Below are 67,481 nucleotides of genomic sequence, written 5' to 3' on the forward strand. Positions count from 1 at the left end.
AGCTTACATCACTCTGCTGAACAAATTGCCCTATATCAGCTCTAGAAATCATACAGTGTCGTGCTCTCTTATTTGTCAGTGTTTGATTTTGCAAAGGGACACATTTCTGTTTAGCCAAAGTGAGCAGAGATGCCTCGTACTTGTGTGAACAGTGCAGATAACCATAGTGGTTATACTGCGCTTTTGTGACGCAGAAGTTAAGAAAATCCTATTACCTTTATTTTGGCTGCAAAATTGGAGATCAGGACAAGAGGTGGGCCCCACACATATGCTGCAACACTTGTGCAACAAATCTTAGCCAGTGGTTGAACAGGAAAAGGAAATCTATGCCTTTTGCAGTGCCAATGATTTGGAGAGAGCCAACAGATCATACCAGCAATTGTTACTTCTGCATGGTGTCTCCAGTTGGAAAAGGTGTGCCAAAGAAGAAGAAAAAGTGGACTGTGCATTATCCAAACATTCCATCAGCTATACGCCCAGTACCCCACGGAGAAGGACTGCCGGTTCCTGATGCACCAGAATCATTCTCACTTGAGTCAGACGAGGAAGAGGAAGAGGATGAAACTTCTGGTCCTGAACCATCAATGTCACAGGACCCACATTTTCTCCCATCCTCCTCTGAACCACACTTCATAACACAAGGTGAACTGAATGACCTTGTCAGGGATTTGGAACTACCCAAGAGTAAGGCAGAGCTGTTGGGCTCCAGACTACAGCAGTGGAATCTCCTGGCAGGTGATGTTAGGGTTTCCATGTTCTGTGACCGTCAAAAGGATCTTGTCCCATTCTTCTTCATGGAAGGTGATCTTGTAGCCTGCAACAACATGGATGGTATGATGGCAGCCCTCAACATCGTTCACGATCCAGATGAGTGGAGACTGTTCATTGATTCATCGAAGACAAGTCTTAAAGCTGGTTTACTGCATAATGGCAATATTTTGCCATCAATTCCAGTTGGTCATGCAGTCCATATGAAGGAAACCTATGACAACATGAAACAACTTTTGAGGTGCATAAACTATGACCAACATCAGTGGCAGCTTTGTGGCAATTTGAAGGTTGTTGCTCTCTTGCTTGGTCTGCAGACTGGATACACAAAGTACTGCTGTTTTCTCTGCGAATGGGATAGTCGTGCAAGAGATTCCCACTACATCAAGGAAGATTGGCCACTCCAACAGTCATTGGAGCCTGGGAGGAAAAGTGTTCAGCATCCACCACTTGTTGAATCAAGGAAGATTTTGTTACCACCCTTACACATCAAGCTGGGTCTGATGAAGAACTTTGTCAAGGCCATTGACAAAACACAAGCAGCTTTCAAGTACCTCCGTGGAAAATTTTCAAGGTTAAGTGAAGCTAAGATAAAGGAAGGGGTCTTTGTTGGTCTTCAGATTCGTGAACTTCTTCGAGATGATTCATTTGACCATGCACTGCGTGGCAAGGAAAAGACGGCATGGAAAGCCTTCCAGTTAGTGGCAATACATTTTCTCGGAAACAATAAGGCAGACAACTACAGGTTGTTGGTGGAAAACCTCCTCAAGGCATACAAAAGCCTTGGTTGCAACATGTCACTAAAGATACATTTTTTGCACTCTTATCTAGATTTTTTTCCACCGAACTGCCGAGCAGTGAGCGACGAGCACGGCGAGCGATTTCACCAGGACATTGCAACAATGGAGAAACGCTATCAGGGCAAATGGAGCCCATCAATGCTTGCAGATTATTGCTGGACAGTGACAAGAGATGCTCCATGTAATGAATACAAGAGACGAGCCAAGAAGCGCCGAGTAGACACTGAATAGGACTAAACTATGTACATAATAGTTTTTTGCCTTTTGTTTCATAATAGATTTTATTTTTATAACCCTTTTGCTGATTTTTAAAGTGTTACATAAACAGGACAGGTGAAATATTATCATGTAAAGCAACCATAAACACATGAAAAGACCTAGGTTTCCAATTTATGATTAAAACTCTACTATCTACACAATATACATAGACATAAAATGTAAAAACTTAAATATCTTAGAAACAGTAGCCAATCAGTTGTTTTAATTGTCATATTTGAATTCAGCACATCAAAATACATAATAAATAGCACATTTTATCTCTGAAGCAGACGACTTCTCAAAAATTGTAGATCAGTGTAATCTATAACTCACTATCTGCTCCCTTTTTGTCCTAGGACTATAGGGTAGTTAATGGGCCACTTCACCTTGAATGATCCCTTAGAATACAATAGAACCTCAATGTAATGAACACCAGAGTTACAAACTGACCAGTCAACCACACACCTCATTTGGAACTGGAAGTATGCAATCAGGCAGCAGCAGAGACAACCCCCTGCTGCCCGCCCCCAAAGCAAATACAGTGTAGTACCATGTTAAATGTAAATTATTAAAAAATAAAGGGAAAGTTTAAAAAAAGATTTGACAAAGTAAGGAAACTGTTTTTGTGCTTGTTTCATTTAAATTAAGATGATTAAAAGCAGCATTTTTCTTCTTCATAGTAAAGTTTCAAAACTGTGTTAAATCAATCTTCAGTTGTAAACTTTTGAAAGACAACCATAACTTTTTGTTCAGTTACAAACAGTTCAGAATTACAACCAACCTCCATTCCATTCTGTGTTCGTAACTCTGAGGTTCTACTGTATGTGCTGACTACTTACACCAAACCATCTGTTCAACCTTGTATTGAGCTGTGTGATACTCTGAGTATATTTCCCAGACCTAAGGAAGAATTCTGTGTAGCTCAAAAGCTTATCTCTCTCACCAACAGAAGTTGGTCCAATGAAAGATATCACCTCCCCCATCTTGTTTCTCTAATATCCTGGGACCAACATGGTTACTATAACACTGCATACAAATTTGAAAGAAGACATTTTACCTTAGCAAAATAACACTTTTTTATCAAAATGAAATGATTCTGTAAAATTTTAGTTTTGGATTAAGTTTTTCAGAATTTTTGTTTCACAGGACATTTTGGCTTTCATTACAATTCAGAGCGAATTTTTTTTCCAAAATGTCAGAATTTTCCATCGAACAGTAAATTCCAGGGACCAAGTCCAGTCCTGGTGTAAGGAGATACACCATCCATTGAAGTCAATGGGAGCTCTGATTGTTAAGCTTGGGCTGAATTTAGTTCCTAACTACACAAAGTATGGACCCAGTCCTGCAGCCTTCACTAAGCAAATCTCCCACTGACTGCACAGGGTGTTTTGCCTGAATAAAGGCGGCAGGACCTAGCCATACATTTGGCATTAGGAACTCTGAACTTCCTCATGATCTGTTTGTAATATATTATTTGCATTTGTAATGCACTTTGGGACCAGGTCTATACTTAAAATCAATGGGAGTTTTATCATTAACTTCAATGGGTGCAGGATCAAGACCTTTGGGATCTTTTGGAATTAAAGGAAAAATATAAATGCTATTTATTGTTAATTATTACTACTAATAAAGTATATGATTTCTAATATACTTAGTTTTGTGGTATATGGCTGCTAATTGTACCGCAAACAGCCTGTGATTTTATTCCCACTGTTAGTTTTTAAGGATGACAAGCAGTTCATTTCACAAACACATTTTATTTCCCTCCCACAAGTCCTGACAGGAAGTTTGGCAAAGACCCCATAATGCAGGATCAGCAGAAATCGTGTTCTGTTTGTTTCTTGTGCTGATTGGCAAAAGTTCAGAGAAAAATGCAGCTTTAAACTAGTTCAAAACCACAGCTGTGAGCTTGGGGCTTTTTTGCAGACACAAGCAGTTTACCAGTTGACTGAGAGACATTAAATAACATTATATGCCTGATACTTATAGAAACATTCACTTCCTATCTCTAACTAGCATCCCTGCTCTTTATCTGGTTGTGTGTGCTGGGAAGGAAAACTAGAATGGGATGAGCTGAGTAGGGCTCATTACGCCACTGCTGTTTTCTTCAGGTCACCAAGCTGCATAGGCATCTTCTACAGCTCCATAAATGCTCCTGTGTCTGACTGGGTCAGGAAAGATTGGTGGGCAGCTATGGAAGTAGCCGTTGACTCTGCGAGGGTGCTTCAGGCTGCTGCTGCCTCTGTTCCTCTTCAGGGCAGGACATCAGCCACTGTGCAAGCTCTGCAAGTTGAGCTGATGCCATGGGAATGGGTTGGTGAGCAGATCTAACCAAGGCATTCACCCTTCTGATCTTCAGGCAGAGGAGAGGATATGAGAGGGCCTCACACTCAGAATCCTTAGGAAAGTTAAAATGCTCACTTAAGTGTTTCAAGATGTTAAAGAAAGGCTATGTACCTGGGGTGATGGACATTGTTGATTACTAAACACCACAGTGGTGTGTGTATCGGGGTGTAGGAGTGATTAGTGATGGCATGTGTACACCTCAATCAAAGATTGCCAGGAAGGGGTTAAATCTCTCCCTCCCCGTCTGACTAGAGGGAGTACTACAGCTGCCTCCTCTGAGTGTAGGCATGTGCACACCATGGCCTTGATTCTGGAATTTCTTGAAGCCCCACAGAGAGCCATTGACCCCAAGTGTAAAACTGTTGTAACTCACATGGGACTATTCTGACTGGTCCATGGGCAGCCCCGGGACCCAGGAGATCAGAGACATGTGAAAGATAGAAGAGAGGGGCACCATCAAAATATGGCTAATATTTCTATATTCTCTACAGTTTCTATATCCTAAACACTTATAACAAAACAAATACACATTAGTTAACAGTTCCAGTACGGCAAGGGACAAGCTCTTCAAGAGAGACCCAGTGTTTGGAGTTGTTGATTTAGGCTCTAAACCAAAGCTCACTGAAGCCAATAGGAGCCTTGTTACTGGGCTTCAGACCAGTCACTTATGCGGTAAGTACAAACTTACCAAATATGTATTATGTACCCAAAAGGCAGAGCTATTGCATTCTATCAGATAGATAAATATTTAACATTTCTACAAGGTGTGCCATTTATCTAACTGATTCGAGCGGTGCCTATTCTGTATTACAAGTGCTGATAGCTTTGAAAAATGCAGATACCATGCAGCCACTTGTCAAAGATTCATATTTTAATTGTTGGGTGGTTTTTTTTGTCAAAGTATTGCCATCAGAGGCAAAGTGTGTAAGGCAAGATTATTTTATTAATACAGGCCAAAACTAGAGAGATGTTAAGCCCCTCTGATTGAGGTTTTGTAAGTCAGCTGGTGAAAATCAGCATAGCTCCCAAGATGGCAGTAGAGGTATGCTCATTTACATCAGCTGAGGGTCTGTCACAACCAGATTTTCTCAGAAGGCGTTCAGCAGCTCTCAAAGTCTGGCCTATTGAAAGAGGCCTCTGCTGCCAGTTTGCTCAGATTCTACCCTCTGGTGAAGTGAACCTGTGGTGAACTCGTGTGCACTAAAAACAGGGAGCTCAGGGTTAAAAGTGTTACCTTTACCAAACAGTTCAACGTTCCCACTGTAAGTCTGAATTGTAGAGTAAATCTTTGAGTTGTCCTTGATTCTGCACAGCAGAACTCTACCATTCACATCAGATTTAGGTTCAGAGGCCATCATGATATTAGGAGGTCTGTCTTAATTATGGCTGGAATAGGTGGCTGTGGGTCCATGCTTGTGGGATGAGCATTGCACTAGTAAGGAGTGCTGCTTTTGATAGTCATTTTGGCTTATTTATTTTTGTGCTCCATCCACAAAGTGGTTCAGCAGCTCACGATGCAGCACAAATAGTGTTTTTTTTATGCCAAAGTGACAGGTACTCTTGAACTGCCTATGACTAATAGATGCCTCCAAAAGGCCTGGTGTTTCTGGCTGTGGCCTCATTGCTTATGCCACTTGCGATGCCCATACACCTCTACCCCGATATAATGCTGTCCTCAGGAGCCAAAAAATCTTACCGCATTATAGGTGAAACCGCGTTATATTGAACTTGCTTTGATCCGCCGGAGTGCGCAGCCCCCTCCCCCAGAGTATTGCTTTACCACGTTATATTAGAATTCATGTTATATCGGGTCACGTTATATCGGGGTAGAGGTGTACTTTAACCCTATGAAAAGGCACACAGAACTTTTTTCTGGCATGAATGCAGCCTTCTAGATGATGACATATTCAGTTCATTGGGAAACACCATCAAAACCAATATCCAATAGAGAGTGCATATAGGGCAGATTCTCAGCTGGTGTCAATCACTGGTGCTTCATTAACTTCACATGTAAGCTCCAATTTGCACCCTTTGAAGATCTGGTCCTAAAGTCTGCAGTCTCCATTGCAGAGGGTGAACTTTGCGTTTGAGGCTGTGCATCTAGGAAAGTTAAGCAGCATGAGGGCTGAGGTAACAGACAAATTCATGAAGAAAAATAACTTTTTTGTGGTTGTTTAGAGACAGAAACCAGGTAGGCTGATTTTTCATCACAGCCCAGCTCTTCTTCAAAGAGAACCTGGTGAAAGATGAGAACTATCTGGTACATTAACTCCAGTGGGAGTTGTGTGCATATAACTGTGGACAGATATGGTCCATTCAGGGCCTGATCTTGCGAGGTGTATAGCACTTCCTGCAGCGGTGTACAGCTCTCTGAACCTTGCAAGATCAGGCCCTTAGGCCAAGATCTTCCCGGGTGTTTAGGCCCCATTAGATAGGCCTAAATACTTTTGAGGATTATAGTTCTTTTAACTCTTCTTTGTTGCCAGTTTTTACAGGCCTTGGATTATCTTTGTTACACTTCTCTGGATCCCTTCCAGTATGTTAGCATCTTTCTTGTATTGCACATAGCATTCCAAGTGCAGTTGCATCAACACCACAGATTAATTATCACCTTGCCAGGTGCAAGGGTGTGGCTGAGAGCTCCTAGATTGCAGCATCACTGCTACATCACATTGACACTAGTTTCATGATACAGCAATGCAATATTGTAATGCTAACGATAGGATGATGTTCTTCCAGCTCAGAAACTATTTCAGGAAGCAGTTGGTTCTCTGCATGGGACTCAGGCTTGTCTATGTGACAGCAAGAGGTTTCACAGGTCTGACCAAGTCTTTTTTGGAATCACTGCTTTCCAGACATCTCCCTAACACCATATTCATCTTAGGTCAAGGAGCTGTTAAGCTGCTCTGGTACCCGAGGATATTGCTCTTGGGCCAGGGAGATGCCCCATCTTGAGCTCCAATGAGCTACAGCTGCAGCACGAGACACCTGAACAGAATCAGACTGAACAGAATGAACTCAGAAGCCCTCTCTCCTGACCACGTGACTTCCGAGTATCACTAACCAGATCAAGCTGCAGAAATTTAACAAACCCAATAAGAAAACTGAACAAAATTTTGTCCAGAACTTTTGTGTTCTGGTTAGTTTTTTTTTTTATAACAAGTGCAAAGATTATGTCTCAGGAGACACACCTAATGAAAAGACTAATGTTGACAAGTACACTGTGATACAGATAAACCAAAGTAGAATAAGAACGCCCATGATAATCAGAATTTTCAAACAGAAAAACAAGTCAGATGATTGGAGAAGGAAGTTCATTTTATACTCGGGCTCATGTAATTTTGATAGCCAGGTACTTACATAACTGTGTCACTACATATCAGCGTGTGTCTAATGCTGAGTTTCCAGGAGCTGCCTCTAGGTCCATATCTAAGGATACCAGCTTTCTCTGCTTCCCCTGGATTCTGAGAAGTATGCGACTGGTTATCATATGCTATCTTAAACCTCCCATAATACAGCACATAAGGACAAATCCTGCTTTCCTTCATTCAGGAGTTACTTCAGCTATTGAGCTCATTGTCCTGATTCTGATCTCACTGACTCCAGTTTTACATAGGTGTAAATCCATTGATTTTACAGGAGTTACTCTCAATTTACACCACTGAGAAAAGAGAATCAGACCCTGTGAGTCAATGGGAGTTCACCTGGTTAAGGATTAAATAAAATCTGAGGGTCTAATTCTGTTCTAATTTATATTAGAGTAAATTAGGAGTAACTCCTTTGTGGTCAAAAGGTTACACTGATGTAAAACCATCTTAAATAAAGAGGAGAATCGGGCTCTGAGGAAGGACTTAAGAACTTGGCCAATGGACTTTAGATCCCAGTTCTCCGAAACCATTGTTAGATTTCAGCATCTTTTTGATACCTCTCAGTCATTGATCTCACGATCCAGTGTATTACAAGTTATCACTGTAGTCCAGCTCCTTTTACCAAAGCAGAAGTGCTGACAGCCTCTCATTCCTTGTTCATATCAGATTTTCAGAAACGTTCATGTGGCATTCCAGGCTACAGAAATACCAGCAAACAAACAGCTGATATCAAAAGTCCATTCCCCAGCCAGGGCTCAGATCCTTAAACACCACCCTCTGAAGTATTCACCCAAGAGGTAAGTTTCATAAGTTTGTTCCCATCTGATGTTATCAAAGCGTTGATCTTCAGATGGAATGGCTTAAAAACACCCGGGTCTGAATTCTTCCGCCTGTCTGGATTTGGGGCTGGTGAGATAAGCAAAACTGAATGAGAGACTAAAAAAAGGCACTGATTTCCAAGAGGTATAGAAGAGGTAAGAAAACTGGCTTTGCAGTGTGATTCTTGCTAATGATCATTCCCATCCCAAATTAATTTACTTCCACAGACATTCTGCTATTTACTTGGTAAGGAATTAGATGATGTCTTTATGGCAGTTTGAATGCAAAGTGCTATATAAATGGTAAATATTATTGGCTTTGTAGGGTCACAGGAATTGTCAGACTGGATCAGACCCAAGGTTCATCTAGTCCAGTATTCCATCTCAATTAACGGCCTGCCCCAAATGAGAGGAAGATGCAAGAAACCACAATAGGAGGTAGTTGTGTAGTAATCTGTCCTCTACATTAGCTCTCACCCTAATCTCTCATAAGATTGGTTTAAGCACTGAAGCATAAGATTTAATATATCTTCTGCAATATTTGTTTTAAATAGTTATGGTAACTCTGGATACTATTGATATCCACAGAAATATCCACTCCCTTTTTGAATGTTAAGTTCCTGGCCTCCAGGATTTACAGTGGCTATAAATTCAACAGTTTAATCCCATATTGTATGACATAGTATTTCTTTTTATCAGTTTTAAATGTCATACCTTTTAATTTTATTGAAATTTTGTCCTTTTGGTTTTGTGTTATCAGACAGGGAGAAGATAAATTCCCAATCTACTTTCACTATTCCATTAATTATTTTATATGCTTTTATCATGTTCCCTCTTATCTGTCTCCTTTCTAAAGTAAACAATCCCAGTCTTTTCAATCTCTCTTCAGAGGAGAGTTTTTCCAGTCCATCGCAACTCTCTGAACGCTCTTTAGTTCAGCAATATCCTTTTAGAGATGGGGGGGGGGGACCCGTATTGCAGAAAAGATTACAGATTAGGCATTTATATAAAGGCATGATAACAGTCTCCAGCTCACACGCTGTTCTTTATGCAGTCTAACATCTTGTTTGGTTTTTTTGACTGAAGCCACACATTGAGCAGAGATCTTCATTGACCTGTGCACAATGATGCCTAGGTCGCTCTCTTGAGTTGATGCAGTTCATTTAGAATCCTGAAAGGTGTACAAGTAGTTTACATTTCCCCCTCCAATGTGTCATTAGAAGATTCATAAATTTAGAAAACAATGAAAAGGGAAAAGTCAGATGCCTACACTCTTGCCTCCATTGCTGATGTCAGCATTAAGCTGATTAATGCTCAACAGCTCTCTTCCTAACTACTAAGTCATTACCCTCCTAGGGAAAGGGCAATTTTAGAGCTGTGACATGGCTGAAAGTTTGACTGAAGCATTTCATAAAACTGATTACCTTGAAGTCCAAATAAATGGGGTGCCACGACCTCCACCAAAGTCTTCACCCTCCGCCTCCAAAAATAGAGAGTGGAAATATGGCAATAATTAGAAAAATTATTGCCTGAAAATGAAAGCTTTTCCAGATTAGGGTTGACAGCTGCTTCCTGCTGTGAAACAGGAACATGGCCTGGAGTTAATAAGTATTTACTCTAGAGGCCAAAATTAGGAGTTAAGGCTAGTACTTCTTAGGAAGCTAAGGTAGAGGAACTCAGAGATGGGGACAATTTTGCATGCTTGAGGGGGATGAATGAGAGGAACATAGTGGTCTGGACTTTCTTCTGTAATTAGTTCAGTTATGGTGCTGTTCATACAATAGGAGTGTTAAGAGAGCAAACATTGAGACTTTATGGGTATTCTAGATGAATCTTTATTTTATGAAAGGTCGTGTAAATTTGTTTAACAGTAGAGGCTATTTATCCAAACCTTTTCTTACCCAAAAAGGGTTTAGATTCAGATTGAACCTTGGGCAAAGCTTGGAGTTGATACTTATCTTATACAACTAGGTTTGTCTAGCCTTTCCCACAGCTGTTTTTCTAGTACTTCCCTGTCAGTTGCTTTGAGAGTGTTTTTTTCTTGACTAAGGATATGTCTACACTACAAGTGCTACATCAACACAGCTGCAGCACTGCAGCTACACTGCTGTAGGGCAGATACTTGCTACAGCAACGGAAGGGGTTTTTCCTTAGCTGTAGTAAATCTGCCCCCTTGGGAGTGTAAAGTAATGATCCCAGTAGTTTAGATGGACAGAGTGAACACTTTAAAGCAAGATGTCTGTGATTGTAACTGTAAACATTGCCAAAGTCCACATTTTAACATTTCGTCACAAATACATAAAAGTTTGCCATCAGATACTATGCAGTGGCCACAATTGTTTCCTCTCCTAGGACAGGAAGACTCGTTAGTATCTCAAATACCACTGCATTATAACTGTTGGCAAATGATGACTTTTTAATGACAGCCACTATACCTTTTGGTTCTAAGCCTGTCTTCATGTTCACAGCTGAATGGTAAGTTTGCAGTTCTAAGATTGACTCATCTAGACTCTGTGTTCATCCCTGTACCAGAATTGCTGGTCCCTAGATTCCCAGTGGCAATATATACTGGCCTCATACGCTGAACACCTCCAAACCAATATCCCCACCCTTCTTTCTTGGTAAATGAGATAGTGACGGCTATGGAAAATTGGCCTTTATACTTCTGGTGTCTCAATCTGTGTTGCAATAACTGGCAACCAACCAGTCAAGTTTCCTGGAAATAGATTAGCTACATAATTCTAAATAAATACAAATTCCACAGAGCGTATTTTCTCATTTGCTGTTGTTATTATTCTTCATGTTTATTACGGTAGTGCCTAGAGGCCAATTGAGAATGAGGTCCCATTGCGCTAGGCACTGTGCAAACACAAGAAGAGACAGTCCCTGCCCCGAAGAGCTTGCAGTCTACATAGACAAGGTGGAAGAATGGTAGGGCAAAGGCACAGAACATACAAGTAGAGCAGTGGTTCCCAAACTTTAACAACCTGTGAACCCCTTTCACTAAAATGTCAAGTCTCACAAACCCCCTCCTAAAAATGAATATTTCCAGGGATTTTCTCCTTTACCTGAGTATAAATTATAAAAGCAGTGATCTTGGAAATATAAATTTGGTTTTTATTACATACTTATTACACACTATTTATTATCAATTATTATCATTACAATATTTGTATTACATTATGAAAATGGCAACACTCTTCCGAGATCTCATTTTCGTAGCTTGTATCACTTTGAATAAGCCTGTTATAAGACAAGGCTCCTGTGTTTCATCAAGGAGTATCAGATGTGAAACTGCATGAAGATATTTAAGAAGCCAACTCAAAGAGTTCCTCCTACACAAGCATTCAGGCCTTGAGTAGTCCAGGCAAACAATGCATGTTACAACAAAGCTTAAACTTGTTCTTTCATAATAATTTTAAAAACAATACTAGCTGCCTATTTAATTTTAAAAGCAGCAAAAAATATCCACCTCCCTTTCCATTTCTTATAAGGAGTCTTGAAGTTTAAATCTCCTCAGTGTGATAGATATGCTTGCTTTGATCTGCTTAGTTCTTGGAAGTCGAGGGGCTCTGGGCTGTTGGTCCCGTGCTGCCCAGGGTCCCTAGGGACAGCTCTGTCTGCCATTAGGGAATTTTTTCCCCGAGAACTCCCTGTAACATTTCGCGAACCGCAGTCTGGGAACCACTGAAGTAGAGTGATGATGGCAAATGGCATGTCAGGCTGTGACTTGCTTCTCCCTGCAGTTCTTTCCCAAAGGCCACATGGTTGCAGGGAGGAGGTGCACAGCTCATGCGGGGGGTTAATTTGAACCCCTCCCATTCCAGTGGAGCAGTACTAGCTTGAACTGCTTTCTGCAGCTGCTGTGCTCATTTACCCAACACACTGACCAGCTGTGCACATAATATTAACACTACTATTCAACTTCTATAGTGCCTTTCATCCAAGAACCTCAAAGGGCTTTACAAACACTAATTAAACCACACAACACCCCTGCCAGATAGGAAGGTTTGATGAAGTATTCAGCTTAGTGAATACACTGTCTCTAGGAATAACCAAGTGATATGATCACAGGTCTGTGGGGCCAGCTCCCTGCAGAATGCTGCAGAACATCTCCTCAGCAACACAAGCTACTGGGAGCACATCGGACCTGTCCTCCCCTTGCTACCCTGGCTTCCCAGAGAATATCAAGTCAGGTTCACAATCTCAGCCCTTACCTTCAAAGTGCTCAGTGGATTGGGCCCAAGCTATCTAAAAGAGTCTAAAGCTTGGGGACAAGGACCATGGTCAATAAAGCTGCTCCTCTGGCACAATGGAACTTTCTACCATAAGAGTAAAGCTAATTTATGCAGGAGACAGAGCTTTCTTGGGGGCTGGTCCGAGGTTGTGGAATGAACTCCCCCAGGAACTAAGGACCAACACAAACCTCACCACCTTCCATGCTAAGGTCAAGGCACATTTTTTTGCCCTTGCTGTCCCTAACCTAGACACAAAACAATACAAATATTTAAAAACCAAACCCAATACTCTACCCAAACAAAATGGCAAACACAACTCTTGCCCTGGGGAGAAGATGAGAGAGAGAAAGAACCACATGTGACAGTTGTTAGTCACACCACTTAATGTACTACCAGAAGGTGTTCAGATACTACAGTGATAAGGGCAGTACAAGAACCTATATAGAATAGAATAGAAAACTGTTGTAAATCAGTATAGGTCCACTGGCTTCAATGGAGTGCCACCGATTTCTATAAGCTGTGGATCTGGCCTGTCCCCTTCAATAGGAGTAAATATAAAAGCAACACAGAGTATTGTTTATATGCACAAACACAATTTTAAAAGCAAACTGATGTAATTGACAACAGTTGTTCACAAGGAAGGTTACCTTTGTACACATACTAGGGCAGGGTACACCACAGTCTAAGACAAATAAGAGCTAAAGGATATGAGAGCAAAACTTGCTGGCTCAACAAATATGTATATATATATTTTTCCTCTGTAGTCTGTTAGGTAAAGAATGTGACTTTCAAGCCTATCCCCTTCCTTTGACTGTACCACTGTCTCCAAGTCACTGGGGTGGCTGGCAAACTTCATAACCTGATATTCATGTTTGTATAAAAATACCTCCCTGTTGAATGATAAATGATTGCTACTTTCAGTGAGTTAATCAATAAAAGTTTTGGCTGCTTTAGCTAAAACGCTTTGCTTTGCTTCGCTTGCAAGGTCGTGCCCAATGAGTTCCCTGAACTTTGAACCACATCTGAGAAGTGAGATAAACACGGCAAGTATAAATACCAGAGAGCAGCAGCTGCTGAGGCTGTTTACTTCTGCAAAGCAGAGTTAAGCAGAGCAGCCAATGAAAGGGGAAAAGGGGTGAGTGTGTTGTTTTGCTATAAAATACCGTTGTGATTTCTGGTATTGTAAAGTGTTCCTTGGTTTCTTTGATTGTAGAGGTTGATTGGGGAGCTAGAAAGTTCCTTTTGAAACCAACTTAAATGGCTTTTAAAAAAAAATTGAAATATAGAAGAAAGTGTAATTCAGAACAAAACTTATTTCCAGTCTGTGGGGCTTGGCAAGCTATTGCTGGGTATTGTGCGCCAACACTGCAGAATGCTAAATTCATGGAACAATACAGGCATGTCTTGAAGTTTTGTACATGTCTGCAAGAGAGTCACATGAAAGGGATGCAGTGCTCCAAGTGTGTGCAGAGACCTAGAGTGAAATTCTGGCTCCAGTGAAGTCAATGGTTCCATAATTTCATCCCTAAAGTATTTTACCAGATTGCTTCTACAGAATTGGAGGAAAGAAAAGTCAGGAAATATGGGGTCTGACAATAAGGCTGGTTTGCAGCAGTTTCGTCTGTCTGCATGAGATCGGTAATACAAAACTTTCCTTGTATTGGAATGCTCTGGGGTTAATCAAAACGTATATTATTTATATGTGTTTCATGTATTATGTATGTTACATCACAGAGCATAACTGTGTCTGATCAGATTCTGTTGTGAATGGGGCTGTGGGATATCCAATACAATCCTGCAGCCTGTGAGGGAGAAAAGAGTAGTTTTTCAGTTTCTTTCCTAGATAATGCGTGGTTTCTAAACACAATAAGCCAAAGGGTGTTATGTTAATGTATCATGGGGAGAAAAAGAGGTTTTACAATATTTTTATGTTTTATGATAATCACAAATATAAGATGCCCTGGGTGCATGCAGGAGGTTTAGAGAGATTTATGGAATCCTGAAACTTTGGGTTTTTTATTTCCTTTTCTTTGTTGTTCAATTGTCTCTAGTGTCTGCCTTCTTTAGAGCTTTTTCTGGCTACGGTCCAAATGTGAAAAAGAGTCTTCTAAAAAGTCTGGACTCTTTTATTCTGCTCCCAGTTTGTATAGTATTTGCTATGGGCCAACATATACCCCTGGGGTAACTACTTTGAAGTCAATGGAATTGCACCCCAGATTGATTTGGACCAATGATCCAGATCTCCACATGGTGTAAATTGGCATAGCACCATTGACGTCAATGCACAAATAAGTCAAAAGCAGCAGAATTGGAATCAGTTCTGCAGTCATTAAAATTGCCGTTTGATAAGAAGAAGAAATAGGAGTAGGGAACAACTCAATTTGTCTAGTTAATGTAAAGGGTCACCCAGCTGGTTGGAATACTTAATTGTCCTGTTTTCAATTAAGAAAATATCAAGGTGCTTTCCATGGAATCCTCGGAATATTGCCAATAGCAAGAAACATATTGGGCCAAATTCTGAGCTTACTTCCTGTGCGAGCCCCAGAGAGTTAATGGCCTGCTGGTTTTGTTCTGAGAATTTCAGCAACTGGAACTGCTCTGTGCACGTATCTCATTTATTTTGTTTTCTCTCATTTGCAGCTGAAGCCCAGCCATGTGGGGAGGGCTGGGTCTGGCCCTGGTTCTCTGTCTCCTCCCAGGAGGAGGGACAGAGAGCCAGGGTTCAAGTGCCCGGTGTAAAGAACCCCCAGAATGGCAAATTGAGGAGATCAGTCCAATGCAGAATACTAGGAGCTCAGTGACAGTGGTAGCGCTCCTCCAAGCTAGCTGATACTTGTGCCTGCTGCAGGCTTCCAGGTAAGGACATTTCTCTTTTCCAAGTATATCTGAAAATGGGACGGAGCAGTTTTTAAAACTCAGCTATTTAATTACAACATGGATGCAAACCTTTTATATTATAGATAGATATGGTCACATATTTATGGCTTCTTCACCTGCTTGTGTACCAAATAGGGCCTGTGACAGGTGCAGCTCCATTGACTGAATTCCTAGAGGGACAAATCCGTGCCTGTGACTCAGATTCTTAAATCACTGCCTCAGTATTCATTGGTAGATGAAGCAACCATTTAAAAGCCTTGCCATCTTCCAATTACCACCATATAAATATAAATATAAATAACAACCAAATCTTCATTAATAAAACCAAAACCAAAATAGACCTTTAAGATCTTAGGCCACACAAATGCAAATGAACCCTAGCAAACCCAGCAGAAACAGTTCCTCCAGAGCTATACTCCCACTAAGACAGGGGTTCTGAAATTGGGGGTCGTAACCCCTCAGGGGGGGTCGCAAGGTTGATAGCTTCTGAATGTATTGCCATTTTCTTTTGTATTCGTTTACAGGGGGAGGCAGGGTCACGAGCTGTTAGCTTCTACCACAAACCCGCTTTGCCTCCAGCATTTATAATGGTGTTAAATATAAAAAAAAGTGTTTTTAATATATTAGGGGGGGTTACACTCATAGGCTTGCTGTGTGAAAGGGGTCACCAATACAAAAGTTTGAGAACCACTGCACTAAGATGTGATTTAGGGCCTGATCCTACAGAGCATTACTCATTACCAAGAGTAGTCCCTAGATCAGTAATGGTAAACAAACGAATGCAAAAGAAAATGGCAATACATTCAGAAGCTATCAGCCAGACTGGCTATTCTTTAAGGGCTTGATTGTATTCTCATTGCAAAACCAGTCCCTAAGAGAAAGAGCTAGCTGAAATCAGAATGAAGCTTAAGTTGAGTCTTGTGGGGTTGAGTCTTGTGGGGTGCAGTTTTCAAAGGTGCTTATGCCTTCGGGTGCCTTTGCAAATCCTGGTCCTAACATTCAAGTGTCTCCATTTCATTTGCAATGCATGGTCAGATTCATCCTTTTATGAGCATACCCTTCCATCAGCGTTAAGGCTATCATCAGTGGGCATTCTCCAGTGCCTTGCTCCTGGCATAGTCATGATTTACACCTGTGGTCAGGTCCCTCATTGCTAGAAATCAGGGTCAAACACAGGCAGTGCTGAATTTCATTGTAAACAGCTGGTTGAAACACAGAATGTTTTCTTGAGTTGATAAAAGAGAAAATACTGGGATGACCTGAGATTCACTAGTTCTTTCAAACTGCCACTATCTCTGACTCCTTAGTTAGGACTTTGGCAGAGATATTGAAGCTGAGTAAAATCATATTTCTCACATATGTAAAAGACTACCTGAAATAGAGAGATCTTTATGTTTCACTCTCTTTTTGCCATCAGCAGAGGTAAGCTGTACAGTAACTCCTCGCTTAACGTTGTAGTTGTGTTCCTGAAAAATGCGACTTTAAGTGAAACCATGTTAAGCAAATCCAATTTCCCCATAAGTATTAATATAAACAGGGGGGTTAGGTTCCAGGGAATTTTTTTTCACCAGACAAAAGAAATATATACACACACCCACATATACACACAGTATAAGTTTTAAACAAACAATTTAATACTGTACACAGCAATGATGACTGTGAAGCTTGGTGGAGGTGGTGAAGTCAGAGGGTGGGATATTTCCCAGGGAATGCCTCACTGCTAAATGAACTAGCACTCGGCTGAGACCTCAAGGGTTAACCCATTGTTGTTAATGTAGCCTCACTCTCTACAAGGCAGAATGAATGGAGGGAGGAGAGACAGCATGGCGGACAGAGACATACACAGAGACGGGGACACACGGAGAGAGATTGCCCCTTCAAGTAGGCGGACCCCATTCTAAGTACACTGCCTTTTTAAGTAGATCAGCAAGTTAAGATAGCAGCTGCTCACAGGAAGCTCCCTCCGTCCTGAACCCTGTCATGTTGTCCACACCCTCATGGAGATGGGGTAAGCAGGGTGCAGGAGCAGGGGGGGAGGGGGACACCCTGACATTAGTCCCCCTCTTTCCCCCCCGCACAGCAAGCAGGATGCTCCCAGGAACAGCTCCAAGGCAGAGGGCGGAGCGGCACATGGCAGTGGAGGGAGGGACAGCTGAACTGCCGGCAATTGATAGCCTGCTGGGCGGCTGCCGCCCTGGGAACTTAGGGGAGCAGGGAGCTGATAGGGGGGCTGCCAGTCCACCCTGGTTCCAAACCCCCACCAGCTAGCTCCAACAGGCTGCTCTTCCTGCAGTGGACAAAGCAGGCAGCTGCCAAACGACGTTAGAAGGGATCATTGCACAACTTTAAACGAGCATGTTCCCTAACTGATCAGCAATGTAACAACGAAACAACGTTAACCAGGACGACTTTAAGTGAGGATGAATAATCTTTATTCAAATTCTAATGGAAAAAGACACACGAAAGCTGGTATTTTTCATATATTTTTCCCCATGTGAGAAAGGGTCCACTTTTAGGAAATAGGCCAAGGATTCCAGAGACTGTCTTTTTACATGTTCATACAGTACCTAGCACAATGGGGCTTGGGCCTGTGGACCCTACCAGAATACAAAAAATCAACAACAGCAACAGTCAGACAATTCTTTTGGATGGTATCAAGCAGCAGTCGCTCCCCCTGCTCATAGCTTGGATTCCTATTGCAGCTATGAAATCACTTTGAGTTGAAAACTGACAGAGCTGGTTTCACATCCTGACTCCTTTAAACCCCTTCTATAGGCTGCATAGTGCTAATATTACAATGGTCTTTATGAGTTTTTCAGTAATTGGATTTGAAAAACTAGGGATGGGATTCTGGCCCAATTTAGGACAATGGGAGTTTTGCCACTAACTTCAATGGAGTAGACTTTGACCCTAGAAAACCAAATTTTATAATGGACCAGAAGATTTCAAGCTGTTAGGGTAATAAAGAATTTTCATTGTATTGTAGTTAATAATACATTCAGTTTACAGAGCAAATGCATTTAAAGAACACTGTACGTCCATTTCAGTAGGGTATGAAAGTATGACCACACTGTCGCTTTATATCAAAGTCGGAATTCTTGCATTGCCAATTTTAGGGAAACGAATTCTCTTATCCTGTAATTCTTGAAGAAGATCATTAGTAACACAACCTCATCCTGCATAAGTTCTATTTCCCCCTTTTGTTCCAATGGCTACCATATCCTTTTTCTGACTTATTGAGTAGCTGTTATATCATCCAAAAGAGTGGGAGAGTTAGCAGCCCTTCATTGTAGGTACCCCTTCTTGATCATCTATAGTGAGGCACTGTTTCTGCTGTGTTTGGACTGTACATGCACTCAGATGTCACACCAGTATTTGGTCCATAATCAATTATCACTCAAATACACCCATTAGATTAAATATTTAAATCTATATCAGTAAAAGAAACAAAGGAATTGAAATGGAAAGATCAATTAAATGAATGCATCTGCTTTACCTATGTATGTAAAATATATTAAAGGATAGGATACTGTATTATTTAGCTACACTGTGTACTCTTATAGAATCCAATCCTAGGCATAATACAAAGCACATTGCTGACAATGTCAACACTCCCATTGATTTTAATGACCCTGTTTGAAATCAATGATTGCAATGGAAGAATTGGAATAATTAGCTCTCAGATAAATCAAGGCAAATCACTGATCCCTAAAAGAAAATGTCCATTTAAAAAAACATACTTTTTATTTCTCAAGAAAAAAGATGATTCTTGCCTGATTAATGGTTTTTTTCTTTTAAAATCGCCATCAGATTGGAAGACCTGAGAGTAAAGTTGGAGAATGAAGGATTGGTCAATATCTCATACATGGTGGTTAATCATCAAGGAATACACTCCCAACTGAAAATTCACACACTGAAGGAGAAGGTATCGGAAAATATTATTGTATACCAGCAGGATGAGAATCAAACTGATGTCTGGACTACCTTAAATGGAAACAAAGATGATTTTCTTATCTATGACAGGTCTGTATATAACAGAGAAATTAGGAAATGATTTATATTAATTTACAGTGTTGTATTTTGTAACCCAACAGAATGAGTATTTTCTCATTTGCTTGCCAAAAGCCCTTTATCTCATAACAAGTGCATCATATTCTGATTTTCTAAATTCCATTAAGCAAAAGAAAGTCTTTTTCACCTTTTACAGTCAGAGAATAACTAACATGGACCAAATGTTGCTGTTATTTAAATCAGTGTAAATCTGGAATAGCTTCATTCTTTTCAGTGCAGTTACTCTGGATTTACATCAGAGTAACTGAGAGCAGAATTTGGTTCTAGGATTCCAATCACACTTGCTCATTTTTTATATTCATACAACACTAGGACATCTGATTCTGTCTGATTTACACAGAAAATTTATTTAGCATATTTAATCTGAGCCTAAAAGGCTGTTTGTGTGAGAAAAGGAGGGGTGAATCCATTTAGACATTTGTGGGTTTATTGAGTAGAAAGAAAATATTTGTGTTGCTTAAATAGAGTTTTTTAAAAAAGAAATAACTATGTAAATTAGTTAACAGTATCGTAGGTCAATGTCCTTATCTACAGCCAAATCCTGGAGCATAGAGCAAAGTCCAAATAAACATATTTTCCTCATGTGAAAACATTCTAGGTTTGATGAACTAAACCTCAGCCCCATCTGAGTACGCTGTCTGTGCCTTTTCATGCAGCATGGAAACAAGAAGCAGGTGTAACTCATGGCTCCTATCTACATACGGAGTTTTCACCCAGCGCAGTATATGGATGCACCAACTACACCCCTAGCTTGTCCACACCCCGCCCTCTAGGAAGTTGTGAGGACTAGCTGCAATGATCTTTTTCTGGAGAGGAATGTGTGCATGTTGTTTCGGCTGGTGGTGTCCTCGCCACCGCCATGTATCAGATTGACAACTGTGTTTGTCTTGTTGTTAAGAGCATTCCTAGGCCTTGGCCCATAGTCTTTATTCAAGCAGAGCTGGGTGTAAGGAAGAGTTCTTTCTTTACAGAATTAAGTTTACATTTGCAATATGTTGAAACTGCACATTATAGATATTTAGATTGTAAACATTTGGGGACAGGGAGCATCTTTCTATTCTGTGTTTGTACAGCACAGTGGGGTCCTGGCCCATGACTAGGGGTTCTGGCCAGTACAGTAACACAAATAAATAGTAATAGATATTTTCTGGGTTTTTTGTATAACTGTAAATCTCATTCTCTTGTTAGGTGTGGCCGTCTGGTGTATCATCTTGGTCTGCCTTATAGCTTCCTGACTTTCCCATATGTGGAAGAATCTATTAAGATTGCATATTGTGAATACAAGTGTGGAAATTGCTCTTATATGGTACTTTCCTAATTTTATTCTTTTATATATAAATATATATGGGGAGGGGAAAGTGAGTTTGACTGATGTTTAAAGGAACTACTTTTACCTGATTAATCCCAAAAGCCATTATTCACCAACCTGGCCATTTTATGGCTCCTCATTTATTAAGTAATTTGTTATCCATTTCTCAAAATGGATCAACTTGAGCTCAGAAAAGATTGAAATATAAGGGCTAAATTGCTGCCCTTGTGTAAAAATGTGAAACATTTTGAGAAATCTAAGTCCTGGCTTGGCTGCCAATTCCATTTACTTAGTTGTGTGTATAATCAGCAAACAGAAAACCAACAGAGTTCTGAGATTCTCTTGTCTTTCTAATTAGTGTGACTCATTCTCTAGACACTTCCTAACCTTTGAAATGATCATTAATACCTCTGTAAACTATAAAATGTCACATTTGACTTATTTTGAGCACTTTTGAATTTGCCTTTGGGCCTGATCTTGGTCCTGCCGAAACCAATGATAGTTTTTCTTTTGATTTGTATGGGTGAAAACCTAGCTTTATTGAAGTCAATGGCGATTAGGCTGGATGTGTGATTTGTACATATTGGGTGAAATCCTGGTCTCAGTGAAGTAATTGACTTTAATGAGGCCAGGATATTACCCATTAACCTTAGTGATTTGCTGATATGCATAATGCAACCACTGCTCGTGCTGCTAGTTGATAGGCAGTGGAAGGGCCAGTGCCTGTTCTTCTCATCTGGGAAATATGAAGCCAACCAATGGGCCGTGCAATTGGGATGTATCAGGGTGAAATAAATGCCACCAGTTAATTACAGTGGACTTGAAAAATTCACAAAAATCGTGAAAATTAATTAACAGGAAGCATTTAACAATATGTTAGACTGCTTACTGCATTTACTAGTGCTGACCACAAAAATCCCTTGCTGCTTTTGTTTTCTTATCTTACTGCTTTTCACTGGTCCACTTTATGAGCCCTGAGGGTATGTCTACACTGCAGCTGGGAGAATGCTTCCCAGCTCGGGCAGACAGAAATAAACTAGTTTTGCTCAGGCGAGCATGCTAAAAATAGCAGTGTAGCCAGGGGTAGCATGGGCAGCGGCTTGGGGTAGCCGCCTCAGTACATACTTAGGGAGTCCGGGCGGGTTTGTACTCAGGCAATCCCTGACCACACTGCTATTTTTAGTGCACTATCTCAAGCACAGCTAGCATGTGTCTGTCCACCTGAGCTGGCAAACATGCTCCCAGCTGCAGTGTAGACATACCTTTCGATAACAGAGGCTTGAATAGAACAGAAGGAACTTACAGAGAAGCAATTGTACAACAGCTACAGTTCCAAGTGCAGCATGTAACAAACATACTGTGGCTATCTAACTGTCAGAGCAACAATCAGAACCACATTTTCACCTGTTTGCGCAGAGCACACCTGTATCTAGTAGCCACTCAGACACTTCCGTGGCAGGGGAGCCAAAGCTGGATACACTTACTTAAACAAATTGAGTGTGTGTGTGTGTGTGTGTGTGTGTGTGTGTGTGAGAGAGAGAGAATGCATGCATGCATTCTTGCATGTAGGGGTGGGAAGTCAAGTTTTGGCATATGTTGAGCTATTATTCTTTCTTGGTTTATGTCATACAGTACTAATGCTGAACGAAGTGCCACAAGAGTAAATGAAAGAAATACATAAAAGTGGGCAGCATTATTTTAAATATATAAATAGATCAGGACTATTTTAAAATTTAGCAAGAAATTTACTTAACCTACTCATGAAAGCTGACCAGAAACATCATGTTTCAGCTAAGTTGTTTCGTGGTTCAGTTTTCCAGCTAAGTTGGCTGAACCTCATAAAGGTCAAGTGGCTTGTTTAGAGTCACACATTGAATCAATGGCTCCTCAGAATGAGAATATTTCTTATTAGAGACAAAGTGGGTGAGGTAATTTACTGGACCAACTTTGGTCCAATAAAAAGTATGACCTGGGACCAACACGGCTATGACAACACTGCATACAAATACTCTTATTAGCCAGTATTTTAACTTTAACTCCCTACAGTTCTAAATTAAAGCCCCAGTTCAGTGCTAATTGAATTTAGTAGAAAGAGTCCCACTGACATATTTAAATGTCCCTTTGCTACAGCATCACGTGCAGTTCATTTAAAAATGAAGAATTTCCTTGCAGCACTTGGCTTCTTTTATGTTTAAAATATTGACATTCCCTATTGCGACCCACTTAATTAACCACCCCCTTTTACTTGCTTGTTAATATTCTTAATTTCCTCTTTGCCCAGTTCAGCCCTATTTACAAATAATGCACTGGGATTTTGTGGACATCATAGACAGAATAATATCATAAAAAAGGACAACATTGTTACATCCTTTCTAATACCAAGAGAAGCTATTCCCTCTAAATTCTCAGTGATCTGTGCTTTTGTCATATCAGCAGAACCCTGCTTCAAAATACAGGTGCTATAGTGCACCTGCTTTTTGGCCTGTTTGTGACAGATCCTTGGAATATACTGATCAATAGGGGCTAGGAGGAGCATGACTGGTTTAATCCTGACAGAGTTCTTAAGCAGCCTCATGACCTGCCTGTGCTACACAATGTGCACTCTCAAGTCTATCTTGAGCGTGAAGCACTCCTCTCTGGGGCAGCCACATAGGGCCAGATTTTTAGAGGTGGTTAGGTGGCTAAAAATAAAGATAGGTGCAGAGTGGGATTTTCAGAAGTGCCCACCTGCCTAATTTCCATTGGTTTCAATGGGAGTTAGGTGCCTAGGCATTTTGAAGATTCCACCACCTGAATCTTTAGACAATAAATACTTTCAAAATTATGGGCCATAATGCTGACACAGCTGCCCAGTTTGTGGCTCTGCTATAAATGGTAGTTGGGCACTAAGGAATGACATCAAGATTGTAAACCAGCCAGATTTTCTGCACTGTATATTTTGTATGTGTTACATAAAATTAACACATGCCATGCAATAAAAGACCATTCTATAAATAAATTACTGTTATAGATTTATACCTAGATAATATACAGATAATACCGTACATATTTGTCTTCTCTTAGACCTTCAATAATCTCAAGATTAAATGCTGATAAACTCTTTATTAAAGATTGCGTTATCTTAAATAACTTTTTACAGTTGGCAGTTCTATCTCTGTACTGATAGTGAAAATGAATTTAGATGCCCTTGAAGTATATTGCAATAATCTTATAATTCTAAGTGTTCATATGACTGCACTCTGACTCAGTTAGAAATTTAGATTAGATATTAGGAAATACTTTCCAACTATAAGGGAAGTTAAGTTCTGGGATAGTCTTCCAAGGGAAGTTATGGATGTCACACTATCTGGCGTGGCGTATAACCATGAGTGCCAACCTCAGGACAGACTCTCAAAAGGCAGGGCAAAAATCCTAAAGTAGTTGTATATTCTATAATTAGATTTCACAACCCACTAACAAGTGTTAACTTCTAAAGCACTATAATAGTCTTAGCTCTGGGCTACACTTAGGGTGACCAGACGGCCCGATAAAATCGGGACAGTCCTGATATTTAGCTGATTGTCCACCCGACCGATCTTTGGTCCGGACACAATTTGTCCCGATATTTCGCTCCGCTGGCAGCACTCGTGGTTTTTTGTTTGTTTTTGTTTTTTGCTCCGCCAGTGGACCCTCCTGCCCCCCCCATGTGGCCCTATATTTTCTTCCTCTCATCTGGTCACCCTAGCTACACTACAAACTTAGGTATCAGAGGGGTAGCCGTGTTAGTCTGAATCTGTAAAAAGCAACAGAGGGTCCTGTGGCACCTTTAAAACTAACAGAAGTATTGGGAGCATAAGCTTTCGTGGGTAAGAACCTCACTTCTTGCATCTGAAGAAGTGAGGTTCTTACCCACGAAAGCTTATGCTCCCAATACTTCTGTTAGTCTTAAACGTGCCACAGGACCCTCTACTACAAACTTACTTCGGCATCACTGCATTGCTCATGGGTGTGGAAAATCCACACCCCTGAGAAACGCCATTATACTGATCTAACTCCTACTGTAGACATAGTTACAGTGCTACTGTCGACATAGTTACTGCCTCTTGGGAAGGTGGGGTACCTAGGCTCTCCTATCAGCGTTGTTCACATCTTAACATCTTCACTAAGCGCTGGTGCAGCTGTGCCGCTCCAGTGTTGTAAGTGTAGACAAGCCCTTATCATGGAGTCACAGACAGTCCCCTTGGGAATTCCATCTATCTTGCCACCCAGGCAAGCTGGATTACGTGATAAATGGTCACTTTACACCAAAAATCACATCAATATTCAGGTTACTCCCAGTCCCAAAGGACCAGTCACATACCCCAGGTCCATTGTACTCAGATCTCAAACCAAGGACAACACCTGTAGCCAATCCTGTAATAAACTAACTAAAGATGTATTAGCTAAGAAAATAAATAACTCTCTTATGTAGAAGTTTAAAGCAGGTGAACATACACACAAAAATGAGGTACAATATTAAGTTCAAAAGGTAATAGAAGCTTCTATAATAAGTAAACTTTTATGTCCTTTGGTGCTAACCCAAGCCAAACAACTTGGGGATCTCTCCCTTATGTTTAGGAATGTTTGCCACAGAGTCCAGACAGCCTAAAAGATCCAGTTTCTCCTTGTCACACCCTTCCTTCTCCCCCTCACCCCAGAATGCAAGCTGATGGGATGAACACTCCTGCATGTAACCTCTTCATGGGGGGGAGCAATTGACAAAGTCTTTGTTCCACAATGACCCTTTGGATTCAATAATTCTTCCTGATGGGCAGGAGATAACATCACACTTGATAATTCTTTTCCCCGACTGTGGGGAATTTACAGTCTTAAACATTTGTATCATTACAGAGAAAGCATTTAAACATTACCTTATAACATGGGAAACAATTATTATAAGTAAGCTTAATACATGCAGCATCCTACAAGCATTCCATAAAGTTTCACATAATCCAATGATGTTTGCAGTGTAGTTGTAGCCATGTTGGTGCTAGGATATTAGAGAGACAAGAAAAATAATAAAAGACAAAAAATACCATATCACCAATGGGTAAGCACTTTTCACAAAGTGATCACTCCATATCAGATCTCTCTGTCCTTGTCCTCAAAGGAAACCTGCACAACATCTTCAAAACATGAACCTAGATGCTTAAATTTATAACTTTGCTAGACACCAAAAATCATGGTCTTAATAAAGACACTGGATTTATGGCTTATTACAGGGGTGGGCAACCTCTGGCACGCGGCTCGCGGGCCGGGCCAGTTTGTTTACCTGCCATGTCTGCAGGTTCGACTGATTGCGGCTCCCACTGGCTGTGGTTCGCCGCTCCAGGCCAATGGGGGCTGCGGGAACTGGCACGGGCTGAGGGATGTGCTGGCCGCGGATTCCCGCCACCCCCATTGGCTTGGAGCGGTGAACCGCGGCCAGTGGGAGCCGCGATTGGCAGAACCTGCGGAGGCGGCAGGTAAACAAACTGGCCCGGCCCGCCAGGGTGCTTACCTTGACGAGCTGTGTGCCAGAGGTTGCCAACCCCTGGCTTATTACCAGGGACGGCTCTAGCTTTTTTGCCACCCCAAGCATGGTAGGCAGGCTGCCTTTGGCGGCATGCCTGCGGGAGGTCCCCAGTCCCACAAATTCGGTGGCATGCCTGCGGGAGGTCCACCGGTCCCGCGGATTCGGTGTACCCACCGCCGAATTGCCGCTAAATCCGCGAGACCGGTGGACCTCCCGTAGGCAAGCCGCCAAAGGCTGCCTGACTGCCATCCTCGCAGGGACTAGCAAGGCGCCCCCTGCGGCTTGCCACCCCAGGCACGCGCTTGGAGCGCTGGTGCCTGGAGCCGCCACTGCTTATTACAACAATCTGTAACCCACTAACCCTCATTTTTTTTGTCCTATTACTGAAAATGTGTTAACAGGCCACTTCACATTGAATGGTCTGATACAATATGTGTTAACTACTTATGCCAAACAATCTATTCCACTTTGTGTTTAGCTGTGACACTCTGGGTATGTCTACACTGCACAGTAAGCCCAGGATTCAAACTCAGGCTCAAACTTAACCCCCGTTCCGTCTACAAACTTAACCCCCATTCCGTCTACACAACTCTTGCTAATCCAGGGCTCAGAGCCAGGGGTTGAATAGTCCAAGCTTGAATCAAGCCAGGACCCAAGGTTCAAGCCCTACTGTTTTTCAGCCCCACTGGACTAGTGCTCTGGGAGTCTGCCAAAAGTATTCCACAACCCCCAGGCCAAGTTTCTTTGTCAACAGACAAAGACAAGTTTGGTAGACCGTCAAGTTTTGCGAGACTGCACCATGAACAAAGGGTCAGAGCAGCCACATTTTGGGAGGGCACTAGGAAGTCTGGGATATGGGGTTGGACTTGGGCCCACATCATGCAGTATAAATGCTGGAGCCCCATGTTGGGACCCAGGGCTCAACAATTCCTAACCTGGGGATAAAAATGAGTGTAGATGCTCAAACCCTATGTTATCAAACCCAGGATCTGCTAACTCAAGTTCTGCTACCCGTGGGCTTACTCTGCTGTGTAGATGTACCCTCAGTGAACCTTTCCCAGACCTGAAGAAGAGCTCTGTGTAGCTCAAAAGCTTGTCTCTTTCACCAACAGACTTTAGTCCAGTACCAGATACTACCTTACCCAACTTGTCTTGCTAATAATCCACTGAAACAGTATTATTAGATGTTAATGACATTAAGTCATTACTAAAATGGGCTGGTTTCAAATCAATGACCTTGTGAAAAAGAGAGAGGTTTCGTATTCTGTTACTAGTCAGCTGTGCCATTCAGTTTCCTCAGCTTCATTTTTTTAAACAGCTGAATTACTCTGTTTCATGTGAATATGAACCTGGTAGCACAAAGCAGCTTGATAACAGAAGTGAATTTCTTTCTTAAATCTCATGTCCTTCACAAATTTCTGAAATAATATTTTGCAGGTTACAAATAAAGGAGTTTCTCTTTAGCTTAGCTGGAAATCTAAATACAACTTTAGCCATGTGGCTTAGTGTACATAGTTTCTCTGCTGGCATAGTTATTTAGGGCTAAATTGTGTCATTAAGACACAGCCTGAAGTAAGTGGCAGAGTATAAGCATAATGCACCTGGGGGACATAGGGAGACACTGTGCCTCAGAGAAAGCCCTCAGAGGCTCAATTCCTCCCCAGCTCCCCTTTTGCATTGTGGGACAGCAATTGATGATACCCTTTGAGATGCTGAAAAATTCCCCCAGCCAGCTGACCTGCTTCTCCTTCTCCATGTCAACTTACTCCTGGTGAGAGCATCTTTTGCACAGGGAGTGCTGGGAGCTGCAATGCAGGCAATGCAGGTTGCCCTACTGCAACAAAATCTAGCCTTTAATTTGTTCGTGTTACAGTCATGGCTTTTAAAAACATATTTAGAAAGGATAACTTGAACAAAAATACCTAAGCAATGACAATATTTTATGTCTGATATGATTAAGCCTTTGTTTTCAGTTACTGTAATAATGACATAAGTTAATTGAGATTTTAAAACTAACTGTTTACTTCAGATGGGTGCATTTTTATTGTATGAACTTATATTTTCCAGACACCGGTTGTTGAAGATATATGCAAAAACATATCTCAGACAGCCGACGAAAAGCCGGCTGAAGAAGCACCGAAGCCACACAACCACCATTCACACCACCACAATCAACGTAGACATCATGGACACAGGCACCACCACCAGGAAGGGGACAAGCTTTCCGAAGAGCAGAATCAACAGGATTCTGCTCACGCTCCGAGAAATCATTCCCACCAGAGCAGTCAACGTCATAACAGGGTTGTGGATCGTAATAGACAGGGTCAGAAAGGTAGTCAACCAAATGTAGAAACTGCCCCACAAAGAGAAGTGGGGAAAGTTCCTACACAAGTTAAGAGGCCTTGAAAAAAAGGAACTTCCAGCTGAAATAAACAGTTAACCTGAAACTGGCAGAAAGTGTCACAGTCAACTTCTAGTAGCTGATGTTGACACTGCCGACACCTGTTGTTTGAAGAATCAGGAAATGCAGCCACCTGACACTGTCAGGGAGAACTCCCATCTTCCTGCAGGTGACATGGCCAGCTGTTAGCAGAGAACATCACTGAATCTTGACAGTGACGTCTGCCCACAGCTGCTTGACATTCACCAGCAGCAAGTGAGCATGAAACATCTGACACCTGACAGTGAGAAGGAAAGACAGGAAACTGAGCATGAAAAACAAAGTAAATATTTTAACATCAGGAAAGATCCCTTCAATTTGAATGCATTTAATTCTAATACAACTTGTAATAACAAACTTCAAACTTATTAGATTAATACCCTAGACAGGAAATAGAAAAGTGTAGAGAAGTTAAAATATAACACTGAAAACAATTTGATGTGTGTTAGAATACCATCAGTAGAGGGTTATTTTTGTTTTTTAAAAAGTAAAATTACCTAAGCCATAGTTTGTTTTTTCAGTGCTAGTTGAAGGGTGTCTACAGCATTTGGTTAATTTGTCTTTCTTGTTTCTCTCCTAATATTCTGCTTGCATTAGTGAGGACAGAAGCATAAACTATAACCTAGGGGCTTCTGTTTGATATTTAGCAACCAAGAATAGAAGAAAGCCAGAAAAGACATTCTAATCATGTTTTATTACTTATTTCTGAAGAACAGGAAATATTAAAAAGTTAATTTTTTTCTCAACTAAAAAAGGAGCTACGAAAGTGATCCAATCATATTGTTTTTGATACATATGAAAAGCTTATTCAAGAGTAACTTGCCATAACAATGTTTTATTTCAGCTGTAAACCATATGCCAAAAATTGCATTGTTCAAAAGTAATGGTTTTTGTACTCTTTGATATCTTATAGTTTAAGGACCAGATCCTATATCAGACTCCATTAGCAAGGACCCGTGTACCTTTGTGAAGCTCTACTGAAGACAACAAGATTCTGCATGGGCACAGGGGGCAGTGTTAGTAGATCTTGATGTGGAATCAGGGCGTGAAACAAGGTTATGAATCAAATTCATTCCTGGTATAAGCAAACACAACTCTCACTGAATTGTGCCTATTTATGCCAGGGTTAAATTTAGCCATATATATAGATTATCAATGTAACTTACTAATGAAACTTGTATAATGTCTCTCTCTTGGTGTAGTTATTTTTACAATTTGACTATCTTAACTGAACTGAAAACAACGTAGTCTTTAATTTGAAGGATCATGGAAGAAAGAAAAGAGAATAGAGGTGAATGCTTTGAAAGCACACGCCATAGTTAATGATGGTTTAATAGGGAAACTGTCTCCTACAAAACCTGAATCCTTTTATGGTGAATGCTAATAAGCAAGAAAGCAGTACTGAATATAAGGAGAATATAGATGTATGGCATATTTGATAAGAGAGTTTTCAATAAAAATAAATGGCATTCCAGAGTTGCCTTATATTTTGTTTTCACTTTCCAAGTACATAGCTTGTGCTATTGCATTTATAATATATTTTTCAGTTGTATTAAGTCAAGAAACCATTTCAGTAGTGCATGTTCAAAGTTATTTTCAAAAACGTCTCCGTTTGAGGAGGGAATCTGGGCCACTGCTGAGTCGTTGCTCTAAATCTCTAATAGTGTTACGGAGAATTTCAATTTCCTTGTTTTTTTCCTCCTGGAGATGCTGAAGTTTCTATAGAAATATAAATAAATGTTTTGGTAATTAAAATTTAGAACTGAAATACAGAGTAGGTGTATCAACACAACTTGATGCTACTAATGAAATTATCCTAAGTACAATAATGAGAACATAATAATATGTATTTTACAAGGATAATTCTCACAAAATCCTCTTTATTTGACAGCCTAATGGCCCTCATCTAGAAAAGCACATGCACGATGCACATGTTTAACTTTAAGCACACGAGTATTGCCATTAAAGTCAATAGGACTATTCAAGGTAAAGTTAAGCATGTGCTTAAGTGCTTTGTTGGTACATGGCCAATATGAAATCCCACAATCCTCACCTTACACTGGAATGAAAGCAATAGTTGAGGTTTGATTGTGTATGGGCATTATTTTAACAAAATATATTTAAATATCTACAAAAAAATTCAAGCTTATTTGAAGGTTATGTGCAAATGGCAGTAACATTAAATCCCCGAAGCAAGGGATTGTTCATATACTTAAAAATAAACCACCGGATGCTATGTTTAACATTTTCAAAGTTTATTATATATATTAAAGTTTATGTAATAATAATAAATAGTAAATCCTCAACCCTATCCCCTGACCTCCATAAACTGGCACCAGAAGGATTCTGTGGTAAACTGTGACATCATCATACTGGAAAGAGGATAATCAATGAAAGCTGAAAGGCTATGGTGGGGCTGCATGTCGTGCATAGCTGCCAACATGCGACAGCCATAGACAGGAATATTTAGGGCTCGAGCCGAACCCTGTTGAAGTCAGCAGGCTTCAATAGGCTTTGGATCAGGCCCTTAGTTGGGGGATGCACACTGCAATCAAATCCACTGGTTGTTGCTTCCTCCTTCTGGACAGGTTTTCAGGATACTGGTGGTTTGGTTGAGGCAACTTATCCCTCTGTGGAGCCTCCACTGAGCACACTGGGTTTGTATAGGTGTAACTGATGACAGAATCTGTCCCCCAGAATCGTTAGTGCTGGGAATGACACATGAGCTGGAAGGTTCACAGCTTCACTTTCAGATACATCAAAAAATCATTGTTTTACTTGGTAAGTGAGCAATATGGTTTGGAGCCATGGTGGCACAATAAACAAGGAGCGGCACATTTTGTAAAAATGGCAGTCACTTTTCAAAGCAAGCTTTAAAACTTTAAAACGTTTCATATCATACAGAAATACCAGCAAGATACTCTATATAAACACATGGTAGCAACAGTATTTGCAACCCACAGACATTTTTAGGAAAAAGCTATTAAAACACATACCCTTCTGTAGATGTTTTGAGGCAAGACAGTGGTATCTGGATATGATTTTGTTGTTTTATTCTGAACTCTTGCTAATTTAGCATTGAACTGAAACAAAAGGAAAGGAGAAAAATCCCTAATATTTACACTGACCCAACAGAAGAAAACATTATTCACCAAGGGCAAGTCATGCCTGACAAACCTGATTGCCTTCTATGAGGAGATAACTGGCTCTGTGGATATGGGGAAAGCAGTGGATGTGATATATCTTGACTTTAGCAAAGCTTTTGATATGGTCTCCTACAGTATTCTTGCCAGCAAGTTAAAAAACTATGGATTGGATGAATGGACTATAAGGTGGAGAGAAAGCTGGCTAGATTGTCGGGCTCAATGGGTAGTGATCAACGTCTCGATGTCCAGATGGCAGCCAGTATCAAGCGGAGTGCCCCAGGGGTCGGTCCTGGGGCCAGTTTTGTTCAACATCTTTATTAATGATCTGGATGATGGGATTAATTGCACCCTCAGCAAGTTCACAGATGACACTAAACTGGAGGGAGAGGTAGATACGCTGGAGGGTAGGAATAGGGTCCAGAGTGACCTAGACAAATTGGAGGATTGGGCTCAAAGTAATCTGATGAGGTTCAACAAGAACAAGTGCAGAGTTCTGCACTTAGGAAGGAAGACTCCCATACACCACTACAGGCTGGGGACTGACTGGCTAAGCAGCAGTTCTACAGAAAAAGACCTGGGGATTACAGTGGATAAGAAGCTGGATATGAGTCAGCAGTTTGCCCTTGTTGCCAAGAAGGCACTGCCAGCAGATCGAGGGAAGTGATTATTCCCCTCTATTCGGCACTGGTGAGGCCACACCTGGAGTATTGCGTCCAGTTTTGGGCCCCCACTACAGAAAGGATGTGGACAAATTGGAGAGAGTCCAGCGGAGGGCAATGGAAATGATTAGGGGTCTGGGGCACATGACTTACGAGGAGAGGCTGAGGGAACGGGTTATTTAGTCTGGAGAAGAGAGGAGTGAGGGGGGATTTGATAGCAGCCTTCAACTACCTGAAGGGGGGTTCCAAAGAGGATGGAGCTAAGCTGTTCTCAGTGTTGGCAGATGACAGAACAAGAAGCAATGGTCTCAAGTTGCAGTGGGGGAGGTCTAGGTTGGATATTAGGAAACACTATTTTGTTAGGAGGGTGGTGAAGCACTGGAATGGGTTACCTAGGGAGGTGGTGGAATCTCCATCTTTAGAGATTTTTAAGGCCCAGCTTGACAAAGCCCTGGCTGGGATGATTTAGTTGGTGTTGGCCCTGCTTTGAGCAGGGGGTTGGACTAGATGGCCTCCTGAGGTCTCTTCCAACCCTAATATTCTATGATTCTATGATTATTTTAATAAAATAGGCATAATTTCCACATGTTTTTGCATGTACCTTAAAATGAAAACTGGCAGGGTGATCCAACTACTTAATTAGAAATGCAACTACTTAATCAGTTTTTTTAATTAAAAATTAATAAGATTACAAGTTGACAGTGTCCCTTTAAAAATATTGGCCCAAGTCCTTGATTCTGGTGGTTCAAAGGGGCCATAATATTTGTTTGCCAACCAGCTGAGGATTTTCCCCAACTGTAGGGAGTGTGTCTGGGCAAAAGAAGGCATTGCATACTTTTAATTAAACCAGCCCCAAGTTTGGGTCCTGAGGAGAGCTCATCCCAACCAGAGGTTCATGCCCTATTTATTTTTTTTTAACATGTAGAGAATTTGAAATCTTTGCTTAGTTTTTCAGTAGCAGAGCAGTGGCTTTAAAACCTCAGATGTTAAATAAAGCTCCAGTCCTGAAGCTTACAGTACCTATGCAGCGTTCCTCTGAAATCAGTGGGCGCTGCCAGCGCATTGCTGGATCAGGGCCTCAAGCTCTCAACATTTTAAAGTAAAGACATCTTCCAAATATTACAGGAACTATAAACATTTAAAAAAATAAGCAAAAAACAAAAGCATTTTTTTCATCCCTCTAGGCGCTAAAAAACATATAGGGCAAAATTTTCTAAGAGGGCATAACAGATGTACTTAAAACAATTCTTTCTTTCCCAAAAACAACACAATAAGTTATATTATTCTTAAAATACAGACATATCCCCCATTTGTTAATGGTAGTTAATTACACGTGTACATGGAGGAGAGAACAGATCTCAACATTTTTCGTACTGGCCAACTTCGGAGGGCTTACCCTCAGCTCAGATGAAGCTCATTGAGCTATGACAATTTACACCACCTGTGGACCTGCCTCTTTAAATTTTAAGACTGTGAGGATCCAAATTACATTAGTAAGTGCTAATCTCAACCCTTTTCTTTACATAGAATCTTTTAAATCTATCCAAGGTGCATGTCTATTTGGACTTTAAACTTTAAACCTCTCTTCCCTGTAGTGCATACCTCTATCTGCAGTTTGATTATCTCATTCTGTTTCTCTTTATCTAGAGTTCTCAGTTGTCTGGTTAAGTCTAATATTGTCAGCTCTTTTTTCTCTAGCTTTTCTTTATGCTCTTCTTCTTTTAGTTCAACTAATAACAATAAAATAATATAAAATTGTAATTATCAAGAACATTAATTTTATTAACTGAGTAAAATTCAAAACGAGCAGAAGCTGTAAAGTGACAAATTCATGAACCAACTAAAAACACAAATTGAAAAAAAAGGGAACACTAACATATTAAAAATGTATTGTTCTTAGTTTGGAATGAAAAAAATGGTTATTTTAAATGTCTAATGGATTCCCAAATAACTGACTATTTCCAAGCCACTATCATGATTTTGGCCTGTACTTCGCTGTTCCAGACTCATAATCAGAGATGCAATCTGGTTACCACATTGAAGGCTACGGCGTGTCCTGAAAACATCAAAGCAATCCCTGGTTGCATTGGCTATGAATGCTGAAGCCACTGAGATTTTCTTTTAATTCCAAACCTAACCTCAATGATTTCTTAGCCATTTTAATTGGCAGTCCGGCTGCCAAATTGTGAGTCCAGGCCCGTTCTGCTCTTGCAAAACACATTGCTGCAGAAGCCCTCAGGGAGGAAGATACAGCCTCAAATGCAATGATATATCCATTCTGTGGTCGCTAGATTCTTTTGGGCAAAAAATTCCTTTCAGTTAGGGTAGCAGTGTCTTTGACTAGTGCTGAAACTGCCCTGTCCATTTTGGGAAAAGAGACAAAATCTGGTTTGCTACAGTAGTCCACGAAAGCTTATGCTCTAATAAATTTGTTAGTCTCTAAGGTACCACAAGTACTCCTGTTCTTTTTTTGGTTTGCTACAGTTTGTGTTGTAGAATATTTTGGCATACCTGGACAATCTCATACACTTTGCTGGTGTTTCCCATTCAGCCTTAATTACTTTTTGCAAAAAGATATAAAGGGGAATGTGTGGTTCAGATTTTGAACTGGTTAGAAAATATTTTCGTAATTTCTATAGCAGTCCTCTTCTTCCTCCTTAGAATCGTTTCTAATGAGCTCATCAGAAAATGAGGATGAAAATGAATTAAATGATGATGAAGAAGAGCCAGATGCTTAAACAATGTATTCCCTTTATTATGGTTTTTCTTTCCATGTATGAAAACTTTGAGCAGAGCCTCTAGTTCTGGGTCCTTCTGGTGATGCGTCGGTGGAACTGTTATCCCAAGAAGAACAGGGCAGTTTTCTTCAAAGTTTCTGAAGTAATTTCTTGAATCTTTCCCCCTTTTATAATTTGACTTCTTAAGGAAGGTGGGGATTGGGGACCTGAGTCAGATGAGGAGTCCTGGGAACCTCTTCTGCTAGCAGGCATTTTATCTTTGTCCTTTTGAAAGTGGATAGAAAGCCTGTAAGGGGACACTGCAGCCACTATCTGGGGCTCACAAGATGGCCTCTGAGATAAAGGTGCTTTTTGTGCCAAATCCAAGAACTCCCTAGCCCAAGAAGAAATTTCTTCCTGAAAGGAAGACTGATTCCCTTCTTCTCTGCTTCATGGAGGGATGACCTGAGCCATGGACCACATGCACCCAAAATGGTCTCACTAGCCACTCCTGGCTCTGTCTGTGGTGGATTCAGCTGACTGGCTTATGGTTTCCTATGCCGGGCTGCTGCCCTTTGATGTAACTGCCTCTGGTGGCTCAAGTGCTCTCTTCATTTTTCTGCCACACACTGAGACATTTGTGGTCTCTGACTGTCAGACTCCTCCCTCACAGGGGGGGAACTCCTGGGGAACTGGCTCTGGGGTTGGCATGTGGCAGCCAAAGTGAAACCTTTCTGAGAAGATGAGGCGGCTGGGTTGCACAAGGCACAACCCTCTCCTCTGGCAGGGACACAGCACAGGAGAAACACAGCCTTGGTCTCCCTCCACCATCCTCCTACCCTATAAACTGAACAGTCAGGGCAGAGGGGAGGCACTGTGCTAATTCCAGGCAGGGTTTTTTTTTTAAATTCTCTCTCTTGCAGCAAGTGCTGGATTCTCTGCCCTGCCCGTAGGGAGACAAAGCAAAGCAAAACTGAGGAGGTCCTCCCTGGAAGGTGGGGTTGGGGCTAGTCCCTTGTCCCCAGTTCAATGCTTTGATTCTTCCCCCTATAGCTACAGACAGGCAATGACCCACACTAAGGAGCTATGAACCGAGCCTTGAGAAAGGATTATAGTTACTGTTGCTATATATACACAGAGTTCAATATTTTACAAGTAATACATTTCAAATTAAACAAATATAATCTGATGTGAAGTGGAACTCACCCTTACCCCTTATTGTAGACAGGAATATCTTGTTAGAGGGCCTTAGACTTCTATAGAATCTTTGCTTTTAAATTATCTACAAAAAGGTCTCAAATAGGTATAAAATGTGCTACCTATAAGTTTCCTGAACAATATGAAAGTGAAAAAGAGACACAGAACATATATAACCAGCTGGTAATTTTGATTTGGATATGTCATATCTCAGGATCATTAAAACTTAGTGCAGCATTCAGAAAACTTACATTTTCTGCTCATGTCACAATGAACCTTTGTTAATTCCAGCTTGTATTCTTCTTCTTTATTTTTAATTTCTGTCACAAGTTTGTCGATTTGATTCTTATATTCCTGTGAATTTAAACATGTGAGTATTTGAATTTAAAGTTAAGTGCCTTTAACAAGACCTACCCCTGGGTCTCCAAAACATCATCTCTTATCGGTACTGCTCTGATCTTTAAATAGCTGGTCATCTGTTTTTATGTGCAAGATCAGCTTCAGAAGAAGAGCAACGATAAGATAAATGAAAAGAATAATCCAGTTCAGCCACAGCTCTTTCAGGAATGATTCATAGATTCCAAAGCCAAAAGGGACCATTGTGATCACCTAGTCTGACCTGCTGTATAACAGAGGCCATAGAATTTCCCCAAAGTTTAATACCATGTCCCTCAGTACATGACGAACTGTAAACCATTGCTTGAGATGCTCCAATCAAGGGAAATTTAGATATATGCCCTATTGCTTTGAATACAGAATGCCCAGTCATGTCTCACCTGTTCATGAGCCTTTAATTTCTCTTCCAAGAGATGGGTATTATTCTTCAGCCTTTCATTTTCATCTGTATAAATAAAATATTGTATCAGTTAGAAAAAATGAAATCTCATCAATACCAACAGTCAGAATAAGGAAATACTTTTGTATGTATTTTTATTATCCAGCTGAACCTTAAAATAAAACTTCTTATTTAGAAGTAGATTCCATTACGACACCCTTTTATTACATCTTTGTGGTTTCTAATCCACTTAAAAAAAATTTAAAAGCACAATTATTGTTTATTTATAGTATTTGTCTCAGTCTTATTAATTTGGAAGAACTTTAGCCTTATAATAATTGATTTAGTTGATCAGAATTTTAGATGCTAAAATCTTTGTCTCAGGAACCAAGTCTTTGCAGACGTTTGTACAGCACTTGACACAATGGGACCCCAGTACTGAGTGTGGCCTATGGGGTGCTGCTGTAATATATATTAAATCATATAAAATTAACTGTTAAGAGAACACTTTTAAGGTTGCAAAGTTAAGTACTCAACATTTAGGAAATGCCAGAATTAAGGTTGTCCATGTAACCTTAATTTTGCCCCCTTGTACATATTCATTTACAAACATTGATTCCATGATCTCCTACTATTTTTGTGTCATTTAGTGCACAGAATGGACTGCACTAAGTGAACTGAAGCAACTGCTCAATGTTGCTTTTTACCCTCATTATTCTATGTGTGGCCTCATGCTTTATTTACTAAACTCCATCCAAATCCTGCACTGAATACAGAATTATTAACTTCCTCACAGTTTTCCATCTCAGAGCCTCACAAAAATTAATGAATTTATCATCACAACACCCCTGTGAGGTAGAAAAGTATTATTATCCCAGTTTTACAGATGAGAGTGCGCCCACTAACTTTGGGTGCCTGGAGACATCCAGGACTTGATTTTTCAGAAGTGCTGCAGTTCCCTTGAGTTCAGTTGCAATCATGAGTATGGCTAAGATTTTGTCATAGATATTTTTAGTAAAAGTCACGGACAGGTCACAGGCAATAAAGAAAAATTCACAGAAGCCCATGACCTGTCCGTGACTTTTACTAAAAATATCCATGAGAAAATCGGGAGCAGCAGAGCCCCTATACCCACTGCGACAGCTGGGGAGCTCTAGGGCTCCCCACCACCCATGGGGGCTCGGAGCTAGAGGGTCCCCCCGCCAATGGCTTGGGGCCCCCCTGCTGCCAGCAGCCCTAAGCTCCTGAGAAGCCCCGCTGCCCCCAGCAGCCCTAAGCTCCTGAGGAGCCCCGCTGCCCACAGCTTGGAGCTCCCTAGGTCCCCCCTGCTGACCGCAGTAGCTGGGAACTGCAGGGTCCCCCCTGCTGCCTGTGGAGGCCAGGATCTGAGGGGGTCTCTTGGTGTCTGGGGTGGCTTGGACCTTGCGGGGGGCCCCCGCTGCCTGTGGTGGCCGAGGGCTGCAGGGTATCCTTACCACATGTGGTGGCTAGGAGCTCTGGGGAGCCCCCACAGCTCCCGGCCACCGTGGGCAGCAGGGGGAATCTGCAGCTCCCAGACACTGTGGGAATGAAGTCACGGCGGTCTCTGGAAGTGACAGATTCCATGATTTCCACGACTTCCATGACAAAATTGTAGCCTTAATCATGAGTGCTTAGAATTTCTGAAAATCAGACTATATATGTCTCAGGTTGGGTATGCAATAAATGAGGAACACACAATTAGTGGACTTCTGTGGAAACAGAAAGGAAAAGACTTGAACTAGAAAAGAAAGTTGCAACCCACTTTTATGACAACATTGCTTTCGACATAGCACAAAATGAGTAATATAAAGAAATGGTTGAAGCTTTTCACCCTGAATATATTCCTCCTGACAGATATGATCTCACAGGTCTGCTGCTGTATGCTGAAGTGAAAAACTAGAAGAAATAGTAAATGGAAAACTAAAAGAATCAACATTGACATTAATGCAGGAAGTTTGGTCAAACATGGGAAATGACCCAACAATGGCTTCAACCATCCATAAAGGGAAAAATGCATTCATATGTAACATTATTGTTTCTACTACATATAAAATGAAAACTGCAGAACATTGTCCAAATTGCAGAGGATGCCATCCAAGAATGCAAACGAAAGTATGACATGAAGTTCATTGCCATTTGCTCAGACAACAAAAATAAAATTAAAATAATGAAGGAACCTATCGGATGCAATCGTCCTAAACTTCTGAGGTATGAATGTTCAGCACAATATTTAAACCTTCTTGAGAAAGAAGTAACACCTAACACAATCCTAAAGCACATTGTGTAAGTTCAAAAATTCTGCAACCATCATCAACTTTGTGGGTGGTTGGTTGGTTGGTTGAAAAAAGAAGATTACTACTGAGTTTCCAAATAACTGTTGGTGGAACTCTCAGTAATATTGTGTCTCTATACTTGCATCCAACTACTGTAAGTCTGTTGACATTTTATCAAACAGAAGAGGTTTTTGATCAAAATACAGCACACATTCTGCAGAACAAAGGATTCTACAAAGAAGGAATAAATTTGCAAAAACAATTGGAGATTTTGGAGAGAGTTGACAGATTAGAGGCTAAGGCAGGGGGTCTCAAACTGGGGGTTGAGACCTCTCAGGGGGTCATGAGGTTATTACATGGGGGGTTGCAAGCTGTCAGCCTCCACCCCAAATCCCGCTTTGCCTCCCACATTTATAATAGTGTTAAATATATAAAAAAGTGTTTTTAATTTATAAGGGGGGTGTCGCACTCAGAGGCTTGCTATGTGAAAGGGGTCACCAGTACAAAAGTTTGAGAACCACTGGGCTAAGGATACTACTATCACAGTCTCTGTGGAAATCTGGCTTCATTTGATTAACGACAAAGAGCGGGAACCACAGAAAAAAATTCAGAGAACTTGTATATGGTACCTTTCCTTTGGAACAAATTTGTTCCAAACTTAGTAGCATAGGTGCTGAAAGAGCAAATTATTTTGGTAAAAGTATAGTAATATTTAAGGGCAGATATAAAAGAATGATTGGCCTAACTACTTAGTTGGCTAGGGACTCAATTATTGTATACTTGTGTTTTACTTATAGAAATGCAATCCTTGCATTTTGAATAATTTGTGTGCCTTTTTGTGTCTGAGGGATTGCTTCTGAAGTGAACCATATAGTGTATGCGATTTATATTTCGCCTCAGCAAACCTTCTCGTTTTCCCCCCAGTATTTTCAGTTGTATTTTTTAGGCTGGGGAAAATCACAACTCAGATTGTCTATGCCCTGTATCAATGGATTTATGAACAAACCATTACTAAAAACCTAATACAAGCAGAGGATTTTCATGGAGTTTCAACAGGCAAGACAAATAACAAACTGACTCTTCATACAGATGATGCTTGTTATTTTCCTAGAAATTCTAGACCCTATAATCACCTATTAATCAATTCAGTGATCTTCTAGGTCCACTTTAGAGTTCAAGCCTTATAATTGATATCCCCGCTGGATTTAATAGTTCATTATGTTATTAAGCCTTATTTATTTCAGCAGTATTGAATAAATCTTGTTGAATTAATCCCTTTGGATGGAATTAGTGAACACTTGCCAAGCTGGAAGGACTTCTAAACTTTATTTGGCAAAACAAACCTTATTAAAATGTCATATCCTTCTAAGATGTTTCATTGCCTATAGATGTTAACACTTACTTTTATGGATAAAAATGTTACAGTGGGAACTGTATGACAGTAGATTAGAAAAACCTGTTTGATAGCTAATCAATATGTCTTTTGCTTGGGGCAATCAGATCCTAGAGCCTTAGAGAACATTTTACAAAATAGGATACTAGCCCTCAGTCTGCCTTTAATTTGACAGTAAATCTCCTAGCTAAGGATAGTGTCTCTAAGAAAGAATTTAGTGATAGCCACCGAGGCCTTGAGATTATAGCATTGTCAATGAATCACAGAAGATACCGGATTCTTATTTAAGGCTGATTTTCATAGATACTATTGTCACTTTACATCAGTGTTAAGGGTCCTTAAAGTGGGAGTAAATTATATATACACCCCTTTAAGGTCCTTTACACTGCTGGAGTGGTGTAAAGTGGTTTTAGAATAAATGAGAATCAGTCCTTTAGAGTCCTGGCTCATTTGTTGAAAAGAAAGCCAACCTACCTCCCAGACAGATGGTAAATGGGACAGTGAACCCTCAATAAGAGGAGCTGAATCACTTTCAGTTGGGTAATGAAAGCCCTTTAAGCCACCCCTGCTAAAGCTGTTCCCCACACAAAATTCCCATTGATTTCAATAGGAATTATGGAGGAACAGGGCACAATTCTGAGAGCTGCAGAGCACCTCCTTCAACATGCTGAATATTCATAGCTCCCATAGAGGCTAATGGGAGTTGAGGTTGCTCAGTACCTGACAGGAGACATTCAGAGGCCCAGATCCTCAAGGGTATTTAAAGTCTAACTCCCATGTAAGTTAGATGGGGCAGTGTCTTGCAGGATTTGATCCTTTGTTATTAGTTGATGTGCGTTGAGCAGATGCTTAGCTTGTTGTGTGTTTTAATCTATTTTGCGTAGATTTCATCAACATGAAAAGCTGCATTGAGTTTATGTATTCAAAAATCCACAAATTTGTTTAATTTGGATTGTCATGATTTTTTTAGAAGGTAGGGGGTGTTAGATCTGAATCATCTACTAATACATTTCTCTAGCTTTTGGTTTCATACATGTAGAAATTTTTGTTGCTAAAAGTTGATAGTGGAAACAAATCAAGGTTATCAAACCGGAGACCAGAGACTGAGACTACAAGGTCATTTGAAAACAGTGGAGTCTTTAAAAAAAGAAATCTTTACATACAAATAGTACACAGAAAGAAACTAAGAAATTCAATACATACACAATCATTTTTAAGACTATGCACATGTAGCAAAGTTTGTGACATTACTGTATGGCAAAAATTCAAGTTTGGACAATTTTCTCTCACTACATTCTATTCTTCAAGATTGACACTGTCCAATAAATGAATTAGGCAGGATGACTTAGGGCAGGTCTTCACTACGGGGGGGGGGGGGGGTGTCGATTTAAGATACGCAAATTTAGCTACGCAAATAGCGTAGCTGAATTTGACGTATCGCAGCCGACTTACCCCGCTGTAGGGACAGTGGCAAAATCGACCTCTGCAGCTTCCCGTCGATGGCGCTTACTCCCACCCCCGCTGGTGGAGTAAGAGTGTCGATTCGGGGATCGATTGTCGCGTCCCAACGGGACATGATAAATTGATCCCCGAGAGGTTGATTTCTACCCACCGATTCAGGCGGCTAGTGTAGACCTAGCCTTAGTCAAAGTGACTAAAGGAGGATTTCTAAAATGGGTGAAAAATCAACATTTCTGAAGGAACAGCAGAAGTACTCCCTCAGAGAGTCTATTTACATGATATACATTCTACCAGCATTTTCCTGAGGGCTATAATATTTTATCACCCTTATGAGAAACTGCAGGGGTATTTGGAATGCGCATGGCAAATTATATCAAGACTCTAGAGATGTAGAGTAAATATGGGGAGAGAGGGTGAAGTAGACAAAAGGAGAAAAAAGCATGGAAGAAGTGTCTGTAAGACTGTCAATTTGATTGAAAGATTAAAAACTGTATTGAACAATTAAAATGTGCTAACATAGAATAGATAGTTCTAATTATCTGCTACTGGCTTATAAACTAAGCCAAGTTTAAACCTATAAATGCAAAATATTGGGCAAACTGACAGAATACAAGCTGAGCTGATTAGAACTAGATATCATACTTTTATTAATGTGAAACCAATAAGTGTGAGAGAGATGGCATTCATTCTACGGAAAATTCACCTCCCAGCACAAGGCTTAAGTACCACTTAAATCCATAGGCTCAAGGAGCACTTAGCAAGCACAGAGTTTGTGCTGGCCCTTCATACAGGGTGAATTTCACAAGTGACAATTAGAAGAAACGGAGATTTCACAGAAATCAACATCGTTAGGAGTATAAAAATCTGCTTCTAATTATGCGGTGTATAAAAAAAGACTAAACATTACAAATATATTGTGACAAAGTTCCTCCTCTATTTTGGTGGGTCCTGCACTTATTGGCGGATTTTCTTGCCTCAGAGATTCACCATGTGGGTTGGGGGAACAGCCCAGAGACCTTCCCCTCTGGGAGAACCCACAGTCCAGGTCAATTGGGAGGTTTGGGGGGAACCTGGGCCCACCCTCTACTCCGGGTTCCAACCCAGGGCCCTCTGGACTGCAGCTGTCTATAGTGCCTCCTGTAACAGCTGCATGACAGCTACAACTCCCTGGACTACTTCCCCATGGCCTCCTCCAAACACCTTCCTTATTCTCACCACAGGACCTTCCTCCTTGTAAGGGGAGCCGACCCACCCCTGCGGCACCTCCTGCTGGTTGTCCAGGGAATTAGCTCACCAGCCTCTGGAGCGCCCTCTGCAGGCCAGTTATCCAACTCGTTCTCTCCTTCTCGGCTCCCGTGTCCCTCCCAGGACCCCAGTGCCCTTTGCTCTGGGTGCTGCCCCTAACTGTGTTTGCCCCGCCCTGATCCAGGGCCTGGGCTCTGAACTATTTGCTCGCTCAGCCCCTGCAGTAAAGGGCCTGAACTTTAACTGTGGTTGCTCCGACTCTGCACTAAAGAGCCGGAGTTCCGGGACTAACTGACTACTTGTTCCCACAGTAGTGAGTCGGTGTGGCTCCCCTCCTGTCCGGAAGGGTCGAGCCCCGGCTAGGACCTACTACACCTCTGCAACCCCCAGTACCTCCTAGCCTAACACTAGGCCGCAGCCTGGGACTTTCCAAGCTGGAGCTCCCTAGCTCCTCAGCCTTTCCCCAGCCCTGCTCCACTTAGGTACTCTGCTCTAGTTCCCTGCAGCCAGGCCCTTCTCTCTCTGCATTCAGAGAGAGACTCTGGGTGCCTGGCTCCCAGCCTTTTTATACAGGCCAGCTATGGCCTGATTGGGGTGTCCCAGCTGTGGCTACTTCCCCAATCACCCCAGTAGCTTTTCCCTTTGCCCCAGCCCTCTGCCAGGGCTGTTTTAAACCCCTCAGGTAGGAGCAGGGTAAGCACCCTGCTACACTCCTGGTGTCTGATAACACTTGTGCTCCTCAGTCCTCCAGCAGCACACCCTCAGCTCCTTGCACCTCTTGCTCCCAGCTCCTCACACTAGCACCACAAGTTGAAGTGAGCTCCTTTTTAAAACCCAGGTGCCCTGATTAGCCTGCCTTAATTGATTCTAGCAGCTTCTTCTTAATTGGCTCCAGGTGTCCTAATTAGCCTGCCTGCCTTAACTGGTTCTAGCAGGTTCCTGATTAATCTAGTGCAGCCCCTGCTCTGGTCACTCAGGGAACAGAAAACTACTCATCCAGTGACCAGTATATTTGCCCTCTACCAGACTCCTGTACCCCACTGGTCTGGGTCTGTCACAATATTTATCATTTTATTTCAAAATAATATCTAATAATAACAGATACCTAGATTAAGTATTTCTGGATGGTAGCTGCATTTTAAGAACATTATCAAACTAAGACCTAAAGCTTCCTTGACCCAGTAAAGCACTAATGCATGTGTAAGCATATGATTAAGTGCTTTGCTGGATCGCAGAGTACTTTAAAAAGGTGATTCACACTACCTTGATTTCTTGCAAGATTTCTTGCGCTGCTAAGAAATAAAAAACAAACCAAAAATTCAGGATATAAATCCTCATTCAGGCAAAACTCCCATTGAAGATAAAGCATTTTTGTACGTGTAGGACTGCAGGAAAAGTCCTTTATTGTGTATCACACACTTAAGCTTAGGCACATATGAAATGATAGGATAGATCAGGTTTGTTTCTAATTTAATTTTGTTGTGTTTTCTGATTGGCAGTTAGAGATTGGTCTAACAAAAGGATTACATGTGAATTAGGAATCTCCTTGATATGCAATAGATGTATATTTGTTCTAAAATATAATGCAATGTACTTTACAGGATTTTGTTTGTTTGTTTTTTTACCTCTCAGGTTACACTGATTTTCAATTGTTTGTCTTAGACCCTTTATCACATTCTGGAGAGTGGCATATTCTAAACAAACAAAAAGAAATATAAATATATTATTGTTCAGTGATTTCTTCATTATTTTCATTTTAGAATTCCACTCTAAAAACTGAAAACAACCATAAATATCTTATTTAACAATGAGTGGTCTTTTGTAACAGGTAGCAGGTACTTCAAGGAAAAACAATCTTACAACTATTTCAGTGTTCAGTTATAGGCTTTTCCAGATGGACAAATCCATGTTATACCTATTATAGGTAATACAGGCAATGACATTTATAGTTCAGGTTTCCCGACACTGTCCATTATAAGAACAAACCTGTTTTCAGTCACTTAAAGCTTTGCCAAATGTTAAGTGTTTGAAGAGAGCTAGGTGTTCGCCTCACCGTGATTTTTTTTTTTTATTGAAACCTTCAGCAAAAATAGTTCAGCCATTTCTTAGAACAAAATTAGGGAATAATACATTATTTTCTGCCATGTTAAAAAAATTCTTACAACTCTTTTGTTGAGAAGCTCTAGCACCTCCCTACTTCAGAACAGAGACTTGTAATTTGGCCAGGGAGTGGGGATTATGCTGATGTCAGGGATGTGCCTTTTGGCATTCCTGTGAAATCTCCCTGAATTTGGCCAGGTTTTGATCCTCTGAAAATCTTAATTTGCACATGTTCAGTAGAGACTTTTAGAGTTTGGCAGCTAAATTCTCTGAAGATTCTGTTTGCATGGGGCATAATCCAAACAGGGATGAACAGGAATTTCCTTGCAATATAAGAACGGTCATACTGGGTCAGACCAATGGTCCATCTAGCTCAGTATCCTGTCTTCTGACAGTGGCCAATGAGAGGTGTTTCAGAGGGAATGAATAGAACAGGTATTCATCAAGTGAGCCATCCCCTGTCAGCCATTCCCAGCTTCTGGCAAACAGAGACTAGGGACACCATCCCTGCCCATCCTGGCTAATAGCCATTGAGGGACCTATCCTCCATGAATTTATCTAGTTCTTTTTTTAAACCTGTTATAGTCTTGGCCTTCACAACATCCTCTGACAAAGAGTTCCACAGGTTGACTGTGCGCTGTGTGAAGAAATACGTCCTTTTGTTTGCTTTAAACCTGCTGTCTATTAATTTTATTTGGTGATCCCTAGGTCTTGTGTTATGAGAAAGAGTAAATAACACTTCCTTATTTACTGTCTCCACACCAATCATAATTTTATAGACCTCTATCATATCCCCTTAGTTGTCTCTTTTCCAAGCTGAAAAGTCCCAGTCTTATTAATCTCTCCTGATACGAAAGCTATTCCATGCCCCTAATCATTTTTGTGCCCTTTTCTGTACATTTACCAATTCCAGTATATCTTTTTTTTTTTTTTTTAAATTAATGGAGATATCCTATCTCCTAGAACTGGAAGGGACCTTGAAAGGTCATCAAGCCCAGCCCCCTGCCTTCACTAGCAGGACCAAGTACTGATTTTTGCCCCAGATCCCTAAGTGGCCCCCTCAAGGATTGAACTCACAACCCTGGGTTTAGCAGGCCAATGCTCAAACCACTGAGCTATCCCTCCCCCCAAGCACATATATCAAGCACACAGGACCTGAAAGCAGGAAGCTCTCTGTCCCGTGTTCTCACTGCTGGAGCCTAGGCAGAAAGGAGGAGGAGGACTGGAATGCAGAGGAGGAGGTAAACTGGGGCAAAAGTGCCATGGTGGAGACTCGGGCAGGGGTAGTTAGAGGGGGAAGTGGGATGAGGAACCAGGGAGGGACTGAAACTGCGAGCCAAGAGGCAGCAGTTGGGAGAAGAATGGGAGCCTAAACCAGGGGAATGGGACACAGAATCAAGGGGGCTGGTGGGAGTGGAATGAGACTTAGATGAGAAGCCAAAGTGGGGTAGGGGTGGAGGACAAAGACCGGGACAAAAACATAAGGAAGACCAAGGGGGAAGAGCCTATAACTCCTAAAGTATACTGCCCTCAAACTCTGGAACAAAACAAGGATTCTTAAATCTCAGCATTCCTCTGCTGTCAATAAAACTGTGAAACCCACTGGCAAACATGTGCCTCATCTAACTAGCGCCTGGCCCATATAAACTATGACAACCTACTACTTCTACCAGTTACTCTTTTAGATGAAGCAGCAGAGATTTATTTAGATCTAAAGGTTCCAAGCCTGCTGATGGACCAAGTGGGTGTAAACATGATGTTAACATGATAGAATTTCTGTTTTTTTGGGGGGGGTTTTTAAACCTAGGAAATTACATACAAAAACTGCATTAAAAGAGTGTTAAGGCTGTGAAGTTAAGCACCCAACAGCAAGGCAATGACAAAATTAAGGTAGCCCTTAAAATCTTAATTTGGCTCCCTTGTGCATATGCATTATGATACAGTCTTTAATTACGTTTTCACATTTTTTTTAAAGCAGCCCCTTCATTCAGTGCCCAGGATTGATGGTGCTCAATGAAGGAACAGCTATTCAAGATTTCATTTTCTCATCATTCAGTTTCTGCATTATTGCACATCATTCAAACCTTGTTATAAATATAGAATTATTAACTTTTTCAGGGGCTGTTCTATGGCACTCATTACTGTAGCATTTGAGTGTTTCACAAACATTACTTAATTTATAGTCACAATTCCCCTGTGAGATAAGATGTTATTATTCCCATTTTGCAGATGGGGAACTGAGGCACAAAGATATTAATGTCAAAAGTGTCCAGAAATGTTGGATGCCCAATTATTGAGATCTTTGTCCTAATTTTTCAGAGACCTGAATATTTTATAGCACTTTATATGTTTAGGGCATCGTTCAATTGTAGGCTTCAATTTACAGACTTCATTTGTAGTTGTGAGCATTTGGCAATTCTGCAAAGCAGACCCCAGGTGTCTCACGTTGGGCACACATAAAATGAGAAACAGTTGTGGCCATCTGTGAAAACTTTGTATTAAGTGACATTCTTAGTGCCATATAAATTCTGTGGCAGAGGCAGGGATAGAATCAAATTCTCCAGGATGGCATTCAACTGTGTAAACAAGATTATCCTTCCTCTTCCTGCAGTCCCCAGCCTCATTCACGACACACCATCCAATTCTGCAGCAAACAAGGCAGACAACAGACTTCTTTACTACACATCCTTGATTAATTTCCAGACCACTGAATGAGGCAGAGGTCCTATGGAAGAAATAATATGTGAAGATGTAATTAAAGATTGTATCATAATGCATATGCACAAGGAAGTCAAGTTAAGGTTGCACTGGTTCTACTCTACTCTGCGCTGTTAATGTCTCAACTAGAATATTGTGTCCAGTTCTGGGCACCACATTTCAGGAAAGATGTGGACAAATTGGAGAAAGTCCAGAGAAGAGCAACAAAAATGATTAAAGGTCTAGAAAATATGACCTATGAGGAAAGAATGGAAAAATTGAGTTTGTTTAGTCTGGAGAAGAGAATACTGGCTGGGGGATGGGACGGACAGATGTCATAACAGTTTTCAAGTACATAAAAGGTATTACAAGGAGGAGGGTGAAAAATTGTTGTTGTTAACCTCTGAGTATAGGACAAGAAACAATGAGCTTAAATTGCAGCAAGAGAGGGTTAGGTTGGACATTAGGAAAAACTTCCTAACTGTCAGGGTAGTTAAGCACTGGAACAAATTGCCTAAGGAGGCTGGGGAATCTCCATCACTGGAGATTTTTAAGTGCAGGTTAGACAAACACCTGTCAGGAATGGTCTAGTTATTATTTAGACCTGCCTTGAGTGCAGGGGACTAGACTAGATTACCTATTGAGGTCTCTTTCAGTCCTACACGTCTATGATGCTATTATTCTAATTCTTTCATTTCCTAACTTTTGAGTGTTTGACTTTGCAACCTTAACATTAATTTAATATAGTTTTTTTTAATGCAATATACAATGACAGTGGTGGGATTCTTGATTCTGAAGATTACAGGACGAGAGGAACCAGCACCTTCATAATTTATATAGTTTTTGTGTGTTCTAAGTCTCACATTTTATTGGAAATACCAATAGATGAAGGCTAAGTGCATCTTCAAATTTCATCAAATTTATTTTACCTAAATTTTAAATGGAGATATTGTTTCTGATATTCTTGCTTTTCTTCTTATGAATTTAATTTAAATTTGGAGATTAAGTAGAAGGTGAAGGAGGATTGATTTAGATATAGCTCCTAAATAGACATAGGTTTTTTTTGTTTTGTTTTTTTATTGTCCAATCTCTCTTTTCCCCTTTCGGATATCAGATATTATCATGTGATTTATAATCCGGACAAAAGTTGGAGAAATTAAAAGAGTATGCAGCTCTGTACTTTGTTCCAGTCTTCCATCTGTCACAAATCTTTCTGTGGAGGGCAGCCCCTTTCGGCTACATGGGGAGTGCACACACATGAGTCAATTACTTCATCCCCACCCCAACAGGTGCTGCAGGGCATCTTTTTAGTGGGTCAGCACTCACAGTCCGACTGGGGCCTTGAGACTGCCTCATCCCTTCTCTATGTCCCGAGTGATGCCACCAAACAGCCCATAGCCAGCAAAAGGAGTTAAACAAGAGAAAAGTAAAGCAGCTCCCTCCAGCATACGGACCTCCCTTACTTCAGAGGGGCCCTTGGAGTATCAATGTCCACTTTAGAGTTCACTGGGCTCCAGTTCTTTGCTCCTTCAACTCAGGATTTTTGCACCTTCCTTCTCTGAGGGCAGGGGCTCTGCGAGCTGTCAGTCTCCTCTCATGCACTGGAAAAGCTCAACAGTCTGTTCCCATCCCAGGGTTCCCCATCTGAGTAGAATTACTTTTGCACACCATTTGCAGGTGTGACAGGGCAGGGCCACTCCAGCCCAAAGCAGCTCCTTATCCCCTTCCATGCTAGTGCAGGATGTATATACCCCATCACAGCATCTTAAACAAAACCACTATGAAAATACAATTTTGAATTTGTTTGGGAAACAGGCCATTTCTTATTGGTAAATAATTTCAGAAACTAGAAGTTATTTATAAGGAAAAAACTATTCTGTTTTTTCAAACTTTTGCAATATGAACATGTGAACACAAGATGGCTCTCCTGTAACATGTTAAAATTTAAAATCCTCATTAGATATTATGTGAATGCCTCTTTTTAAAAACTCATACTGTTGAGAAACTACACACAGAAAACTACATTAAAAGTATATTAAGGTTGCAAAGTCAAGCACTCAGAAGTCAGGAAATGCTAGAATAAAGGTTGCCTGTGTCTGAAGCCATCCTTTCTTTTCCTGCAGTCCTCTGTCATTCACAGTATATCTTCCAACATCTGCAACAAATAAGGCAGCGGTCCAACAGACCAAAGCCTCATTCACAGTACAATCCTGATACATCTCCATAGCATCGTCCATCCTCTGCACTGAATGAAGTAGGGGTCGTGTGGAAACAAATAGTATGTGATCATGAAATCAAAGACTGTAACATAATGCATGTACACAAGGAGCTGGATTAAGCTCCCACTTCCTCTCCCAGTCTTCCCCTAGGCTCCTTCACCCAATATATTCCCTCCTTTACCCCTCTGCATTTCCAGCCCCTGCATTTCAGTAGGCTACTTCATCCTCCTCCTCACACTGCTTGGCTGCCAGTAGGGGGAGCATAGAGAGCACAGGAAAGACAGCCAATCTTCTTGCTCTCATTTCTTGTGCCCATTGCCACAGCATCCTCAGAAGCCAGAAGCAGCAATTGCAGGAAAAAATCCTGTTCAGTACCTACAGTACCAGGCTGGAATATGTTCTGTACAGAAGGACTCTTCAGAAAAATTACCTGTCAAATCTCAAAAGTCTCTACTGAGATTTGTTTCTACTGTGAACTGAGATTTTCAGAGACTCATAATTTGGCCAAATTTTGGAGAATTTTCAGAGACAACAAAAGGCACATCTCTGATGCTAAAGGACAACCCTCCCACCCCCCTCAAACCCCCCCACCACCAAATTTGAAGTGCCTGCTCCAAAGCCTCTCACCAAAAAAGGTTGTAAGATTTTTTTTAATGTGTCTAAAATTATGTGTTTTCCCCTCACCTTATTTTGAGAAGGAGCGCAACCATTTTTGTTGAAAATTTCTAAAGGAATTCAACACAAGGCAGACACACTGCATGGAAAATTTCAACACACACAGTTAGTTTGGCAGAGCAACTAAAAACAGGGTCTCATAACACTGCTCTACAGCCAAAATGCTTCTGAAATAAATGTAGGGTCAAACTTTACTAATTCTGGGTAACTAGGAATGAAAATGATGCTTAAAATTGTTGATTGGCTCTAGTTTTCAAGATATGCTATTGGGTCAGTATATACGACCCTTGACTTGGGAATGGCGGAGGATAAGTGAGTTATAACAGGAAGGGATCTCAATTTAAACCAGAAATGACTAAAATACATCTTTGACTGGATCTATGAATAAATCTATGACTGGGTTTGGACAGTACTTGCTTTTTAGGCAAAACAATGAATGATGCAATCTGAAGCTGGTATTGCGTCATACATGATATGAATTGCATCATGTTATTCCTAGAAGTCATGGATGATGCAATCATAACGACGCTTACATCATTCTGCTGAACAAATTGCCCTATATCAGCTCTAGAAATCATCCAGTGTCGTGCTCTCTTATTTGTCAGTGTTTGATTTTGCAAAGGGACACATTTCTGTTTAGCCAAAGTGAGCAGAGATGCCTCGTACTTGTGTGAACAGTGCAGATAACTTCTGCTATGTTTGTGGTGAAGTGACTTTTGCATTACAAAAGCGCACTATGGTTAAGAAAGCTTATCACCTTTATTTTGGCTGCAAAATTGGAGATCAGGACAAGAGGTGGGCCCCACACATATGCTGCAACACTTGTGCAACAAATCTTCGCCAGTGGTTGAACAGGAAAAGGAAATCTATGCCTTTTGCAGTGCCAATGATTTGGAGAGAGCCAACAGATCATACCAGCAATTGTTACTTCTGCATGGTGCCTCCAGTTGGGAAAGGTATGTCAAAGAAGAAAAAGTAGACTGTGCATTATCCAAACATTCCATCAGCTGTACGCCCAGTACCTCATGGAGAAGGACTGCCAGTTCCTGATGCACCAGAATCATTCTCACTTGAGTCAGACGAGGAAGAGGAAGAGGAAGAGGATGAAACTTCTGGTCCTGAACCATCAATGTCACAGAACCCACATTTTCTCCCATCCTCCTCCTCTGAACCACACTTCATAACACAAGGTGAACTGAATGACCTTGTCAGGGATTTGGAACTACCCAAGAGTAAGGCAGAGCTGTTGGGCTCCAGACTACAGCAGTGGAATCTCCTGGCAGGTGATGTTAGGTTTCCATGTTCCGTGACCGTCAAAAGGATCTTGTCCCATTCTTCTTCATGGAAGGTGATCTTGTAGTCTGCAACAACATCGATGGTGTGATGGCAGCCCTCAACATCTTTCACGATCCCGATGAGTGGAGACTGTTCATTGATTCATCGAAGACGAGTCTTAAAGCTGTTTTACTGCATAATGGCAATGTTTTGCCATCAATTCCGGTTGGTCATGCAGTCCATATGAAGGAAACCTATGACAACATGAAACAACTTTTGAGGTGCATAAACTATGACCAACATCAGTGGCAGCTTTGTGGCAATTTGAAGGTTGTTGCTCTCTTGCTTGGTCTGCAGACTGGATACACAAAGTACTGCTGTTTTCTCTGCGAATGGGATAGTCGTGCAAGAGATTCCCACTACATCAAGAAAGATTGGCCACTCTGACAGTCATTGGAGCCTGGGAGGAAAAGTGTTCAGCATCCACCACTTGTTGAATCAAGGAAAATTTTGTTACCACTCTTATACATCAAGCCAAGAAGCGCCGAGTAGACACTGAATAGGTCTAAACTATGTACATAATAGTTTTTTTGCCTTTTGTTTCATAATAAATTTTATTTATATAACCCTTTGCTGATTTTTAAAGTGTTACATAAAGAGGATAGGTGAAATATTATCATGTAAAGCAACCATAAACACATGAAAAGATCTAGGTTTACAATTTATGATTAAAACTCTACTATCTACACAATATACATAGACATAAAATGTAAAAACTTAAATATCTTAGAAACAGTAGCCAATCAGTTGTTTTAATTGTCATATTTGAATTCAGCACATCAAAATACATAATAAATAGCACATTTTATCTCTGAAGCAGACTTCTCCTCAAAAATTGTAGACCAGTGTAATTAGTGTCAGGTGATCTTACCAATAGATGGCGCTCTCAGCTCCACCTATAACACAATTGCCTTCTTTATTCAGGAATCATGTAATTCTTCTTCACTTACTTCCAATCCCAGTCTCTTAAATTGTGTTTTATTTGGGTGTCCTACAGACTTATTTTCAGAAATAATGTTTATTCATGCTAAAAAATAGATTACATACTGCATCTCAATGCTTTATGATTAGGATCCAAGGAAAACCTACTTTCTTCAAATATGACCCATAGAGGGAGAGCATCCACATCTTTAATCCTGCCTCCATTTTCAGTGACTGGTTCTGCCATACATTCACTCTCCACTCAGAATGATGGAAACTTGTTGCCCATATACCATCCTGTAGGTTCAAGGTAGAGCCCCACACAGGACTAGTGTAGAGCCCTGCAGAGGGACTGGGATCCCATGGGTCCAGCAGGACCCATTGCCATAATAGCAGGAGCGGGTGGAAGTAGGATTTTAAAAAGTCCCATGCAGGGCTCTAGTCCAAGCACAATTTGGAAACCTTTGCTGCATACATCTTGCGGAAATTTTTATTAGATTTTAATAATATTTTTCCAACACCCCTGGATGGCTCTTGTCTTCCTTTCACTTTGAATCCCTGGTGATTTTCACAAATGAGGCTACCCAGTCAGTACACCCAGTAGGCAAGATGGGGGAGAGAAACTAGCTGCAGATTGAATCAATGCTTGCTGCTCCACCCCTATTTGAGTGTAAGCCACTTGTGATTAAGAACCCCCAATCCCAAGAATTATGCCTTAATGTCACCATGTCTGTAAGACATATCTTGACAAATTTCCCATATGGTTATACCTGGGTGATTGATAAAAAAAAAAACTTGACAATTAACTGTGGGCCCACTGGGAGTTTTGCCTACATAAAAAAAGCAAGACTGTGCTCAGTGTTTGCTGCTTCACTAGTTGTCAGGGGAGCAATTAACATCGGTTGTCTATAACCTGATATCTTCCCCTTCTCCACTCTCACATCACCAAATGTTTCTGAAAAATCTCCTCTTGAACATCCCACCACCTTCTCAAACTTTTCCGGACCTGAAATTATCTTTCTTCCAGATCCTTCCCCTTTGCCTCTTTCTCTGTTGCTATTGGCAACACCATCACACCTCCAGTCTCCCAGGCTTGAAAGCTTGGAGTAATCTTCAACTCTTCTTTTTACTTCTTCCTCCGTTAATGCACCCTTTTGCCAAATTCTGTCACCGCTTCTTTAACATTACCAAATTCTGACCTTTCTTGACTATCTGTACTGCTAAAACTCTTGTCCATGCCTTGGCTATTTCTCATGATTACTGTAATCGTCTCCCCTTGGCCTTCTACTTTCACATTGAGTCTGCTATGAGTTAATCAACATTCTTGTCTACCATACATTTCAATAGGACATCTGACTGGACTGGCTCCAAAGTCTTATAGAAAATTGCTTTATTAATAGGATATCCTATGATCCTTACTAAGTTATTATTTTACATTTTATGATGGAAGCTAGTGGAATTATTTTTTGAATTGTCAAATACAAGAATGGAATCAACTGTTTTTTAAACATTAAAATGACACTTACCCTCTTTTACTGAGTCTTCCTTCGATTGGCTTAATGTTAATAACCTATTACATTTTTCCAGCTGAAGATCCAGAAGGCTATTCTTTCCATTAATTTCTAATATTTTCTTTAAAAAATATTGAAATATCAGTAGGTTAATGCTAAATTAAATCCTTTTGTTCTAAAATTTCTATCTAAATCCCAGGTTTTTCAAGTGAATGTTACAAAAACAAAAAACCAAACAACCCCAAATCAAACCAAACAAAAAATCCACAACATTGAGCTGAGGTTTACAGAATAGTTCAGTGCCTCCCTCCCAGGTCTATTATACTGACATTATGATTTAGCTGTAAAGAAATGAATGAAGTTAGGTGTTAGAGGCTTGCATTGTAGATAATTAGGCTCCACTCTGATAATGGTTACTATAGTGATGGCCTTTCAGAGTGTTGCTTCTCCCTATTCAAGCTTAGGGAGGTCCCCTTCCAAGCTGCAGAGCTGTGGGAATCTTTAGGAAGCAGGACCCATTTGGGCTCCTTGAGCTCCTTCTTGCAGAACTAAATATTTAAGCCAAGGTTTTTGCTCTATACTTAGAAAACATCTTGTCCAACACCCTTGGTAGTACTGATGGAGGTTGGATGATAATGGGGCAAATTATCAATCACCTTGACTTTCCAGGCGATATCGTAGTGATAATGCCTCTAGAGGAATACAACCAAAAAGTTGCAATTAACCTGTACAAGCAGCCAGAGAACGGGGATTAAAAAAGAATGACAAAAGACCAAACTAATGGTAACATCAAAAAATCAAGAAATAGGCTAAACTAGTCATGATCGGTGTAGATATCGACCAAGTGGACAGCTTTCACTACTTGAGCTCCATCATAATACATGACAGCCATTATGATGATGACATCAACAAGCGGATAGTTAGTGCCAGCAGAATTTTTGTGTGCCTGAATAAAAACATTTGGAACCTTTAATCAGTGTCCATGACAGCTAAAACCAGATTATATACACCCTTTGTGCCCAAATTACTTTACAATTAGGAAACCTGGGTACAGACGAAGTGTCTGGAGTAAAAACTGCACACATTTAAAATGAGGGACCTGTGCCATACCTGTCTACTTAACCTTGTCATGCCTAAATGATGACATCTGTAGAAGACTCAAAGTGCAGTAGTTAACTACAATCATCAGAAGGTGCCAACTACAATGGTTGGAGATTATGCTAGAATAACCTCATACTGACACCCTAAAATTATTCTGTATGGAAGAGTGCATAGTGAAAGAGGCCATGGATGTCCCAGGAGAGAGTGGTATATATAAAACCATCCAGGCAACCCCCTCAATAGGCTAAAATAGTAACTCAAAACTGATGTGGATGGAATCTGCTCATAATCTTGGCCCTATGCAACCCTGGTGTTGGAAAAGAGATGAAGGTGATGATAATGACTATTGTTATAAAAGGGCTCTGTAGCTCAACTGCCTCAATTTCTTCCACTAAACTCCAAAACGTTATGGGTCAGACTCCCATTGAACTCAATGGGAATCTCTCTTAATTTCAGTGGAGTTGATGAAGGCCCTGTATGAATAGAATTCTGAGGAAGGGGGAAGATGGGCAGGTAGTGTGACTATGCAGAGACAACATTGTTGTAAAACCACAGTTTTTATGGAAAATAATTATTTTCTCTTGAAGTGGCCTCTGCATATTCCCACTGTGGGAATCTAGTGAGCAGTACAATCCCTTAGGAACTTGGGCTGAATAGTTCTAATTAAATAAAAATTGCAGTAATATCTCTGAAAGTGTGCAATCTTTGAGGAAGTGATACATCCTTAAAATGAACTGCTTGATGCTTAGGAGATCATACTTAAGAGAGGTCCTCCCTGTTGTAGCAATTTCCTTGAACAATTCCTGCATGGAAGAAGTATCTGCATGACTTGTTCCAATGGAAAAAGCTCTTTGGTACTGAAGGAGTCTAGCACCAACACACCAGTAACTGCTTACTTAATATCATCAAAAAGAACAGGAGTACTTGTGGCACCTTAGAGACTAACAAATTTATTAGAGCATAAGCTTTCGTGGGCTACAACCCACTTCTTCAGATGCATATAGAGTGAAACATATATTGAGGAGATATATATACACACATACAGAGAGCACGGCAGGCAGGCTGCCTTCGGTGGCATGCCTGCGGGAGGTCCCCGGTTCTGCGTATTCGGCGGCATGCCTGCGGGAGGTCCACCAGTCCCACAGCTTTGGCGTACCCGCCACCGAATTGCCGCCGAATCCGCGGCACCGGCGGACCTCCCACAGGCAAGCCACCAAAGGCAGCCTGCCTAAATTCCCTCATGGATCTGGGCCAAAAGCCTCTACTTCCTGCCTGTGTGGGCTGGAGGTCTGAAGGCACAACACACTGTGTTGGAATCTGCAGAATGAGGATTCACCCGACAGAACAAATTACAAAAATATTTGCTTCCTGAAACACAGAAGAGCTTACTGTACAGTGCTTAAATTGATCTTTATCTGAATCTTTGGAAGCCTCATAATCCATGACAAAAAGAGCCAATTATCCTGGCCTAGACAAAAATTAAGTGCACGATGGCACAAAAAAACTAATATTTGCCTGCTAACTACAACAGAAATTAACAATAAAAATTAGAGGAGTTTTTGATAAGCACTCCTCCCCCCCCAAAAAATTGCTGAGAGTACCAAGAAGGTGTTTTGCCCAGGAATGCTGCCAACTAAGGTAACTGGGGTAGGACAGCCTTTTTACAGCGTTGGCTCCAAACATTCAGTGATGGAAGAGTATATTGTGTGGCACAAATAGGCAGATTTTGAAGTGGCACTAGGGGGCGCATTCCACAAGTATGAAAACTGCAGATGCCACATAGAAGAAAATTTCACTAAAAAGTGTTTAAAAAGATGTCACAAAGTGTTAACAAAAAGCCATTTCAGCTTAATTTGTTACCTACCTTTTCTATCTGTGAGAAGTCATCTAAAAGTTTATCAAGATTTGCCACACTGATTTTCTTCATATTTGCTTCACTGGTGTGATTCATTTGTTTCTAGAAAATATCACCCAGTATTTATTGTATATAAAATTAACATTGATTTAAGAATTTATACTACTTGAGACAAATTCTTCCTTCATTCAGGGGTGCTGGAACAATTTTTATAGTGGGGGTGCTGAGAACCGTTGAACCAAACTGTAAACCCTGTATATGATGGAAACCCCTTCAAGCCATGGGGTGTTGCAGCACCCCCGACACCCTGAGTTCCAGTACCTATGCCCTCATTCATTTCATGTGTCAAAGGGATTGCAGGGGTGTGAATTTGAGCAAAATATCTTATCTTCAAATCAAATTAGTCTTGCAAATTAAAATGAATTTCTATCCAACATAGAAATAGGTGAAATATTATATGTAAAATCAGCTATCTTTATTAATAAGCCAGGAAGTGTTGCAGACATTTTTCTAGATGTGCTATTTCCTATGCAACTATGAGAACCATTTTTAAAAATCATTCTCACTAGTATCCGAAGAAGAGCTCTGTGTAAGCTCAAAAACTTGACTCTCTCATCAACAGAAGTTAGTCCAATAAAAGATATTAACTCACCCACCTTGTCGCTCTAGTACCTTTAGTGACATTTCTAGGAATGATGTTTAGATGTCAGAAAGCAGAGGTAATGTTATCAAATAGAATGGCGGGCAATCTCATAAGAATTTGAATTTTCTGCTGAAGTTCAAAACTAAAGCTGCAACCATATTGTCTACATACCATGCCAAATAAATATTAGTGCTTTACATGTACAAAGAACTTTACAAACATTAAAAGACAATTAATCCACAGTACCCTGTGAAACAGATTGTCCTCATTTTATAGCTAGGGAAATTGAATCAGAAAGGCTAAGTGATTTACCCAAACTACACAGTACACTAATGGTTAAGACAGCTATGTGCTACTCCTTTAAACCATGCTGCACCGATACCAGAACCAGTGGATCAAATGTTGTGCCGCTTTATAACCTATACAATGCTACTGATATCAGTGGGATTTTACAGAGTGTAAATTAATATAGTATTTGGCCCACTTATTTTATGTTTATAACATACATGCTGCCAGACTTAACTACTCAGGTTTACAATCCTGCATAAATTCACTTTTGTGTGTTCTTTTAAACCATGATTTGAGTGCAGGCCCAGTGAGCCTTGTATTATAGCACATATTAACAGTTTTATGTCTCACAGTGAGGTGCAATTTTCAAAAGCACTCTGTGCTGGACTAACTCTTTTCCCACTGAAGTGAACAGTAAAAGTTCAATTGACTTTAGTGGAAACAAAGGTCAATGCTGAACACTTTTGAAATTTCACTCTAAGAACCTTAAACTTAAATTTACAAGAAAGTCTCACTTGTAATACATATTTATAAAGACAGTCTATATGCATTAACCTGAAGACTCTATTAGGAATCAACCGAAAGACCAGAACAAATTATGAATTAGGACACAGCTTTAAGTTCAACTTTTAATTCATGATGGTTTGTATAACAATCTTTCATTTTAAATTTTTACAAACAGGAAGTGGCAACATGATAGAAAAAGATCAGAGGTTGGAATGTGCAGTATAAAAAAATTGAATGGATTTCTAGATAAAATCATTTCCTAATTTAAGAGAAAATTACACAGTGACCAGTTCTGATTAGCAGACAAAATTATGTCATCAAGCCAGCAGATATTCTTGGTAATGTAATGGTTAGAAGCCTGTATATATATATTTAGCTTCATTAGTAAAACAATAATGTAAAAACATTAGCAGTCTGTGATAAGTACATATATTTTTTTGTATTCACTCTTTGTTTTCCCAGATTACTTAAACAGCTAATTAACTTTAAAAATATTTTTCAGGAAGATATGTACAAAATGAGGTTAGCATTACAGAATAAACTTTTCTTCCTAATAAGTAACTACCTGTATAGAATCATAGAAATGGAGGGCTGTAAAGGACCTCAAGAAGTTATAAAGCCCAGCCCCATGTGCTGAGGGAGGGCCAAGTAAACCTGTGCCATCCCTGAAATGTATTTGTCTAGCCCAGTGGTTCCCAAACTTTAACAACCCATGAACCCCTTTCACTAAATTGTGAAATCTCGTGAACCCCCTCCTAAAAATGAATATTTCCAGGGATTTAATTTTAAATTTTCTCAGTGTGATGGATATGCTTGCTTTGCTCTTGGAAGTCCGGAACCACTGGAGAAAGATAAAGTCTCAGGTTTGGTTCAGCATCAAGTCTGTTTCTGTATTTGGTTTTCAGATGTGCATACGAGGAAAACGCTTTCTCGCGTAAGTATGTTGTTGAAAATGGTAACAAAACTGTAGTAGCTTTTTCTGCCAGAAGAGGGTACTTGTTTCTTAGGGTAGGTCTATACTTACCTCCGGGTCCGGCGGTAAGCAATCGATCTTCTGGGATTGATTTATCGTGTCTTGTCTAGACGCGATAAATCGATCCCGGATCGATCCCGGAAGTGCTCGCCGTCGACGCCGGTACTCCTGCTCCACGAGAGGAGTACGCGGAGTCAATGGGGGAAGTCTGCCAGCCGCGTCTGGACCCGCGGTAAGTTTGAACTAAGGTACTTCGACTTCAGCTACGTTATTCACGTAGCTGAAGTTGCGTATCTTAGTTCGAAGTGGGGGGTTAGTGTGGACCAGGCCTTAAACTCAGCCAAAATTTGATCAATGACAGATTTCTGAACTCCTTTTCAGTTTGTAATCACAGGAGATCTCAGTCAATTTCTCTTTTTCTCAGTGTTCAATATCTGTGTTGAGAAAATGGTATCATCAAAAGGGTTGCAAATCCAGTGATTATCGCCTGACATAGTTGGAAAGTATTCCCTGAAAGTTGTGCAAAGTCCTTTTAGGTGTGCAGTTATATTGGTTTTAGTGCACTGATCCACCTGAAGTTTATTTTCTGCCAGGAAGTCATGAAGATTACTGAAACACTCAGTTTGATTGTTTTCTAAACAACTTTCCCAGAACTGTAACTTCTTTATCATGGATTCAACTTGCTCTTGCACATTGAAAACTGTTATATTGAGGCCTTGAAGAGATAAATTTAGGTAATTAATTCTTGAGAAAATATCTGCTAACTAAGCTAGGCTCTGGAGCCAGACATGATTGTCTATACAGCTGGCAAGGTGGAAAGGGTGGCTGTTAAAAAAAACTAGGATTTCAGTTCTAAGCTCAAACAAGCGCACAAGAATTTTGCCCCATGAGAGCCATCTAACTTTGGTATGGGTCAACAGACAATTATGTATACTACCCATTTCTTCACAAAGTATGTGAAATATTCTGGAATTTGTTGGTCGTGATTTTATGAAATTCACCATTTTCACTGCATTGTCCAGCACTTCCTTCAGTCCCTCAGGCATGTGTTTTGTTGCAAGGGCTTGTCCATGGATACTACAATGAGTCCAAGAGATGTTTGATGCAACCTTTTTTATCTGAGCTACAAATCCAGTATACTTCCCCGTCATTGATGTGGCCCCATCAGTGCAAATGCCTAGGCAACAAGACCAATCTATTTCCTTTTCTTGAAAATATGCATTAGTCAGATTGATGATATCTTCTCCAGTTATACATTCTTCCAATGGTCGGCAAAACAAGAAGTCTTCTTCAACCATACCTTCATTCACATAATGTACAAACAGTAGCAAAATAGCTAGATTAGCTACATCAGTTGATTCATCCAACTGTATAGCATAATATGGACTATTTTTCACTCTCTGTACCTTTGTAGTCTCTACATTATTTGACGTCATTATTTTTTTGTGACAACGTATTATTGGACAAAGGTACCATGTCGATCATTTTTGCAGCCTTCTCTCCAAGCATGCAATGAACTACGTCTTTTATACATGGACCAATCAAGCTCTCTGCTATGGTATGGGCTTCTGATGCTTTTTCTACTCAGTAGTTCATGCGGTATGACGCTTCAAGTGCATTTTCATTATCAGTACTTGCTTTGAATATAAAACTGGTAATGTCACTTTTCCTCTCAGCTAATTTTCACTTGAAAAAATCAGCAGGCTTGTCGAGTTGTGCAGGATGCCTAGTTTCTAAATAGTGCCAAAGTAGAGAAGGTTTGAGGCTGCTGTTTGCTAAAACATCACCACAAATTACACACTGTGGTTTTGGACATTCTTGCTCACCAATGCATGTAAAGCCATATTGTATATAATCATTGTCATATTTTCTTTTATTTGTAAGTGTCTTTCCAGGACCATCATGATCATTAGACTTAGATTTTCCATAGTGTGGACTTGAGCTGATTCCCTTTGGGGCACCTGCCATTGGCCACTGTCAGAGGACAGGATACTGGGCTTTTAATTGAGTGTCGCATTCTGCCCAGCTCACCTGTGGGTGTGCAAGTGTGGGAAAGGACTCATGAGTACCCAGCTCAACCAAAGGCCTTATGGTCTCTAGCCAACCCAAAAGGGATAGTGGAACATGTTGGCCACAGTAGAAGGCATGAGCTGCCCCACACTTAGAGGGTGTAGTAATGGTCACACTGTATGTGACAGGGAACCGTTGGCGGCATTTTAACCTACCAACCCCCAAAACCTCTTGGAGGCTATCAATAGGGAAATGTAGCTTTATTTTGTCTGCTCTTTATCTTTACAAACAGAAGTAGCAATCCTTACTTTCCTTTCTGTTAATAAGGCCCCGAGCCTACAAAGACTTGTGCTTAATTTTACATCCTGATAGGAGTCCTATTGACTTCAGTGGGATGGCTAACCGCATAAAGTTAAGCATGTTTAAGTCTTTGCAGGATGGAGGCCTTAATACACAGTCATCTTTCAGTATGTTTGTTGTTTTTCCTGCTGTGAAAAGAAATAGAAAATTTAAATAATGGTTAAAAAAGGCATAAAGAAAAATGAAGGCAATTTATATAATAAATTGTACTGTGCTTTAAAAATATATTTGTATTAGTTAAAATAACTATTAATTTTGTGAATGTTTTAAAATTCACTCAGTAGGCTCCAGTATTTTCTCCCCTCCTGTGTGTATTTTTAGAGCTTTAAAAATTCTCCTGGCAGGGAGAGCTGACGTATGGATTTTGCAATGTGGCACATAGCCCCCGTGTCTTCTGTTTGGAATTATGGGCCACACAATGACATGGAGCCACTATGCAGGACTTCACAGATGTGAAGATTTAAGTAGAGGGATGGACCCTGCCGTGGAGGTTAGGTAGTCTGGGATGCAATGTTGCATCATGCATGATCTATACTGTTCACCAAGACTCTTCGTACAGAAGTGTCCACAGTGGAAAACAGAGGTCCCAGGATGCAATGCTCTGTGTCAAATAATGTTTCCACCTGAGCTCTCAGTACTAGGAGTGGCTGTAGTACCTGCCCTAAACATCAGTAATAATAATCCCTCACTCTTATAGAGTACTTTTCATCAGTAGAGCTCAAAGCCCTTTCTAAAGTAAGTCAGTATCATCACCCCATTTTACTGATGGGCATGCTGAGGCACAGGGAAGTGATGTGACCTGCCCAAATCACCCAGCAGGTTGGTGGCTGTGACAGGAATGGAACCCAACTCTTCTGAGATCCAGACTAGTGCTCTGCCCCCCTAGGCCAAGCACACAATATGGCCTGGCCTCTGGGATTCGGGTGGATGTGCGCAGGGGCTTGTCACTCCAGTTGCCATAGGAGCGACATCACTCAGGGTGGAAAACTACACTCCCCCCGGCAAAGGCACAATCAATAAACTTCCCCAGAGCCACACCTCCAGAAGGCTGACACCCTGAGTGTTGGCAGCCGGCCCACCGCCCCCCAATGCAAGCTCCCCTGGACCTCTGTGGGGTCAGGTACACCCCATGGCTCCAACACCCAGCAGCCGGGCAGTGGGCAGGCTCCGGAGGCGTCCTTGGGGCCACAGCATATGACCATTGGGCACAGATGGTGAGTGCCCAGCGTCTGTGCCAGGCCCCTGGTGAAAGCGGACAGGACCCAGCTCACCTGACTCCCTCCGCACCCCTCAGCCTCCTGCCCCCTCATGCCAGGCTGAGGAGCAGTGCTGGCGCCTTCCCAGACAGGCGGGCGAATCCCTCAGCACAACACGGACTGTACCACTAGTGGCCTTGGGGGGACAGTAGGGAGATTTTCTACACTTCCCCCGCACCAACCAGCTAATGGAGGCAGCCGCCTGACCGCAGAGCTCCCTGTGCGGTGGCATCTGATGCACATCCCCCCAAGCTAGCTTTGTCTGCTCTGCCAGAGGAAGGGATCAGTGGGAGGAAAGAACAGCACAGTGCATGGGGATGGGGGAGAATCAGGGGGGTGAGCGTGGTACTAGGGAAGAATGGATGCAGCACTGCAGCAGGGTGGGGTGGCTGGATGGCTATGGGTGATGGTGGGGAGACACAAGAGATGGATCCAAAGCTATGAGGCAGATGGATAAAATGGATGCAAGGAAGGGTGGGAGCAGTGCTCAGGCCGGATGTAGTCAGTGCTGTGCGGGGCAGTTGGCTCTCAGGCTGGGGAGGCAAGAGGACAGATGGAGCCTGTCTGGAAATTGGAGATGGGCTTAGGTAAGAAAGGAAGATTGATTCAGTGTTGGAGGGGCTGGATCTTGCTGGGTGACAATGAGTACATGCAATGCCATCTAGTCTATAGTGATTCTAAGATACCTATTACCAGGGTAGCTGAAAAGGGATGACAACACTGCACACTTTTTTTGGTGGTGTGTAGAGTACATACCCCCAGCACAGGTATAAATAGCGGCGTAGATTGTGAAGCATTGCTTAGGCGAGTAAAAACATGCCTGAAGCCTGTGGGAACGTACCCTACACAAATCCCTATTCGTCCAAGCCGTGTCTCCCCATGTAAACTACTATTTATAGCAGTGTAGTGTCCTGTTGCTTCCCCACTGCTGGAGCTTTCCACCACTGCCTCCCAGAAGCCTTACCTCACTTCAGTGAAAGGCTGTATCAGTGGGGAGCTGCTGAAGCCTTTCCCCACTGCCTCCCACGTGCCAGAAACTTTCACTGACATGTGTAAGTCCATACCACTGTGTGGACGCAGCTTATTTTTCACTGAGGTGTGTAGATCCATATCCCCTACGCACTGCTGTCACTGGTGTGCAGTGTAGACATAGCCTAAGTGACAGGCTTGGTGTAGGGATGGGTGTCAATACTTCCAGGGAAATGAAGTGGAAACAGAGAGGGTGCTTTATGCTGATGACCTAGAAGAAATAGGGGGAGGGGGAGGGGAGGGAGAAGTCACTGTTTCTGCGTGGGGAGGAGAAGCAGAAAAGGGTGATGGGAATTCAGAGTAATTTTAAATAATTAGTGCTTTTAAGGGGGAAAAAAAGACGAATCATTGCCACTGACTCCATGTCACACTAGTGTTTTTAAAATAAGTGAGGCCATTAAACACAATCTTATCAATCAGGCTTTAAATTTAAATCACCATGTAGTTTCTACTTAGTGAGCAACAAGTTCTAAAGGAAAAAGAGGACTGTCATAGATCCAATATTTTGGGTTAAAGCCACACTCTTTAAAATTCAGATGACTCAGACTTTAAGGACAGAAGAGACCAGCATGATCATCTAATCTGACCTCCTGCAGTATAGATGTAGCCTAAGTGTTAGGGCTTATGAATATGGTCTGATGTGTTCAGAGACAGCAAAGCAGTTAATGGATTGTTTTGGAATGAATTTTTTCAGAGTACTTGTTCCCTGAGTAGTATATAGTCTTTAGGGATCTGGTATGTGCAAATGTAGGGACTGAATTCCTCTGAAAGATGGAAGCATTCTCAGTTCCCAGTGACATCAATGGGATTTTCATGGGAGTTGAGAGGACTGTGCACCTCTCAGGATTCGGTTCTTAGACAGGCTTATAAATTTACATGTATACAGAATACATGGTATTTTTACAGTAATTTGAATATATTTTATCTGTAGTTCTTAGTTTTCTAAATAAAAGATTAGAGGTTTGGTTCCACATTAAGAAACAAATCAAACTCTCTTCTTGCCATAATAGTGTGCAAACCATCATCTCTGTTCAATGACTGTGCAGTCCTGATTGTTCACTTATTTAGTTAATGTTGATAAAACATGATAGAAGCAGTAAGTATACCAATATGATTATGCCCAGTAACAAAGAGATGGTACTGTATTCAGTGAAGTCAGTGGGTTTACACCAGTGTCCCTGACAACAGAATCCAATCTCTTTTCTGAACTATGTAAGTGTTGAAAGGAACGGGAGGGAGAAGGATCAGGGAAAGATATACTGAGAACATACTTATCAATGAGATCTCAGAAATTCAATCATGTAATTCCCAACACATTAAAATCTCTGAATTACAGTATATGACCCTGATAATTTATATGTAACATTGTACTACACATCATTCCATAGTACTGAATCTACACTGATCCAATGTAACTGAGTAAAATTAGACAAGGGGGTGCTGCATAAGATAATTTTGTCTAAAATAAGGCTCAAAACACAGTCTTTAGTTATTTATCTAGAACTGCAGATTCACATAGTTAAAATACTTCTCTAGAAAACTCAGACAAAAGCTAAGAATTTAAAAATGGAAATTTTCTTGAAGATGCTCTTGCTTTATTATTCTATAATATGAACAAGCACATTATCCTGGGGCCAGGGAGGGGCCACAGTGATCTAGTGGTTACAACAGATAATCCGGGTTCTATTTCCTGTTTTGTTAGTGACACAACAAGGGATGTTGGGCAAGTTGCCTCTCTATACTTTAGTTTTCTCATCTATAAAACTGGGATAATATCTACCTTTCTAAAGCCCTTAAAATGTTAACAGTTTCTGAAGCCTTTTCCTATTGTAGGCTTTCTAAGGTTTCTAGTTTCAACAAAATTCCAGAAAATTCTGATGTTAAAAACACAAGAGGTGTTCTTGCTAGGCCCCATTATAAGGTGAACTGTGCCAAAAGGAATTTCAGTTTACACTGCTTAATTAGGAGGTCTGTTTAGCTAGGAATTCAGTGGTGCTTAAATTTTGTGAGATTTTCAGGCTGGTCCTTCTGTCTATTCTGCTGACATCTTTCAATCTCTCCTTAGTACTAACAGAACACACACGGAGTGATTCACCACTATCTCCCACAGGTAACCTGCTCCCTTTATAGTACTTGCAGGGGGACCATAATAGGTTTCTAGCAGCAATTCCTATTCCAATGCAGATAGCGCCTCCCCCCAACTTCATTGGCCCGTCTGGTAAGGTTTCAGGCTGGCTGCCGTTTTCTGCTCTGCAACACCACTGTTGAAAAGGTTGAGTGGCCTTTTT

General features: G+C 41.0%; 2 protein-coding genes across 2 annotated transcripts; one reads left to right on the forward strand and one right to left on the reverse strand.

Annotated features, from left to right (window-relative positions):
* The first annotated feature begins 13,624 nt into the window (after positions 1-13,624).
* SELENOP (selenoprotein P) lies at positions 13,625-30,300 on the forward strand. Its single transcript, XM_054031470.1, has 5 exons — positions 13,625-13,731; positions 15,237-15,452; positions 19,284-19,496; positions 20,733-20,850; positions 28,454-30,300. The coding sequence occupies exons 2-5, from the start codon at positions 15,250-15,252 to the stop codon at positions 28,811-28,813; spliced, it is 894 nt and encodes a 297-aa protein (XP_053887445.1). The 5' UTR covers positions 13,625-13,731; positions 15,237-15,249; the 3' UTR covers positions 28,814-30,300.
* CCDC152 (coiled-coil domain containing 152) lies at positions 29,669-58,223 on the reverse strand. The gene is made up of 8 exons (XM_054031471.1): positions 58,137-58,223; positions 55,187-55,292; positions 45,339-45,407; positions 37,322-37,386; positions 36,797-36,899; positions 34,234-34,361; positions 31,823-31,909; positions 29,669-30,545 (listed from the first exon to the last, which is right to left on the reverse strand). Exons 1-8 carry the CDS (start codon positions 58,221-58,223, stop codon positions 30,423-30,425), a joined length of 768 nt encoding a protein of 255 aa, XP_053887446.1. The 3' UTR covers positions 29,669-30,422.
* Positions 58,224-67,481: the final 9,258 nt, after the last annotated feature.

The sequence above is a fragment of the Malaclemys terrapin genome, chromosome 6 (genome assembly GCF_027887155.1).
Source record: "Malaclemys terrapin pileata isolate rMalTer1 chromosome 6, rMalTer1.hap1, whole genome shotgun sequence".
Lineage (NCBI taxonomy): Eukaryota > Metazoa > Chordata > Testudines > Emydidae > Malaclemys > Malaclemys terrapin.

What these genes read in the sequence shown, in the direction of transcription:
- CCDC152 (XM_054031471.1), bottom strand. Translation starts at nt 58,223, where the DNA reads ATGAATCACACCAGTGAAGCAAATATGAAGAAAATCAGTGTGGCAAAT. An exon ending in AATTAAAGGCTCATGAACAG is followed by an intron (nt 36,900 to 37,321) that starts GTGAGACATGAC and finishes TTAAATTCACAG; the next exon opens with GAATATAAGAATCAAATCGA. An exon ending in TAATCAAACTGCAGATAGAG is followed by an intron (nt 31,910 to 34,233) that starts GTATGCACTACA and finishes CTTTTGTTTCAG; the next exon opens with TTCAATGCTAAATTAGCAAG.